The 55,428-nt window shown below is 43.3% G+C and overlaps 5 protein-coding genes across 10 annotated transcripts in view; 4 read left to right on the forward strand and 1 right to left on the reverse strand.

Annotated features, from left to right (window-relative positions):
* The window catches only part of slc12a5a (solute carrier family 12 member 5a), a 142,080-nt gene extending 136,834 nt beyond the window's left edge, over window positions 1-5,246 (reverse strand). For 3 of the 4 annotated variants that reach the window (XM_061786411.1, XM_061786410.1, XM_061786407.1), the window contains exon 1: window positions 4,844-5,246. In XM_061786411.1, coding sequence (XP_061642395.1) covers window positions 4,844-5,015 — 172 coding nt within the window. In that variant the 5' untranslated portion in view covers window positions 5,016-5,246. The remainder of the gene's footprint in view (window positions 1-4,843) is intronic. The other variant, XM_061786409.1, reaches the window with a different exon arrangement.
* Window positions 5,247-24,814: 19,568 nt separating this feature from the next.
* Window positions 24,815-33,278, forward strand: LOC133483835 (1,25-dihydroxyvitamin D(3) 24-hydroxylase, mitochondrial). The gene is made up of 12 exons (XM_061785634.1): window positions 24,815-25,283; window positions 25,364-25,554; window positions 25,673-25,766; window positions 25,868-25,961; window positions 26,224-26,315; window positions 27,360-27,471; window positions 28,309-28,454; window positions 28,693-28,859; window positions 29,651-29,729; window positions 30,477-30,674; window positions 31,593-31,704; window positions 32,480-33,278. The coding sequence occupies exons 1-11, from the start codon at window positions 25,011-25,013 to the stop codon at window positions 31,701-31,703; spliced, it is 1,557 nt and encodes a 518-aa protein (XP_061641618.1). The 5' UTR covers window positions 24,815-25,010; the 3' UTR covers window position 31,704; window positions 32,480-33,278.
* Window positions 33,279-33,655: 377 nt separating this feature from the next.
* On the forward strand, window positions 33,656-45,389 carry LOC133483843 (nuclear factor of activated T-cells, cytoplasmic 2). Of its 2 annotated transcripts, XM_061785652.1 has the most exons (10): window positions 33,661-33,883; window positions 34,936-35,833; window positions 35,906-36,077; window positions 36,605-36,807; window positions 37,785-37,957; window positions 40,023-40,163; window positions 40,910-40,965; window positions 41,093-41,225; window positions 43,704-44,297; window positions 45,247-45,389. In XM_061785652.1, exons 1-10 carry the CDS (start codon window positions 33,790-33,792, stop codon window positions 45,318-45,320), a joined length of 2,538 nt encoding a protein of 845 aa, XP_061641636.1. In that variant the 5' UTR covers window positions 33,661-33,789; the 3' UTR covers window positions 45,321-45,389. The 2 variants fall into 2 exon arrangements, with proteins under 2 accessions (XP_061641637.1, XP_061641636.1); XM_061785653.1 differs by lacking the exon at window positions 43,704-44,297 and having other exon boundaries at window positions 33,656-33,883.
* A 560-nt stretch (window positions 45,390-45,949) lies between these two features.
* Window positions 45,950-49,372, forward strand: LOC133483844 (uncharacterized). 2 transcript variants are annotated; one of them, XM_061785655.1, is made up of 7 exons: window positions 45,950-47,246; window positions 47,337-47,431; window positions 47,516-47,563; window positions 47,673-47,897; window positions 48,378-48,555; window positions 48,634-48,807; window positions 49,218-49,372. In XM_061785655.1, exons 1-7 carry the CDS (start codon window positions 45,950-45,952, stop codon window positions 49,307-49,309), a joined length of 2,109 nt encoding a protein of 702 aa, XP_061641639.1. In that variant the 3' UTR covers window positions 49,310-49,372. The 2 variants fall into 2 exon arrangements, with proteins under 2 accessions (XP_061641639.1, XP_061641640.1); XM_061785656.1 differs by lacking the exon at window positions 47,516-47,563.
* Window positions 49,373-50,024: 652 nt separating this feature from the next.
* manbal (mannosidase beta like) lies at window positions 50,025-52,705 on the forward strand. The gene is made up of 3 exons (XM_061786264.1): window positions 50,025-50,178; window positions 50,703-50,871; window positions 52,414-52,705. The coding sequence occupies exons 2-3, from the start codon at window positions 50,722-50,724 to the stop codon at window positions 52,522-52,524; spliced, it is 261 nt and encodes an 86-aa protein (XP_061642248.1). The 5' UTR covers window positions 50,025-50,178; window positions 50,703-50,721; the 3' UTR covers window positions 52,525-52,705.
* The last annotated feature ends 2,723 nt before the right edge of the window (window positions 52,706-55,428 follow it).

Raw genomic sequence — 55,428 nt, forward strand, 5'->3', positions numbered from 1 at the left:
AGCTTTGGATTAGACTGAAAAACACCAACGCCTCCTGTCGTCGCTTCTAAAATTTGCACTTGCAATTCAACTGGACTCGTTGAATTCTTTTTCAAGTCTCTTGTAAACTTTACACCACATGGTTGATTTCACAAGGATTTCCTATTGACTTGCTCACAAATTTGAAAACGTATAGTAGGACGCCACCTGCTGTTTAATCAGCATCACCACCCATTTTCTAGCCTGGATTTATACCGCAGGTCCAAGTGGCCAAATCTGATTTATTGCCGGTATCGCAGTCTGTTTATTTCCATGTACAGTCCAAGCATTAAAAAAAATAACCCAGATTTATACAACACCTTTCAAGGGAGCCAGGAATGCATCTAACCCTGCCACTATTCACGAATTTACTTATTCACGTTTAGTTTTTTTTTCCTGTCGAACCTACACTCTGCTAATCCCCGAAAAACTCACCTAAAGATAATAACTGTATTCATGAAAACCATGCATATTTTTATGCTATTTCTGTAATGCCCGGAAAATGCCACAAGATGGCGCTGAATCGCTGCCTAATAAGAACGTAGTAGTTGGTGTCAAGGAAGTATGTTGAAGTGACATCTCCACTGCTCTAAATTAAGCCTGGGTTGTTAGCGGAAGCTACGGAGAGCCTTCATCATGTGCATATGTTTTTGCTGGTGCATTTTTTTCATCATATTCAAATATTTTGGTATATCTATTGTTTAAACCAGCGGTGTCAAACTCATTTTTGTCTCGGGCCGCATTGTAGTTATGATTTCCCTCAGAGGGCCGTTCCAATTGTGAAACGTTTAATCACCAAATCCCATTGTTACCATTACACAACAAATTGAGGGATAACGAGTTGTGCAATCAGAAGACAAGGATAATAGTTTGTTCAAGTATTGTGTAAGTTACTGTAGAAGAAGGGTTTGGTGACAGAAAAATTGCAATATCTCAACATTATTGTTTATTATTATGACAACTTGGAATTTGGGTACAGAATTTAGCAAAAATCACGGAAGTTAACGAGCATGATTTGCTTTCGCGGGCCACATAAAATGATGTGGCGAGCCGCATCTGGCCCCCGGCCCTTGAGTTGGACGCCTATGGTTTAAACTATTAATATAGGCAATTACAGTGGTCCGTGACCACGCTTGTGACTCCAACAACTCATTTTGATTTGAGCCTTAGATGGTTACTGAGCTGAAATTTTGTCTCGTGACTGTGTGAACTTTCGGGACCTTCAACTTTGGACATCGAGAATTAACGATGTATAAAAATCCATGCGCTCTTGGCCCCCCAAAAACAAATACCATTAAACACTTACACACTAAAATGATGTTACACTTTTCAGGTGCCAGATAAAGAGCAAAAGTGCCCCTAATTCTATCAAGAGCAGGGCACTCGGCCCATTTTCGAGGCGTCGGTGGCGTCGTCCACTGGGCCCGGCAAAGATATATTTGACACCACTTCAAGGGCAAAGGCATTAGGGATGCACTTGGCGGCCAGACGAGACTTGCTTGCTCACATCTCGGTGCGGATCAATGGAAACAAAATCAGGGAAGAAAAACGAATCCTGTGCTTAAACGCACAGCGAAGACATTTCACACACCGAATGCGACTTAAGCGGCGCACACACATACCGACAATCGGGACAAATTTGAGCATTCTACCTCCAGTGCGATCAGAGTCGACAAAGCCCGATTGTCGGATGTCTCTGAAAGATTATGCTGAGCGATTATCCTGTGATGTGTGGTGTGTTAAGATTATTTGTTTTTCTCTCCCCAATATGCTTGGAAACGGTACACGCATACCGATTTTTAACATCTTTTTAAATCGATGTTTAAAATGTGAGAGACGCCAAGCGTGACGAGGAAAATAAATCTGCATGGCTGTTCTTACTGTTCTAGTCGGAAAAAAAAAAAAAAAGTACTCAAAAAGACAAGCACACCACATAACGATACCCCCACCGACAATTGCAATTTTGCTCGACCCCAAACGAAGACAATGTTAGTATTTGTAGCAGGACCGGCCTGCTGGAAAATGCAAAGAACAACAATGGCAGAAGAAGAACAACAAGATGCTAGGCTAACTGTTAGCTTATCTGGTAATGACGTGGCAAACACTCCCAGTCATTTTTTATTGCGGTGAACGAGTTGTGAGATCTGTTATACAAAACACTCAAAACAATGAGTTGCTCCTCTATTCAGGTCGCGTTTGCAATTGGCCATCGTTCCGTTTCACCTCACGATCGGCCAAACTCGGTGTCGGATTTGCCATCGTATCTATTAAACGGGGTTAACATTTACAATAGTGGGTCGGCCAGACTGTTTCCCGAGCAGATTGTGGAGGGAAAAAAATGTATTTAAAAAAATCACTCGGAATACACCCTTCACTACTGGATAGTCGCTCAGGTTAATCTTTTAGAGAGATCTGATAATCTGGCCTTTGCTGATTTCAATCGGAAGGGTGGAAAAATGCTCAAATTTGACCCGATTGTCGGTGTGTGTGTTCCCCGCTTTAGTGTCTTTGCAAGACCCTATGTGAGATTGCTCTGATGCGAGAGGTCCTGTGTCGCCACGGCAACCGGCAAAGTTGACAATGAGATGCAGCGCCGTCGTCGAGCGAGAGCAAAGAGGGGGGGGGGGGGGGGGGGGGGGAGGAAAAATAAAAATAAGGAAAGTCCTTCAAATAAAGCGCTCCCTCATCTCCCGGGAGAAACCGAGACGGAGAGATTTGTTCCTAGGGACCGACACGATCGCATCGTTCTGTCCAGAGCCGTGACGGATGGATTGGCATGCTGGGAGCAAAAAAAAAAAAAAAAAAAATGGAGGTGCCGAAGAAGCATAAAGTGCTTTTAATTCAGCAGCACTGGAGAGCATTAAGGCACGTCTTGTAACCGGAAGGCTTCCTTAAGGAGACAATGAAGATGACATTAAGCCTCCGTTCTTAACCTGACTGGCTGATACTGTAGACATCGCAACACAGAACACCTATAGACAAAACCACCAGTCACACTCACATTCACACCTTTGGGCAATTTAGTCTTCAATCAACAATGACGCCACACAGGAAGGCTCCACTCTTCGTAAGAAAAAACACCGAGTCATGTGGAAAGGTTTTCAAAATTACTTGCGAAGCTTCTAAATCGGATTTTTGGACATTTGTTTAACAAAAGCTGAACTAAAACACTATTGCGTAACCCCTAATTTGACATACTCTCCTGTATTCAGCCTGGACATAACTTGAACGAATTCACTGTTAAATATTACAATACAATATTACAATAGTGCAATATTAATGTGCAATGTTCTGTAGAAGATGTTTGAAGCACTTTACAAAATATTGAGATATTTGTATTTGCTCATATCGCCCACCCCTAGTGAAAACACAATTTAATGTTTTTGTTATACAGTCATCCCGCCACATATTTGTGGTTCACTATTGGCCAATTCACCTCATCTTTTAATTTGTTGTAATGTGGAACCTATTCTCAGATATTAATTGATTAAAAACTGACCTATTTGTGTGCTTTGTGCACTTTTGAAATGCCGCAAGATCCCACCAAAGCCTTCTAAATAGGAAAGTAGCACAGCAATTGGTGTCAAGGAAGTGTGTCGAAGTGAAACAAATGAAAATTTGGCTATTCTCAGCAATCAGCAAAGGTTTGTAAAACATTTTACTTGAGTTTAGTTTGATTCATTGTGCAACTGTTGAAATGTTTTTGGTTTTTTTCCCAGACATTACATGGGACTTCAAACTGTACAGTTATTAAAGGGTTTTACAAAGGCGAAAATTTGCTCGAATGCCTTCTCATGGGCACAAAATGGAAGTCCGCCGCTACAGTACTTTTGCACACAAAGCAATGAAAGAGGAACAAAACTGGAGCTGCTTTAACGGGAATCCGTCCACCTCAATATAATGCAATACACCTGACACTGGCTTCAAGTGTGGAGAAGCGCAAGGGACTTTTGTGCACTGTATCTGGCAATGCAGCAGGGTTAAGAAATGTTGGCAGGACACCTTTGGCAAGGTCATTTGAATCTTATCTCGGTCGACGACAAGTCGTCCGGATGCTAAGTAATGGTGATAAAACATACAGATCCCAAAAGTCTTATACCGAGATATCCAGTTCATAAATTCATAGAATTTGCAATATTGCGGGATAAAAGGAATACACGAATAGCTCATAATTGGGGGGAAATTAAAAAATAATAATTATAATACAATAAAATAAATAAACATTTAAAAATAATAATTTAAAAAAATCAATAAATTCCAAAAATCGGACCCACCTACGATTGGAGCACAGACAATGGGACAATGTATGCCAGTGGAGAGAATCTCCCATTTTCTCCAAAATCAATTGAAATGATATTACAATATTGGGAAAACTGATCGTACAATTTCTTTTACAAAATACGACTTATATTCCAGTAGCTAACCATTTTTTTGTTTGTTTTTTTACAACATATTTTGGAATTTGTGTTTCAATTCATTCAATCAGCTGTAAATATGTGTTTTGTTTGAGCAGGGACGGGGGATTTCATTGAAACTACACAGTGTCAATTTGTTAAAAAAAATAAAAATAAAGAAATAAAGAAATATATTCTATAATTATAATAATAACAACACGTGTTTGCTCATCATGCAACTAAAAGCAAAGCATGCCAAGGTATCATTTGATCATTTGTGATGTAAAATGCCCCATTTGTTGGTCGAGACGGTGACCTTTTTGTGGCCGATTCCACATTCAAGTCACACACGTGTGTGTGTTTGTGAGCGTGCGTGCGTGCGTGCGTGCGTGCGCTAGCATGTAGCTCGGAGAGCCGTGCGGGTCTCCTACCTTTCGGCATCACCACCGCCGCCGATTCGGCTTGTTCCACCCCGTCCGCATCGCCCTCAGGCCGGACTGCGTTCGCCGGCTCGTCGCCCTCGAAGAGCCGGTTCACCTCTCCCCGGATGTCCGCGGGGAGCCCGTCGCCGTCGCTCTTGGAGACGGTGAACCTCTGGCTCATGGCTGACAAGGCGACAGGAGGGTCCTGTTTTTTTTGTTGCTGATGTTTGTTTGTTTGTTTGTTTGTTTGTTTGTCTTTCTCACGCCGAACAAAAGGCGCTCCTCGCTGGGCTCCTCGGTGTGTGCGGAGAAGGTTCGCCGGCGGCGGTCAGGTGCGAAGACGGAAGGCGGAGCGAGTCATCAACCGGTGGCGGGTCTCGCCGGCGACGCATCAGGGTCCTAACGGCGACAGGAAAGACTGCCCACAAATTTCGTACAAGCTGTCAACGTCATGTTTTTCATTTACCGGCGAGGCGACGCCACGCAATGTGATCGTAACGCACGGGAGCACATATTATGTTATGTGCCCATTTCAATTTTTGAAAATTTTATTATTATTTTTTTTTATTTACCAAGCATTGACGAACACTCATCGTGGTCGAAGTCGGCGTTGCTAGGCAACCACATCAGCGCCGGCGAGCGCGTGAAGTCGAAGTCACTTCATTTCAAGATGGAAAACAATGCTGAAAATGTTTTCATGGATAGTTGCATTTGTTTGTTTGTTTGTTTTACCTGTAATAGTTTTCAGCTTTGCCAATATAAGGCGAAGTGAAATGAAACTCCGCGGAGACTCAGTTTGACTGCACATATAGTACACCAGGGGGCGCCATTTATCCGTACCTCCCATCTGTCTGACGCACTTGACCTCGTGACGTCACGGGGGTCGGGTGGAATTTTGACGTTCCAGTAGAGAGGGCGGCTTCATTTACTAACGATCCGAAAAAAAGATTACAGTTACCAATAATACATATTAAATTATACATATTATAAATATAGGTTACAATACACTTAGTGAAATCTCCCTTTGTTCTATTCTACACTAAATTCATGGCAATTCCTATATTTAATGTTATCTTGCTTGATTTATTGTAGTTGGATTTATTTATTTATTTTATTTTTAGTGTTGTATTATACTGCATTTGATGGTATTTTAATTGTATTATTACACAGTTGAATTTACCCACGAGGGATTATAATGCGTATAATACATGAAAATGAAAAGGAAAATTTTTATTCAGTATTTGTATTTTTTATTTTACTTCATTGCATTGAATTTCATTGTACAGTATTTTATTTAGTATTTTATTTTATTCTACTGTATTGTATATAATTTGAATGGTACGGTGCTGTATGGTATTGTATTGGGATACATCATTTTAAAAAATATATATATATATTTTTAAATATGCTGCACCAAATTTTTCCTGTTCAAATTTCGTTGGCAGATAATTCCAGTGTTTCGCCTTTAAAATTCCACAGGATGGCGGTAAAGTCTTCCTAACTGGGACACGCTCACACTCATGTTCAATTTGAGGTACAGTCTAGCCCAAAACATAGCCTGCATGTACATTTTTATTATTATGTATATTGTTAAATTAATACCTTTGACAGGGACACATTAGATTGTACAAGTGTACCTAAGGAAAGGTGTAGTGCCTATAGGTGTATGTATATCACTTGTTTTGCTCGCCGACTGAGTGATGTTAATTACGTAAAAACGTTCCCTTTCATTTTTGGGGACACACACACACACACGTAAACATCTTGGCAAAGGTGTGCGTGGAAAAACAACACACGACACTTGTTTTGAGTTCATCTCCACACACATTTCAGGTGAGTGACACTTGGCTTGACTCCAAAGCAAAGAGTGCGATTGGGAAAGCAAAGCAAAGCAAAGTTGCTCCTGCGTGGCCTGTGCTATAACACTTGGCACACTTGGCTGCGTTTTCTTGTGCGCGGCTCCAAAAAGGCGCTTTGGGCTCAAGCCAAACGAGATGCCACACGCTGAATCTGTGTCAGCCGCTGGAAAGGACGAGGGCGCCACAGTCGGACGGGGAGAAGAGGCCTGGTAGGAGGGTCAACGCCTATCTATCAATATGAACGCCACCAATCTTCTTACAGTGGATATATATATATAAAAAAAATAAAGTCTACTTTTTCCACCATTATTGTGAACTCTAACCTATACAATGCAATACATATGAAACAAAATACCCTCGAAATCCTTTCGAGAGGGAATGTAGAAGTAAACAACTGAGAACATCTTAGACTGTAACTGTGTTCAGAATTACCCAATCACAGTCAAACTCATGTTAAACGGGAGTCAGCGCACACTTCTGCCATCATTTAATGGAGCTCTACTTAAAGTTCAGATGTTCTAGTAGGATTTTCCTGACATTTATTTTCTCTTTCTCGCAGAAGCCTGTAGTTTTGGTGCTAATGCTGACTGCGATTTGGAACAGTTCATAATTTCCTCCGCCTTGATTAAGTTCTAGCTGAAAAAAAAGTAAATAAATACAAATAAAAAATAAACTGTCCAAAAGCATGATGCTGCCACCACTGTGCTGCACAGTAGGGCTGGTGTTCTTTTGGGGATGAGCAGTGTTGTGTTTGCACCAAACATACTTTTTGGCATTATGACCAAAACCTTGGTTTCTTCGGACCACAACACATTTTCCTACATGCACTGTGGAGATTTCATGTGTTTTCTTGTTCGTTTTCATTTTGGCGCCCTGCCCCTTAGCAAAGACATAGGAAGAAGATGGCAGCTTGTTGTCACATGATGTACTAAGCAGCGCAACCAGTACTTGCCAAAAATGCGGCCTCTTGGCAGCCTCCCTGACCGGTTTTCTTCTCGCCTTTTCGACAATTTTTGAGAGACTTCCAGTTCTTGACAATGTCACTGTCTTTCCATATTGTTTTTCCCATTTGATGACAACTCTTTTTACTGAGTTCCATGGTATATGTAATGCCTTGGATATATATTTTTGTGCCCTTCTCCTGACTGAAACCTTTTAACAATGAGATTCCGCTGATGCTGTGGAAGGTCTTTGTGGGCGACTTGTGCTGGGGGAAAAAAAAAAAGAAAAACACCAGGAAAACCCTACTAGAACATCTAAACTTTATTTGTGATTTATGAGAGGCACTTCAAATGGTGGCAGGTGTGTGCTGGCTCCCATTTAACATGAGTTTTAATGCGATTGGTTCATTCTTAAAACAGTCACATCCCCTGTTATGAGAGGGTGTGCACACTTGTGCAACCACATTATCTCAGTTGGTGATTTTGACTTCTCCTCTCTTGTAATGATTTTTTTTATTTTTTTTATTTCCAAATTCAGTTGTACAGGTTCTAGGCCATCTAAATGGTGGAAGAAGTTTTGAGACGATTTGTCTTGGTCTAATCTTTTACAGCACAAAAATCTGGCAGTTGAACAGGGGTGTGTAAACTTTTGATATGCACTGTACTTACCTATTCATAACTACCTACCTACTTAGCTATCAACATGAACACTACGTACTTACCAATCAATAGCTTATCGGTGAATCAACATTTACCTATCAACATATCCACCAACAAAACTACACTACTGTGTCTCCCAACTTGACCTTCTGACCAACAGAAGGTTCAGTACTTCCCTAATCTTCTGCTACCTACCTACCTGTTCTACCTTGAAACAGTAATCCAAAATGCAAACACCAGAAGCCTTTCTAAAAGACATCAGAAAAGCTCATAAGAGGAAAAAGAACGATATCCTCGGGGAGGAGGGGGGGGGGGGGGGGGGGACGTCCACGTGTCCTACCAGTTTCACAACACGCTGCTAGTTGTACTGGCAGAGAAACGCGCCGTTGCACAAAAAGGAGGACAAGTGGCCAGGAACAAACACACACACACACACACAGGTACACAATGGCGAAGCGAAGCTGCCAAGCGGTGTAATATTTACGTGATCTGGTCATGTTGACCGATAGACTTGCTTTAATGACAAACAGACGTGCATCTCCTCAGGGGGGCCGCAGGGGACAGCGCCGCCGCCGCCGCCGCCGGGTCCTGCCGTTCTCCGCGGGATGCGAGCTAGCGGCAACACAGCTCAGGTCCAACGCATAAACGTCGTGGCGCTACTTTGGATTTTCTGAAAAGACTGGTAAACTGCTTAAAACAGCATCAATTTGGATTGGGCATGAACACTACCTACCTACTGTTCAACATCTAGCTACCTCGCTACCAATAACTACGTACCTACCGATCCGCAGCTACCTACCTCCTTACTCCTCACTCACCTAACATCTATGAACCGACGGAATCCCACAAAAGTATGGAGACCACCTCAAATTTTTGCAAATATTCCCTGTGTATCTTTTAATGGGACCACACTGAACATAGGACACTTTGCTACAACCTGAAGTCTTCATGGTAAAGCTTGTTTAACAGTGTAAATGTGTTGTCTCCTCCAAATAACGGCGCACACAGCCATTAATGTCTAAACAACAAAAGTGCGTAAACCCCTCAGTGAAACTGTCTCAATTAATGTAGCCCTTAATTAGCCATTTTGCCTCCCTTCCCTAGCGGGATCTGACTCGTTAGGGTTACAAGGTCACAGGTGTGAATGAGGAGCACTAGTCACTGGAAGTTCAATATGGCACCTGATGATAAAGGACTCTCTGTGGATCTGATAATTGGGAGAAAAAAAAAAAATCAAAGAAATGCTGCTGTACATAAAGAAGGCTGAGGCTAAAGAAAGACCTCCAAACAGTTCGCTGAAGACCAGCAGACGAAGGACATGGATCACTGGAAATGTGTCTTGTGATCGATTTCTTTGGGCGAGATGGTGTCAAGCGGGTGGAAAGGAATACGGTACAAACAATTAGGCTCTCCTAAAGAGCTCCTCCTTGTGTGAATGGAGACAAATGCTAGCAGGCCCCACAGAGGCTGTGCTCACAGCCCAGCAGAGGCCATTAAAAAGGCCTTTCTTTTAACAGCTCTCTTTGGGCAGTAGTTTGGCGGGAGACTTACCGTTACAGTGAAATAATATTTACCACCCAATAAAGTGTCAGTGATGCATTATTAGGAGCGACTAGCGCCTTGCTGTTTTAACAAGGAGTTTTTTACGGTGACGCTGATTCCCGATCAGAGGCCGCATGTGTGTTCGTGTGCGTGTGTTTTCCAGGGCGAAAAAGAGAGCACAACAAGTTTACGGACACAAAGTGCAGAGCAGAGTCCTTTGGCAGGCAGGCCTTGAGGAGGTGATTCAGGGAGAAATCGATGGGGTCCAGTGAAAGACAGTGGCAAAAACAGCCTGTGGCGACGGGAGAGACACACACACACACACACACACACACACACGGTTACACAGTGGGTTAATGATCAGATGGGCGGCCTCATCGATGTGTAATAACATGCGTGGAGAGGTCAGTCGCTTTTCGGCCCCGTTGCCCTCCCCGGCAATCGTACGGCGCGAACGCCAAAAAAAAAAAAAATAATAAATAAATAAAAAAAACACGCAAATGCCACACGCGCAGTTGAACAAAAAATTACAAAACAATATGTTCCGCTCTTGGGCCCGTTTTAAACATTCAAATCATTCCAAATTCAAATTGTTCAACTCGTCAGGACATCTAGGACATCATTTATTTCAAATGTGACAAAAATTACCCGAAATTATCCACATTTTCCATGACAAAAAAAATGCTATTAAAATGTATGTTGAAATCTTTTCATATCTTTATTTTTATATCTTTCAACCGATTCAAACCAATTCCAACCTGAAAATGGTCAGCTCATTACAACATCTTGGCGACTATTTTTCCACATTGCTAAAAAGTTTCCCATTCTGGATTTCCGACATTTCAATCAATTCTACAGCATTTCAATTCAACGTCATCCCCTCCGCATTCACACGCAATTTCCGTATTTTCCAGTTTTACGCATTAATAATGTCAACGTTCTTAAACACCGCACAGCCAACAGTCGTACATGTCGTAAGAAGGTAACCAACTAAAAAGAAAAACGCGCAGTACCGGTAATCGTTCCGAAGTCTGGCGTGACATTGTGCCTGCAGGGGCACTGCCCCGCTCGCACTCGACGCACGATCGCTACCTCTCGCAAACAATTTGATAGGAAATCACAGCAAAACTTTCAAATTCCAGTCGAGTCGAATGTATTCTAGCGCCAATTCACAACTTTACACATTGAGCAGGTCAACAAGCACACTCCTCAAACATGTTTACTGTAGAAGATAAAGCAACAGAACCTCATATGAACAAGCACGTGGCCACACAAGCTAGGAAAAACTCCCTCTAAGAAAGCTGTAAATACTGCATACTTTAAAAAGTATTTCAAGTAAACTACATTCTTTTTTTTTTTTTTTATTTGTTCATTTTTTCCCCTTTTATTACTTCGGTATGAAAGCCTACAAAATTGGGTACAACGTTAAGGGTTCGCTTAAGAATGTGTTGCTCATAAATGGTTCGGAAAAACTGCTTATTAGCTGGTCAATGCTTCAAAAAGTCATACTAAATTGGCAGTAGCAGTAGCAGTAACATCACACCAATATCATTAACCTACAAATTACACCCCCAAAACATAAGGGAACCCTTATCGTAAATATTGTAAAGTGGTGGCAGCCACTACTTCCTTCTGTGTGGCATTTTTTTTTCTTTTCCTTTAATCATCATGTTGTGGAATATTTGTTTTTCCAACCTATTTCATTACAGGCTTAAATGTCTTCTTGCACACACACACACACACACACACACACACAAGCAGTTATGTTTCTGTCACTTTGCACATTACATTGATTTACACTCATTTTTGGGAAACGAGTGCAGACACTGAGAGTACCCCGTCGGTGAGTCAGAGAGAAAACGCGATGATTTACGATGAAAAGCAAAAGTTTGGCAGTGCACCCGACGTTAGAAGTAACGATAACAAATGGTAAGCCTAAGGTACAATAATGGAACGCAAGCAGGAAATAGGTCGAAGTGTGTGCATAAAAAGCAAACATGCCAGTTGTAAATGCACGCGGAAATGGATGCCTCAGTGTCCAGATGCAGCCAATTAGTTTTTTTTTTTGTTTTTTTTTGCTTATTTATTACCAGTTGTAGCGTTTAATCCAATCCATATTAGCGAGTAATTTTAACGAGGGACAAATGTTCCATGTGCACTCCAGTCTTTTTTTTTTTTCTCTCCACCACATCAGGAAAAACAAGTGTCCCTCCCTGTTTTTTTGTTTTTTTTTAATGGTTTGAAAATCACGCTTTGTTTTAAGGTCATAATTAGTGTGATGTCAATAGTTCTTTTTTAGAAAATAAACAATGCAAATAAAATAAAAAATTAAATAAATTAAACGGAGCCCCGCATAGTCGCAGTTCGGCACCTGTGGATTTACCTATTCACTGATTTTTTTTTTTTTTTTTTGGAAGAAAAATATTTTATATAAAAATATACAAAATATATATATTTTTTTATGGAAAACACTTACTGGCTGTATGTCCTCGCTTATTCAAGAATTTGAGGGTTTTCAAAAAAATTCACTATTTGTCATCCTGTCCCCCGCAAATTGAGAGGGTCCACTGTACTTTCGTCAGCAATATATAAACAGCTTAAACAATTTTTTTTTCTTTAGTAAACACATGAATATTTCTTCTTTTTAGTAAATGAAAAATGCCAAAAAAAAATACAAAAATAAAAATTTTATAATCGACAACAACATACTTTTTTCCTATTTCTAGGAAAGTGCAACATCAATCAGTTATCTTCTTTAAAGGAGATGAACGATGCAAATAGTACAAAAAAATGAATACTCAAAAACATATAACATCGTAAATCTTTACTTTTTGGGAAAGTGCGACACCAATAGTCTGTCTTCTTTTTAGAAAATAATGCCGCAAATAAAATATAATAATAATAGTATTTCTTTTTCGGAAAATAATTATACTTTGTCTTCTTTTTAGCAATTGAGCAATGCAAATAAAATAACCAAATAAATATTCAATAAATAATAACATAACAGCCTAAATCTTTTCTTTTGTAGTATGGCATCAATAATTTGTCTTCTTTTTAGGAAATGAACAATGCCAATGAAATACAAAAATTACGGTGGCCTGGAAGTGCAAAACAATATACCAAATTGTGAAACACTTTAACATTTCAGAAAAGACAAAAACAAAACACAAAACACTTTTAACATTTCAGAAAACCCACACAAAAAAAAAAAAGACGAAACAATTTAACATTTCAGGAAACACAAAAACAAAAGCAGAAACACTTTTACAAAAAGACGAAGGATACCCGGAAAGAGAGGGGCCCATTTCACAGACATTCTTGGAAATGTGTTTTTTTATGGTTTAAGAAATGTGATCAAGTGCAATATATTGCATATACAGCAACAAACGCCTACACAGGGTTCAGGGCATCCGTATATACAATCGCTATTTGGGATGGACATCACGTTCCATCTGTGTAGTCTACCCTTCCCGCGATGCAGGAGCCAATCACCTTGAAGCGGGGGCGGGTCTTGCCGAGAAAGCCCGTGGGATTTCCAAGAATGTCTGTGAAATGGGCCCCTCCCTTTCCGGGTTTCCGCAATTGTAATTTGTTTCGTCTTTTTGTAAAAGTGTTGCTGCTTTTGTTTTTGTGTTTTCTGAAATGTTAGTGTTTCACAATTTCACAATTATAGTGGAATGTGCAAAACAATACTTCCAGGCCACCGTAAAAAAAACGGAATATTTACAAACAGCTTAATTCTTCTTCTTTTGAGTTAAGTGCAACATTCATAGTTTGCCTTGTTCTTAGGAAGCGAACGATGGAAATAAACTGAAAACAAAACCTAATGATGAACGTGGTCTTCTTATTTGAGTATCCATGCTTCGTTTATTTGAATGCTCACAATTTCTACACATTCCTAACGTTGACAGTAAGGATTGTTAAAATGTCGCCGAAGCACGGGTTCATCAGAGTTCTACTAAGCATGTAGTAGGAGAACCGTTCATACGTGTGTGTGTGTGTGTGTCGTGACGTGCATGTTTACGCGCACGTTATCTTTCCACGACATTCGGTGTGAGCCCGCAACGGTTCCCACTGTGTTTTATCTTTTTTATCTCTACATCTTTTGTTCCCCCCCCAACCATTGTCATCTTCGCATCGTGTTTCCAAAAGCCGTCGTCCTCCTCCTCGATCGGGGTGGGGGGGGGGGGCTCGTGAACACATCTGTCTGGACCCGGTATCGCACGGGGTGTCGCCCAGGGGTCATTGAGGTCGGATCAAAAGCGGGAGCTTACAAATCTGTTCAGTGCACTCGGCGTTCCCCTCGCTTGTTTTGGAATGTGTGTGTGTGTGGGCTTTCTTTCTAAACGTGTGTGTGTGTGTGTGTGTGTGTGTGTATGTGCTGCGAGGCATAAGGAGAGCATGAAGACTCTGCTGTTGTGCGCTTCCGAGGTGAGATATTCCTTGGAAAGGTGCCAACATGTAGAGTTCAGAGGGGTCCTTGTGTACCCTGCTATGAACTCCTACAACCTCTGTGTGTGTGTGTGTGTGTGTGTGTGTGTGTGTGTGAGTGTGAGGTAGCCCTCATGTTGTAGGGACACTAAGTTGTTTACATACTCGCTTTGTGAGGAAACAAATCCCAATAGTGTAAAAAAGAAATCTTAGTGTAATTGAGATTAAAGCTATAGAAATGTGTGTGTGTGTGTGTGTGTGTGAAAGGGGGTGAAAGGGGGTGAAAGGGGTGGTGTGGTGTCGGTAAATGAGTGAACGAGCTCAAGAATATGCACTGGTCGACCTCCTCTGTGCCAACAAGAAGGAAAGTGATGCCTGTTATCAACCCGCTCACCCCGAGCCCCTAACCCCCCCCCCGCCCCACGCACAGAAACTTTATCCATGGTGGTCTCCGTCTGCACTTGTAGTGTGCGTTGCATCATAGTTCCAGCCTATGTACAACCTATAATACGTGCAGTGTGTGTTTTGTGGTTTAACAGCGTATATAATATTAATATTGAGATGTTTTATTGTGTCTCGCAAGCAGACGGGTAATGTCCCCTCGCATGTGGGCAAGGGGAGCCATGCTCGCCAATGCACTGTGATATATAATATGATATAACGAAAGGATTTCCAAATCTTTTTCCACCATTAATATCACCTATAACCTGTACAACTCAAATGAGGGGGGGAAATAATAATCTTTTTGAGAGGGCAAGTAAAGGTTTTGTGCTCACACGGATGCTATTTCGAACTGTTCATAATTTGTATCATCTTGTCTAAGGCTCGTCTTGCCACCCTCACCCATAGTCCAGACATACGAGGACGACGCGACATAGTTGCCACATGTACTAAATAATACAGCCAGTAATTCCTGCAGCTCCTTGAATGTTGCTGTCGGCCTCTTGGCGGTCTGACCGCTGAGATCCCGCTGATGCTGCGGAAGGTCTTTGCGGACACATCCGGCTCGCGCTCTAAGATTTGACCACAGAAATGTCGGGAAAGCGTATCAGAACATCCATCCATCCATTTTCTTCCGCTCGCAGGACTGGCCGTGGAGACTTCCCTCTCCCCAGCCACTTCGTCCTGCTCTTCCTCTTCCTGGGGGACCCCGGGGCTTTCCCAGGCCAGGAGGCAGACAGTCTCTCCGGTGTGTCTCGGGTGATCCCCGCGGGGTCATCCCGGTGGGTCGTGCCTGGCACACCAGATGCCCGAGCCACCTCGAGACGGAGGAGCAGCGGCTGGACTCTTGAGTTCTTCCCGGATGATGGAGCTTCTCACCCTGTCTCAAAGGGAGAATCCTGTGAAGGAAAATCATTTTGGCATACTAGAACATCTGAACTTTATTTGGGGTTAATTCCAGGCACTCGGAATGGCGGCAGGTGACTTGTACAGATTACAGGTCACATTCATGATGGGGGGGAAAGGTTCTGAAAGAATTTCTCTCGGTCTCATTTTTCAACATCACAAAGGCATGTCGGCTTTTTACATCCACAGTGCGTCGGACTACACAGGATTGCCATAAACGATGTAACGCACCTGAACCCGAGTCAATTAAGGGCTGTTTGTTTCCTGTTTACGACCGTTAAGCGCGATTAACGCGGTGCCCTAAACTTTACCAGATGCTCCCTTCGCCTTCGGAGAAAAACAAGCGGCGACGCCTCCTCCTTCTCCTCCTCGCACCGCAATCCCGTCAAAACAAATCTTAAACGGCAACGTCGCCACTCGAGATTTGTCATCGATTGCAGGCTTAATCGGCGTCATCATCCTGTTTAGGACATGGAAGTGATTTGAAAGCAAAGGCAAAGGCGAGTAAACATCATGTGCTGACAATATGGAGCATGAGGGACAAATAACGTCGTTGCGATAAATCCCGCGCTGTTGTATCGACTCACATGCGGATACCTCACACAAACTTTTCCACTGGCGGCCTCTCGTTGCTCGCGGGAGATTTATTTGAGCCTCCGCATTGTCCCGACACGCTTGTTTTGATGGTTTTCAAACCGACTTCCGAGTTCCTCGCCGCTGGTGTTTACTACGCCAGCCGGCAGTGAAACCCGATCGTGTTACCGTGGGCTCAGGAATGTTTTTCAGCCGATGAGTGGCGGGATGTGTATTCGCATCGTTGGGCCTGTTCCTGAAAAGCCCGCCCCCCACCCCTCATCTCGGGGCTCCGCTGTTTGCCCACTCTCGCTTTATGAATCAGAAGCAACACATGTTTTCCAGGAAGAGCGTGTGTACGAGTGTGTGTGTTCCCGAGCGTTGGCCCCAACCGGTCATTTCCTGCCATGCTTCACCTCTGCCCAACCTTACCCTCAACGTCGCCCGAGGTGGGAGGCGAAAGGGGGCGGGAGACCGCCGCGAAGAACCTCAATAATGGCTGGAGTGTCTGTGGATATATTGGCCACTCTCACGCTCATATGTCGCTGGCATCGCAAGCAAGTGCATTTCATTCATGGAAAACGAGGTAGAGCGGAGAGGTGGTGGGTCGAGGGAGCGCTGACCTTCACGTGCTGGAAGCGAAAGGAGAACACATTCCTCCTAAAACAAAAATAATAAGAAAATAAATCCCCATATAGAGGCGCCGATACAGTAGAACTTCCAAAACGCGGGTTTTTCCCATCGCAAAAGAAAAAAAAAAAAAAAAAAAAAAAAGTGAATTTATCTGATGCCGGATCAGAAAACATATTTAGAAACGGCACAGGTAATGTAACAAAAACATTTTAGCGTTCGTTGTGTGTGCTATATGTGTAAAAAGAAATTATCCACTGTATTTAAAAATAAAAATAAAATGTAAAAGTAAAACGGACGCAGGCTCACGGACACATCACGGAGAGGGGACCACATTTCAAATTTGGACATAGGAGGTTTCCGCCCGACGCCAGTGTACATATTAATATAAAATTCATAATGAAATATTATATAAATAAAGTCACGCTTGGTGATGGTTTGAACATTTTGTTCCAAAGTGTACCAATTTTGAGGCGGTTGACGTTCGAGGTTCCACTGTATAAAGATGAGAAGCTGCAGAAAAGTTAAAACCTAGCTCTAAAAAAATTAAATATCAAATAAAAAGATTGACATATCCACCCAAAATGTACTTTTTTTTCCCCCAAGTTTCTTCCATTCCATCAAAGACTCAGCCAGTTCAAAAAGTTTACATGAAATGTACTTGTTGCTCCTAACCTTGTTCGCATGTGGTGTTGATTATGCTGATTATAACCGATCTCCCGATGAAAGCCGTATGCACTGTACCGTATTGCCCTCAAAGTCAAACATTGCACCACAGGGGCCAAACGAGTGGAAGCGGCTTCCTGTGTTCACCTTAACCTTGCACATCGCCTTCATTCCTCGCTGGCGCACGATCAATCACAGCCTCGGACAAAAAAAACGTCACCTTCTGAAGGCGGTGGGCGTGTCCTTTGCGAACCGACTCAATGGCCCTCTGACAAACATAATCCTACACTGCGGTGGACTTAAATGGATGACAGCTCCAAAAATTGGCGGCTGAATCACGAGGGCTTTCCAGTTCATCGAGTTCACGCTTCGCAGTGAGGATCGCTACTCACGCAGTGACTGTACATGTCTCCGTTCATTTGCCACCCCGTACCCCGAAAACATCATCTTTCTACCCACACAAGCGTAACAAGGCATTGACGTCTAATGAGGCTTTTACTTTGAAGTTGGCCCTCACATGTTACCGTAATGCTACGTATGAACAATTGTTCAACATAACACCAGCGTTTCCAACACCATGAAATGATATTCAATCGCTAATCAAATATGCTAAAAAAAATTCAATAAAATAAAAATCACTAATTTATTACGCTGTCATTGGCTAACAGGCTACAGACAGCTCTAAGGCAACAAGCGAGTAGCGACACTAAGTGCGACATCACTTCTTCCCTTTCGCCGCGAATAGGAGCAGATACACGTCACGTTGTCGCGACTTCAGTCCATTGGCCGCTGTTTTCTTGGAGGCTTGAGGTCCAATGCGCCTTGAGAGGCTAATGCAAAAACGCACAGAACCAAACACATCATGGCTAACCACTCGACATAAAAATCCATACCACCTTCCAAAAAAAAAAAAAAAAAACATCTTCAAAGGGTGAATGTTTTGACTTGATTTTAGTTGTATTTAGTAGGATTATCTACTCTGAATAGCCACCGGTTTGCTGGGCTGGCAACACACGAGCCCATGATGACATGCATCAAAAGGACTTGTGTTTATTGTGATAAGATAAGGCCGGCAGGCAGCAGGGCGATGAGTTGACGAAAGGGAGGCCGCGGGAGTACACGCTGTATCTGGGGGTCAAAACGTTGACAAATTCACCCCGCGGGCTCAGGTCATAGTGTAGCGAAGTGCGCCAACAATGTCATCAACGAGTTGACTGCGGCCGAGGTGGCAAAGGTGACATAACGCCCGTCACGTGGTGTTTGTTTTGGAGCTTTTCGCTTCGATAGGATTAGATGGCGGCAGCACATTGGGCTTAGTGGTTACCGTGTGTGCCTCACAGCTCCGTAAATCGGGGTTCCGGTGTGGCGTTTGTACCTTCGCCCCGTCTTTGCGGGGCATGTCCGGTTCATTCAGTCTCCATGTGAGGGGGGGGGAAAAAAAGTTGTTTTGGATGTTAACGTTTGTCATATTTAACTGAAAAAAAAATGATAAACTGTCTTGTGCTGACCGTTTGTTTTCACCGCCTTTAGCTGGGAAAAACAATAATCATGCTTTTCATAATCATGCATGCAGGGGTGTTCATTTTTGCAGATTTTTTAAATGTTTTTTTTTATTTTGTTGTTGTTTTAGACATTCATTTTCACAGGAACTGGGAAACGGGTGTTGTTTTGGACATTTATTTATTTTGCCATTTTTTTGGGGCCATTTATTTTTGCTTTTTTTTAACTAAAGAAAACATAAATGTGTTGTTCAAACTGTTCTTTTTTTTAGGAGAGAAAAAAAATATGATTTAGACATTCTTTTTGCAGGGGAAAAAACTGTTTTATTGGATGTTGGTTTTGCCATTTTTAACTGGAAAGTTAAAAGCTTCAAGCTGTTCACGTTCCAATTTTCTAACGGGGAAAAGGGTATTGTTTTGAACGTTGCTTTAAGCCAAAAAAGACAAACAATATTTTAGCAGCCTCAAAATTTCCAAAATACACCAAAAGGTATTGGGCAAGGAACCCGGAGAAGCAGTTGTTGTGCAGACTCAAGACGTTTGCCAACTAGCGGCCTCGCGCGCATATTACAGCAGTTGTTTTTTGCAGGTCCATCTGAGCGTGGATCATTGTGCCGAGGTTGTCCATAAAAAGTTGTTTTTAGTCGAGGGCGGCCGAGTAAACGTACCTTCGGTTCATGTAGTTCACAGAGCTCTGTTACTGTACTCTCGGTGAACTCTGCATCTGCGCTTGACCTCAGTCACCCCCTCAGTGTTATACACTCAGCGGCCACAACTTTAGGCACACCATCAAATGGAAATAGAAGAGATAATACACTATCACGTAAAGGAACAACATGTTTATGAGCGCGGTTTTAGTGGCGTCAGTGGACGTGTTGTGTAAGACATCAGCGGGAGGAAGGCGGAGCTCCTTGCATTACTTCACCGCTGCTGCTGCTCTGTTGTAAATATTTTCATTCAGACTTTTTAAGGGGTGGGCGTTGGATCCGAGGGGGCACCTCGCATTCTAGGTCAGCGCTTGTTACGGGGGCGCTCGCCGCTGCGACCGCACAGAGCCGTTACGGCGGCGAGAGCAACAAGCCGGCTAATCGCCTGCCCCGTGGCCTCCTCGCCGCCATTTTGGCCCCAAGCGCGGTGCCACGTGAATGTGCGCTTGTGCTTTCCGCACACATGTATGTGAATCTTTGTGTGCACGCATTGCCTGCGTAGCCCCCTCACCCCCTCGCCCCCCGCTGCCCCCGCACCTCGTAGCGGCTTCAAATAAATCCGATCGGCGAACTCGCTGACCTGTCAGTCAATTTGGAAACGGTTCGAGTCATCAGGTTTGCGTGCCTGAGAAGGTCAGTGGGCCCTCCTATCTGGAACGACTCTCACTTATCTTGCCGCCTATCAGCCGGCGCTCATCTGCAGAGAAAGCACACGGCGGGATTCAATCAAAAATGATCAAAGTGGTCGCGAAAGCATGTGTCAAACTCAAGGCCTGAGGGCCAGCTCCGGCCTGCCACACCGTTTTCTGGGGCTCACGAAAGCAAATCGAGTGTGTCTACTTCATGTTTTCATGTTTGGGCAGAAAATCAGTAGCAAAATTGTATTTTTTTTCTTCATTTTTACAGATATTACAAGCATTTTTCCCCCCCACCAAATCCCTTAACAAATTCAACAATATACTTTAATTTGTCACTATTTTACATGATTTCTCATCCATCCATCCATCCATCCATTTTCTTCTGCTTATCCAGGGAGCATCTTAAGCAGAGAAGGCCGGACATTCATCCCCCAGCCACTTCGTCCTTCCTGGGGGATCCTTAGGCGTTTCCAAGCCACCCGCGAGACAGTCTGTCCAACGTGTCCTGGGTCGTCCCCGGGGTCTCCTCCCGATGGGGAGTGCCCAGAACACCTCAGCAGTGTGGCGTCCGGGAGGCATCCTAACCAGATGCCCGAGCCACCTCCTCTGGCTCCCCTCGATGCAGAGGAGCAGCGGCTCGACTCTGAGACGGAGCTCCCCTACTCTATCTCTAAAGGCGATCCCAGACACCCTGCGGAGGAAACTGATTTCGGCCGCTTGTGTCCGCGATCTTGTTCTTTCGGACACGACGCACAGCTCGTGACCATAGATAAGGGGAGGAACATAGATCGACCCAGATCTTTCGGCTCAGCTCATTCTTCACCAAGACAGACTGATACAAAGCATCTCGCATCACCTCTGCGGATGCTCCACCGATCCACCCGTCGATCTGCCGCTCCACTCTTCCCTCACTTGTGGGCAAGACCCAAGATACTACTTGAACTGCTCCACTTGGGGCAGGATCTCATCCCCGACCTGGAGAGGGCACTCCACCCTTTTCCGACTGAGGACCATGAGCTCAAATTTGGAGATGCTGATTCTCATCCCAACCGCATCACACTCGGCTGTGAAACGCTACTGTGAGAGTTGAAGATCGCGGCTTGATGAAACCAGCAGAACCAAGTCATTGGCAAAAAGCAGATACGTAGTTCTGAGACCACCAAGCCGGACCACCTCAACGCCTCGGCTGCGCCTACAAATTCTGTCCATAAAAGTTATGAACAAAATCGGTGACAAAGGACAGCCTTGACGGAGCCCAATCCCGCTTACTGTCGGCAATGCGGACCAAACTCTGACATCGGTGGTACAGGAACCGAACTGCCCATACTCTGGTACTCCATACTCTCTGAGGACACCTCAAAAGACTCCGGGGCACGGTCGAACGCCTTCTCCAAGTCAACAAAGCACAGGTAGACTGGTTGGGCTAACTCCCATGCACCCTCCACGACCCCGCTGAGAGTGTAGAACTGGTCCACCGTTCTACGGCCAGGACGAAGACCACACTGCTGATCCTGAATCTGAGATTCGAGTACCAGATGGACCCTCTCTCCAGAATCCCTGCAAAAAGCTTACCAGGGAGGCTGAGACGTGTGATCCCCCTGTAGTTGGAACACATCCTTCCTTATTAAAAAAGGGGGCCACCCCCTGCTAATCCAGACCAGGGTACTTCCCGGTGGTAGAAAAGCGATTGACTACTGCTGACCTGAACTGAAACAATGACACAAGCTTGTGTTTGGTGTTGTACCGCCAGATAAATACCAAATCCAGCAGATCCTGCGGGTGAGAAGGATAAATCGAGTGGATGTCATAAATAGCTGGACAGGAAAGATCGCGAGACGTATAGTAGTAACCACTTCTAACAGGACGGATTGGTAACCAAACCGCCATCGCCGAGTTTGTGGATGGTTTGTCTACGATGAATTTAACAAGGCCAAATGGCTAGCCTGCTAGCTAACGTCAGCTCGAAAGCGCGTTCCCCATTTCACCGTCAAAACAGCACGCCTGTGCCATTTATCCAAGCAACAGAAAAGTCAATTAACAAGGTCAGACCCTCCATGATATTGATATACTATGTCTACATTTCCACCATGTTGAATCCGCTTACCAGTTAAAATGTAAGTTACATTTGGCGTTCCGTAAGACATTTGCATAACATACGTAACATCTTCTTGTTAACTGACCATTCACACATTGAAACTGGGGCAGTAGAAAGCGAAAGGCCACTTTGCATAGTTACTTGTCCAACCACGTATTTACTATTGTCATTCATAATGAAGGTTCACGTGTGTATCACCAAAAGTTCTGTTATGGAACTTTTTTTTTTGGGGGTGGGGGGGGGGGTAAAAAAGGGGAATTGCACAACCCCAAGCATGTGACAAAAACAGTTTGTGTTTTGATAAAAACACGCACACGCATTTACTGCGATAAAGCCTCATTAGTCACTCATTGTGTTCAAGGTCAGCCACGAGGCTATTGCGTAGTTTTTGTTTGCCTCCGCAGACCAAGCCGAGAAAACATGTTTTTTTTCCACTACGACTCGGGGGAGGTGGGGGGCCCACGCGGTGTGCCAGCTGTCCGTGACATTGCCAGGGTTACCTCGGGTTCAGGACAGGGAACGCCACCCGGGTCCGCCGCAAAGTTCTGCAGACGAGATGCCCGACAGGCCGATTGGCACATAAAGGGAAATAAAAGAGTAAAAAGTTCTCGGTTTACAAAATGTTTCCTCGTTAAGAATTTTCAAACTGACTGGAACACTATAGATACAATCCCACTAAATCGGGCTGTCCGTCAAATAAAAAATACATACTAATCAAAACACTTAAGAGAAACAGATTAAAACCACGTCTGTATCGTGCCATGAAAAAAACTTTTTGTTTCTAATAATCCCAAAATATGTCAGTTCCCACCTTAATTTGCATCCATCTTTTTGTACAAAATGATAGTACATCCTTGTATGTGTTCAATGTCCATCAAATAAAACTAAAAAACTTTTTTCAAACAATTGGAAAATATGTCAGTTTCCTACAAATGTCCTTCACTTTTGAAATCACAAAATCTTTTCATCAAATGTACCTCTTCAAATATAAGCGTACTTAAAACCACTATTGTACTATAGGAATAAACGTGTTTTTCCAAATAACTGCAAAATATCTCAGTTTCATAATCATTTGCAAAATCCTACAAAATCCGCATGACAGCAGACTCTCCATCAAATGTGACAGATTTCTTCTGCGAATATTAAATAAATGCACAAATGTTTTTGAAATGGACGAAAACCATGATATTGTGCCATGAAAAAGCACTTTTCATAACCCCCAAATATGTCCATTTTCCTCATACAAAATCCTACAAAATCTTTCTTAGATCAAGCTCAAGTCAAATTTGACACATTAAAAACAAAAACTAGACTAACCCACTATATTTTGCATTGAAATAACTTTCATTTTCAAATAACACCAAAATATGTCCATTTCATACAAAGTCCTGTTTATAAATACACTGTTATAAATATTCCTGTATCACTTTACAGCTCACTCACAAACGTTTTTTTTTTTTTAAATATATATTAACCTCGTACTAATTCAAAACAAACATACAGCTATAGATAAACAAAATAAAAATAAAAAATAATAATAATTGATTAGCGTTTGAACCCAGATAAGCTAAACTAAGCTAATCGTGGTCAATGTGAGCGTACATACAGTACATGGCAGCACGTGTGACTAATGCGCGAAAATGTCAAAAGTATTTCTTGGACTGTAGTTTCCCAATCCAGACCCCCCCCCCCCCCCCCCCCCCCCCCCCCCACCACCACCACCACCACATTCTCCATATATAACAGTGATTCATAACTGTGTTTCTGTACTCCACCATCAAATAAACATTTTTCCCCTTTTGTTTTTTGTTTTTTTTTGTCCTTGTTTGTTCTCCATCCATAGCTACAGCGACTGTATTGTAATGGTTGCTTTGCAATAAATCATCTTTTGTCGCACACGCTAGGACCGCTACTGGACCTAGTCGTGTCAACTAGTGAATTGTGAATTGTTTTTGGACTTCTGCAGTGAGGACGGAGAGCGCATTGTATGTAGTACGTGCATATTAAGCATTTCGAATTCACGCTCAAACGGCTTTCCCGATGTGAAAGCAAACATGGCCAAATCATTGACAATTCGTTAGAAAATCGAAGGAGGGGGGGGGAGAGAAAAAAAAATCCCATTTTTTTTAAAAAAGAAGCTCAAATATTTGAGCACACTGCGTGACGAGTGCGTGTAGTAACATTTCTCCTTGCCAAAGTTTGGTTTCTCCCGGATGGCTGCACGCGAACTGCGTCACCTCCAATAGTGGCTGTTGTTTATTTATGAAGCCAAACAGGGAGGAGGAGGAGGGGGGGAGGGGGGGGGGGGGAGTGGTTGCGGGGGTTTCGAGGGGGGACTTCCGCGGTCTATCTAAGGCCATACGATCCTCTCGACGTGGATCCATAAATGAACGGTGGGCTCGGCGGCCGCACCATGGCGCACCGGCCCCTGATTGGCTCGGTGCTGCGCCGGAATAAACCCACTCGGCGTATATATGGGGCGGTGAGGTGTGACACTTCCAAGAAAGCGAGCAAAGCCTCACGCTTAAAAAAAACAACAACAAAAACAACAACAACAAAAAAGCTTCAACAGGCCAAGCAGGAGGACGATGAGGGCGCAGATCCAAAAAGTTCCGCAGATCGTGGAGCTGCTGAGGAAGAAGTCCGTGGGGCTGCAGCAGCTCAAGCCCACGTCGTCGGTGTGCGTCCTGGAGGGGAAGGATGCTGTGGAGGCTGCGCGCTGCCCGCACGCCTCCCCCTCCTCCTTCCCCCAGGGGGCGCACAGTCTGGATGCCATTCCCGGACCCACCAACTGGCCTCTGGTCGGCAGCCTGGTGGAGCTCCTGCGCAAAGGAGGACTCACCAGACAACACGAAGCGCTGGTACGCTCTCATTTAGCTCCTTCATGTTTCATTTGGTCTCATTTTGTTGGGTTTCCCCCCCCCCCCCCCCCGCTCCCAAGGTGGACTATCACAAAAGGTTCGGTAAGATCTTCCGCATGAAGCTGGGCTCCTTCGAGTCGGTGCACATAGGCGCGCCTTGCCTCCTGGAGGCGCTCTACCGCAAGGAGGGCGCGCACCCGCAGAGGCTGGAGATCAAACCCTGGAAAGCTTACAGGGACCTGCGGGACGAGGCGTACGGGCTCCTCATCCTGTAAGTCACTTTTGGGGGATATGGATGCTTCTGATTTGGAGGCTGACCCCCCCCCCAAAAAAAAAGAAACCTTGTTTGCTTTTTCTTTATTTTTTATTTTTTCCTCCAATGAATTCAGTGAGGGGAAAGACTGGCAGAGGGTGAGGAGCGCCTTCCAGCAGAAGCTGATGAAGCCGACAGAGGTGGTGAAGCTGGACGGCAAAATCAACGAGGTAAGGCGCCAAAAGGAGACCGCGCGGTATTGTCACTTTTATTATGTTTGGGATTGAAATCTGAAGGAGAGAAAAAAAACAAAACAAAAACATTACAACAGGTGATGGAAGAATTTGTGGACAGAATTGGAAAAATCAGCGTGGATGGGAAGATTGGAGACTTGTACTTCGAACTCAATAAATGGTCTTTTGAGAGTAAGTTTCATTCAATTGAATGTCAATCTTTATCGCTGTCTATTAATGACCATTTCTTGACAAATGGCGTTTTAATGCAAAATGTAAAATATTAGTAAATAGTGTTATACGCAGTGTAAGTCATTTGATGGCACCATGTGGAAAACCAAGCTCGAATTCACAGCGCGTCCTGTAACTGCGATTCTGGAGACGAGTGGGACTTTTCTTACTCGGAGAGCAAAAACGGAAGCTGACGATCGTGTCTTTTTTTTGCTCGGCTCAGCCATTTGTCTGGTGCTTTACGACAAGCGCTTCGGTCTGCTGCAGGAGAAGGTCGACGAGGAGGCCACCAACTTCATCACCGCCGTCAAAACGGTGAGTCCTTTGTGATCTGACCGATTTTTCACAGCCAAATTGTATTAAATTTGTAAAAAAAAAAAGTGAAGAAGTCGGCTCGTCTTGTACAGTAGAGTGCTTAAGTAATTTATTAGCACAGCAGCTGATATGAAGTTCATGCCAAAATCACTTTCATGTTTGTGTAATGGTGAACAAAGCAGTATAAGGTGGCACTCTTTAACAAAAAATGATAGTTTTAACACAAGCAGCTAATGATTATTGTTATCCCTGAATTTTCTGAATGTTCCGTTTTAATAAAAAAAAAAAATAATAGAGGTACACAGAATTTCTTGATGAAGATCAAATTAAACTTTTTTAACATATTTAACTGCAATCCGGTACCGAAAAATTGGTTTTCATCAGTTTGACTTCCTGTTCAAAATGAAAATGGAAAGAGTATATATATATATGCCTGAAAAAAAACCTATCAAATTAGTAATTTACATTTATGAACAGGGGAAAAAAAGGCACTTATTTTCAAAACAGTCAGAAATCGAGAGCTCCCTGGAATTGAAAACACCTGCATTAAAGCCCTTCCTGATTGCTTTCACTACAGCAAGTGGCCTTCCAAATGTTGCACGTGAAAACATGACAACCACCTCCAGAAAACGAACTTCAGTAGAGCGCAGTCTAAATCCTGTAGGTGGCAGTATTTCCCACCGTATTTAATACAGCGAAACCTCTTAAGGTGGAGTCTACTCTTATAGTATGTATAGTAGTGCTTCTACTGATAGCTAAAAACAAGAGAGTGACGTCCGCACGGGTGTACGATGATCTGCGCACCGGACTCACGCCTACAGCGGGTTCGTCGGGTTCACCTGAGCTGACCGAGTTCAGCTGAACTGCCGCCAGTGAAGCCGGTTACTGGGGCAAACCAATACCGTCGGTGTACTTTCACAAAGGGGGAAGGAAGAGGTAGATATGGAAGGGGGTGGGGTGGGCGGGGGTGTTAGCGGGGTGATCGGGGTCAGTGATCAGCAAAAAGGTGGTGACTGGCTGAACTGATCTGACTTCCCTTGGCAGATGATGAGCTCGTTTGGCATGATGATGGTGACGCCTGTGGAGCTCCACAAGAGCCTCAACACCAAAACATGGCAGGACCACACCGCCGCTTGGGACCGCATCTTCAGTACAGGTACGCGCTCGAGGCGCTTTTCGTGAGGCCGTGCCGCAAAATTGCTAACAGAAAAATCGGCCCGGGCCTTTTGTACACAACCCGGTGCAGTGCGATAATTGCCACATCATTCCGCAATCGATTAGTTTTTTGGTGAACGACGAGTAAAAACTAATTAGAATATAGTGAAGCCCCTCGATACTCACGGGGGCTAGGGAGCATATGTACGGTTGCCACAAGATGGCGACAAAGCACTTCCAGCGGAGAGGATCGTAAAGCATCAATGCCGTGCCTCTAGCATGTACACAATCATGACCTCATGGTACATAAACGACTATATTCAGTTGTTAAATTCAATTGAGGCGCATCCGTAGTATTAACTAGCATACAAGCCTAAATTACACACGAGCAGAAACTGGCGTGACACTCACACATTACACAAACGGTATTAAATCATTAAACTCACCTTTTAGCATTTACACACAATAATAAAAGTGAGGGAATACAGAGTTGTAGTAAACTGCGTGACCCGCGAGAGGACAAACTTGCTCAATATCTTATTTGCATATCTGTTGTTGACCAATACTGGCCGCTCATGTGTTCTGGCGTGGCATCTGTAAAGCAAACATTTTTTTATGCTTGTGCTGAAAGAGAACACACGCAAAACATTCTGGAGAAAAAATGAAATTAAGTTATGACACGGCACCAGTAAGGTGCAATTTGGTGAGAAAAAAAATTCTGTAATCTGCCTAATTGATGCCTGGACTCTCCGCAGTTGAGTAAATAAATAAATCATTTTTTACATTAAATTTTTTTGATGATGGCTATTTCACGGGCTGCGTCTCGCTCTCTCCGTAGCCAAAGTTTACATCGACAAGAAGTTGAAGCGGAACTCCCCGGGAGCGCCGGACGACTTAATCGGCGACATCTTGCAGCACAGCAGCCTGTCCAAGAAGGAGCTGTACGCCGCCATCACTGAGCTGCAGATCGGCGGCGTGGAAACGGTGAGACGCATTCTCACCTCACAGAAGACGTTACCGGCGGCCATTCAGAGCCCAAGCGAACGAAAATCCTGTCAGCCTGCTTAAACGTTCTTTAATGTATGAACATATTAACTTTTTATTGCATTTTAATCACTATATCGCATTTTTTCTCGGCAATAATAATCAGCTTAGCACCAAAACAAATGGGTGCTACAGTTAAGTTACATCTTCCCCCTCGCCCACCCACCCCTTCCCTCAGACCGCCAACAGCATGCTGTGGGCTATTTTCAACCTGTCGCGGAACCCCGCCGCCCAGAGGGAGCTGCTGAGCGAGATCACGAGAGTGGTGCCCGCCGACGGGCACCCGTGCGGAGAACACCTGAAGAGCATGCCCTACCTCAAAGCCTGCCTCAAAGAGTCCATGAGGTACAACCACGTTGCCAAACACATGGGAAATACTGTAAAGTCAATCAATCAAAACTACTCTTTGATCGTGCAAAAAAAAAAAGAAAATAGTAAAACTTCTCGTGTGAAAATATTTAACTAAAACCAATTGTAAAATGACTTAGCGTATGTATTCAATTCATTTCACTGCTCGTATTGTACTGAGCCGACATACTCTTTCCTATGTCGGAGAAAATTCCATTTTCCGTTCTGTGGTTGTCGACCCGCGTTTCCTCTTTGTCATCACTGGTGCGCAAAAAATCCAAAGAAAAAGCAAAACAATTGCAGAGTGAATCCCTAAGTGAAGCCTCGTGTGCTGTGATTTACAATCCGATCTGGACTTGAAATCGTACAAGCGTACTTGACCCATGACATTACTGTATGCATCCGATGAGTATCGGGCCGACATCCCGAGCAGTACCACGGCGCTTAAGACGCCGGAAACCTCCCCGCCGCACATGACGGCGTTTCGGAAAAAAACAATCTCCGTGAGATACGCCGCCGTGACCGGGCCCTGATGCTTTTTCTCAATGTTCAGTCACAAGTTTTTCGATTGTGTCATTGAGGACTCCTAAGTACATCAAGCGGGGAATGTACTGTACAGTATATGACCTCCGAGCGGGGCTTATACTGCCGCTTCCACTGTACGGAGAAAAAAAAAAAAAAATGACTGTGTTTAGGTCACGTTAAACGGCTTAGACATGCTACATTAGACCTTCGTGAGGCCCGATTCCCATGCGTTGTTTTTTTTCCTACTTTTCTCCATTTTACAGGTTATCGCCATCCGTTCCATTCACAAGCAGGACCCTGGACAAAGACACTGTGTTGGGCGATTACGCCATTCCCAAAGGAGTAAGTGGCTTATACACGTCATACAAATGACACGAGCAGATTACGTTCATTTACATTTGACATGTCTGGAGAGAGGCACGAAAACAGCACGTACTGTACGAGGTTTTTAAGCCACGGATGGGAACCTACCAACCCACAAATTGTTAGCCCACTAGCACAATTGCCCAAGTCGTTTATTGGACGTGTTCTGGAAAAAAGTGAAAAAAAAAACACGACAAATTCAACAAAGAAAAAGAATCCCGTTGCCTCGATTCAGCCTTTGTGGATTACCATGACCTGGATGACGGAGAATCTACCCAGACAAAAAGAAAAAAACACAATTTTTAGCAAGTGCATTGGTATTTTTTTTTTGGATTGAACAAGAGAGGGCAGCACGGTTAAAAAGTGGTTCAAACATCTGCCTCACAGTTCTCAGGTTGTGAGTTGGACCTGAATCTTCGCATGTGTGGGTTTTCTCAAAGTATTCCAGCTTGCTCCCACATTCCCAAAACATTTATTTTACATTCACTGACGAATCCAAATTGTCCACAGGTGTGAATGTGATGAGTGTGAATGGTTGTTTGTCTAGACTGGTAACCAGTCCATGGTGGACCCACCTCTTGCCCCAAAGTCAGCTCACCCACCACAACCCTCAACTTTTTCTCTTATCTTTATAAAGACAGAATTTTGGACATTGGATTGTTAAAGTGCCCACCGAGTGTATTGCCGCTATTTCCGTCCACTCACTCTCTATTTCCACCCCAACAGACAGTTCTGATGATCAACAGCCACGCCATCGGCGTCAACGAGGAGTACTTCGACGACGGCAAGCGCTTCAAGCCCGAGCGCTGGCTGCGCGAGAACAGCACCATCAACCCCTTCGCCCACGTCCCCTTCGGCATCGGCAAGAGGATGTGCATCGGCCGGCGGCTGGCCGAGCTGCAGCTTCAGCTGGCCCTGTGCTGGGTGAGGCGTTCACACACGGTGCGATCAAAAGCGGACCGACGAGTCAGTGATTCCTGACCACTGTGCCGTGCGATCTTCGGAAAATTGGCATTATCAACATGAATTTAACGTAATTGTCCCAAAACCATATTATTATTTACTGCAAATAACCTCTTCTGCTTCTTCGAAACCTTTTGTTCATCTGTCTATGCCAACGACATATAGTGATAGACAGAACAATTAAATGCTCTTCCACTCGACGTCAGAAAGTACAATTAACGTGTATCCACCAGTTGCCATTCAGCCGCTCAACAATCAATATTCGCATTTTTTTGTAGTCGTCCATGAAAGCAGACTGATTAATTATCCGAGTTTGCAAGACATTTGCAAACATCTGCTTTTACTTTGAAAAAGAAATGATCAACATTCAGCATTTTCTGTACTGTCAACTTGAAACAATGTCTTATTTTTGAATAAAGGGATGAACATTAAAAAAAAAAAAAGGTTCATCCATTAATTGAAAGAATCATTGACAGATTCATCGATTATTAAAATAATCAGCAGTTTCAGCCCTACACATTGTTGATAAAACTGAGGAATAAATATCAAATTTGGCCATAACATAATAAATATGTCACTTACTTTTCACCTTTTCACTTTTCAGAGGACAAACTGAAGAGGAGTATTACAACTATAGGTATAAAAGTGTACAAAACATGAAAACAGTCATTTAAAATTAAATAAATAAATTAAACTTGTACTATCAATCATTACTTTGCCGTCAGTTCAGAATCATTGCCGTAGCATACTGCTGTTGGCGCCCAAAAAGTTCCACCTGTACAAACGTACGACAATGGAAATTGGCTCACGATACCAAACACAACCAACGTTTGTGGGTCTCCGCGGCCATATTCACTGACTTTTCATCTTTCCCGTCAGCTGGTACGAGACTACGAGATCGTGGCGACGGACGACGAGCGTCTCGATGTGATCCACTCGGGATTATTGATTCCCAACAGAGAACTACCGGTGGCCTTCGTCAAGAGATGAGGTGGGGAAGGAACACCTCACACTGTTCGATTCGCCGTCATTCTTCGTCAAACTGCATACCGATTTCTAACATCTGAGCTGATTTTTTAAGATATGAGCGGACCCCACACATGACGGGAAAAAAAAGTGTATGATTACTAACACAGCACACCACACACAATGTTGTTTTTTGTAGCGCCAAGACTGAGCTGGCAGTAATAAGCAGCACTCATAACATTATTAACTGGACAAAAAAAATGCAAGTAAAGAGCAATGTTTAGCTTGATTTTCTACAACTACAACACTGTAGTTTAAAACACCACCACAATGAATGCTGGGTTCCCATAATACTTTTAGCTGATTCCATTGCCAAGACCGTCAGTGTGAGGTACAGTGCCAATGCTTAACACAGGAAATCGCATGCACGCACGCAATTTAGAATTTTACCTACCACACATATTTTGGGAATGTGGGAGGAAACCCACGCAAGCACGTGGAGAACACGCAAAGCCCACACAGGCGAGACCGCATTTGAACCCGAGTTCAATCAAAACAGTTTAATATTATTTCAAACTCAAAAAATAAATGGCTGACAAGATTATTTGATTTTTGACTCTCCGTAACGTCCACTTCCATCCCAGGCTAAGCTTAGATTCTCCCCGATATGCAAAGATCTTAGTTCCTCACTCGACAACACTTCCCCGATACCTCTTAATACTTTTCTATTATGCTCAAATTGCATTGTGGGTATGTATGTGTGTACCCTGCCTAATCCTTTACCTCTTCCACCGCTTCAGGCGCTGTGTTCCTCCCAACGGAAAGATGGCACCGCTGCTGCACCACTGACTCCCAGTATTGCTGCTCTGTAAATAGATAAACATAAAATTGCTAAACATGTAATCACGCCATGAATACCTCAAACTTATTTAAAACTATTACTCAAGAATGTGGATGGGCAAAATACCAGTTATTGTGTACAAATTGAGCTTAGGCAGCTGTCTTTAAATCTTATTATTAACGTCCTGTATGTAGATGTTAAACTATAACTATATGTTGTTTATTTTTTATTGTGTATATAAAGTGCCATTACGATGTACATTATTTACGTAGACATATTCGTGTGAATAAAAAGATGAAAAAAAAAAAAAAAAAGCATTCTTGTTCTTTTCAAACCAACAAATCTTGTCAAGTATTTAGGACATTATGTATACATTTGTTGTGCCTTTGTTTATTTTATTTTCATTGTGTATATTATGTGCGATTTTATTCATGTAAATATAAACAACAAATATGACAAAAGCTTGCTTGTTCTTTTGAAACTTACAAATATTTAGGACATTAGGTATACATTTGGAGGACATAATGCATACGTTTTGACGCATTCAATCAAACTTGAAGAGTAATTGAAGACATTAGAAGATGTCAAACCCAACCAGTTTATCATGTACTTACATTAGACTAAGACGAGGTGGTGATTGTGTGGTATCTAAAATGGCTCATATCCTCCAAATACACTCACTTTATTATCATAAAATTGTAAATAATCTTTCATAGTTCACTCAAAATGTTCAGCTCATTAAAAAATAATAACCATCATCATCCACTACTGTGCAATTACTTGGCTGCTTTAGAGTATTCGGCAAAGCAACTTAAAAACAACAACTGGGAATCCAAGCGAGGGAAATGTGGGAGGAAATTCCTCAATGCTGTCCTCTAGCGGTCAAATGTTTATCGCTAGTGTATTTCCTAACCTTTACATTAAAAAAAAAAAAATGTCATTAAAAACGCACAATAAATATAATTTCAAAAATCATATTAAAGATCTCAGATCCATGAAATGCGCAAATCAAAACAGTCAAAGTTGAAAGTGCATACGCTCATACACATGCACGTGCTCACACACGCGCACATGAACACGCGCGCGCACACACACACACACACACACACACACATACACACGCCCTAAGGGACAGGAAGTTTGCTTTTTGAGTGGAGCACCTCCTCAAAACTACAACACACATTTCACGTTGTCGGCTGTTGTCGTTGAGAGCTTTTCATTGGCCTTGTTTGGAAATATTTATTATCCAAAATATATCAGAGGGTGCAGATGGCGTCTGACATCAGTCAGGAAGAGTGGGACTTTTCAGACTTGTTTCTCCATTATCCCCCTGGTGAGGATTTCTCTGCTGGCCAGAACCCAGGTGAGCATCCATTAAATGTAGTTCTGTATCATGACAGTAGTGCAGAAAAATACTGATTCGCAGCTAAAATTATTATTGACTAGCTTGTGTGTGGAGGAGTTTTCTATTAGTGTGTATGTCTTTAAGATCAGAGAAGAAACTATTTCACCTACTCACCAACTAAATTCTTATAATATATAATTACAAACATTTGAATCATATTTATTTGCTAATTTAGTATAGGCATAAGGACTTAGTTGGACACAAACAATATGCAAAAAAAAAAAAAAAGAAAAAAATACAAAATCGATCAATTTTCTGAGTCTGGTGAATCTGGAGAAAGGGATTTTGTTTCGTCGATTGAGTCTGATGGCATCATTTGGAAGCGTCCACCCCCCCACAGAATAATAACGGATCCACCGGTCTGTTGGGTCATCCTCCATGAACCAGGAAGTAGCGTGATAGGTAACACACATAAATACAACCACTCCTTGATTTTCATAAACAGCTGTGGAGGTCTCAATGAAATGTAGTTAACGGTCATTATAGCATTGTTACCCCAACAAATCTAAGGTGGCTGAAACTGGGTACACGCATCCTGATTTTTAACATCTTGGCTTCTTGCACTTGGCTAACGGTTAGCTTATATGGTAATTCCGCAACCAGTTACCTGTTTGTGTCCAGAAACACCACGCGCTTTAGATCGCTTCCTAATTGACGATCATTCCAGTTCCCGTCACAATCACGACGTACGTTGCTAGGACCAACTCGGTAAAAACATGTAAATCGTAATTATTGAATCGGCCGGGACAGATTTCCCAGCAGATCGGATGAGATGGATGAGAAAATCACTCTTAACACCCCCCCCCCCCCCCCCCCCCACTACAGAATAATTGGTCAGGAAAATCTTTTCAAGACATCTGATAATCTGGCCTTTGCTGACTTTGATCACAAGGGGAGGAAAATGCCCAATTTACCACGCTTAAGATTTACTATGCTGCATTTTACAAAAATATCTTAAATTTGTAATCATAAAATCTGAATGCAAATAAGTGTCATTGGTTATCTGACAGATGATGCCGAGCAGCCCACCCTACTGGAGGACAACCATCACGCTGCATTCATTAAGGAAGCCCCCTCGAATTGCCCAGCTGAAGAAAGCTCATCGGACGCGGTGTTTGACTCCACGGGCCTGGTGACAACACCAGGAATCATCCCGGCTCCCAGCCCCAGGATTGAGATCACCCCATCGGGGGATTCTATCACCACTCAGGCCTTAAAGCCGAGCCCTGGCTCCAAAGCCCTCGGAGCCTACCGGGAGTGTGCAAGCCCAGCTAGTAGCAACTCCTCCACAGGCTGGCCTGCAGATGGATGCTCTCCATCAGCCTCTCCATGCATTTCCCCTTCAAACAGAGGCGCATGTGCCACGGAGTTGTCCACCCTGGATCTCTGCCCCTTTCTCCAAGGTATCCAAACATCTTCCACCCACTCCTCTCCAGGTACGAGCTTCACCGATGAGCTCTTCCTTCTGCCTCAGCACCAAGTCACCCCCTCACCACTTATCCACCGGCGCTGCCGCTCTGTGTCGCCACAAGGCAAGCGCACCCACGATCAGGTCCTCCCTTGTCCAGGGGCCTCTCCTGTCAAACAACGCTCCCGGAGCCCGAGCCCAATCCCGTCGCCCTACAACCTGTTGGGCTCCTACCCCCTCCACCAGAGCCGGGCTCAAGGCCAGCACCAGACCCAAGTTCAGGCCTCTGAGTTGGGCCCAGAGGACAAAGTCAGCATCCTCAGCTTATCTCAAGAAGCGGTGCAAGGTGCACATCGGGCAAACCCAAGACCAGATTGCATGTACAGAGAGGGTCATGAGTTGGAGAGGGTCGGCAGGGTAGGAGCTGAAGTCATGTCCGGCGGCTTCTGTGTACTCCCAACTTCGTGGCCTCCTGATCCAGTCCATTTTGGAGCATTAGGGTGTGTTGCTTTTCTATCTCAAATTTAAAGAATATAAAGTATCTCTCCTCTTATTGTTCCTTTCTCCTGAAGTGGTCTTTCCTTGGCACCACTACCCTCTTTAGAGTGGCCATTGCCCAGTCAGTCCAGTCAGTACGAGCTGATGATCAAGACGCAGCCAAGGTCTCACCACAGGGCTCACTACGAGACCGAGGGCAGCCGTGGACCTGTCAAGACATCAAACGGCGGGCATCCCGAAGTCCAGGTACTTGGTTTGATCCATCCAACATCTTTGGGACGTTTTGACCCTTAGCCGTCAAGCAACTAGCAGGAAAAGAAAGTTGACTCTCACTTCTTGCCTGTTCCAGCCGTTGATTAGAAATAAGCAGAAGCGAGATTGTGCACACACAATAGCATTTCCTGCAAGACATTGTGTCTATTTAAGACAGGCAACCATGCAAATTAAAATTAGCAGTAGTTTCACATAGTCCATGATCATGACATGGCCTGTTGAAGCTGGCCATAAACACACTAGCAGGTATGTTCACATAAAATTCAAATATTGCCTAATTGGTCATCTTTATTGACTAGACTGGCAAAGGAATTAATGAGCTGTTGCTGCTGTTTTTCCAGGCTTAATGCAAAGCAATTTGCTTGTGAAAAATCCTCCCCACAGGGAAGGGTTTACTGGTGTGAAGTTGTTCTCTCCGCAGTAATGCACATTAATGCTTTTGTCATTAACTGAGCCACTTTTCAAGCGTGCAGCTAAGCTGCTTTCGTTGCACCCACCAGCTCCACGGTTATCGAGGCACGGCCCCGCTGGGCCTGCAGGTCTTCATCGGGACGGCCGACGAGAGGCTGCTCAAACCGCACGCCTTTTACCAGGCGCACCGCATCACCGGGAAGACCGTGACCACGCCAACCATGGAGAGGATGGTCAACGGGACCAAAGTGTTGGAAATCCCTCTCCAGCCAAAAAACAACATGAGAGTGGTGTGAGTAGCCTACAGTATGTAAAAAAACAGTTCCCACAGACAGAAACACTGAGCTTCTAAATGTCTGTGAGGCTCTTGCGTCTGAATGACTGAGGATGCTTACGCCACCTAAAACATTTTTATGTTGTTGCTGATGGAAACATAACATGCATACACACATCCTGTTTGCCAAGCATGTTTGTCATGAAAGTACAGGCCTCCGGGTGTTTACAACCACGACTGTAAATACTTTGACAAAAAGAAAAAAAAATGAAGGAAATAATATTTTATAAGGCTCATAATTGTAGTGCATGTGAAGCAATGGGATAACATGAGATTTGGCCCTGGTCCACAACCATAATTTTTTTTTACAGCGTTTTGTCTACTGGTCGTAACATAAATCAGAATCAGAATCATCTTTATTTGCCAAGTATGTCCAAAAAACACACAAGGAATTTGTCTCCGGTAATTGGAGCCGCTCTAGTACGACTACAGACAGTCAATTGACAGAGAACACTTTTGAGACATAAAGACATTGAGAAAAACAGTCACTGAGCAATAAAGGGTTGCTAGTTTTCTGGTAATGCCGGTACAAATTGAAAAAAAAAATTTGACAATTGTGCAAAAAGATGCAGAGTCCTCTAGCGCTTAGAGTAGTTCGAATGACTAATATTGCAATAAGTCCGGTGCAATGACAATTGTGCAAAGGGCGCAGAGACTTCAAGCGAGTAGTGCGATAATCTGGGACAATGTTGATTGTGCAAATGTTGCAGATACTCCTCAGTCAGTGTGCAAATGGAGCGGATGCTACTCTGGCATGAGTGGCCAGTATTGGTCAACAACAGATATGCAAATAGTGCAGCATGGCGAGACTACTACAATTTTCTCCAATTTATATACAATTTAATGTCCTGAAGGTTTCAACCAATTTTCTCAAGGCTACTCCAGTTTCAAGTTCAACGAGCAACAAAATCCTGTTTTATTGTCACATTTCCAAGGATCGACTGCGTCGGCATCCTGAAGCGGAGAAATGCCGACATCGAGCTGAGGAATGGCGAGACTGACGTGGGACGCAAAAACACCCGCGTGCGCTTGGTGTTTCGCGTTCACGTACCACAACCTGGAGGCCAGTTGGTGTCACTTCAAGTGGCCTCCCATCCTATTGAATGCTGTAAGCATGTAGCTAAAGGTTGTATGTGTTAATCTAAGGATATCTAACATTCTCCACTGTTGTATTTTCTGAAAATAATTCCCATCCAGTGTATATCCGCATACAGTGGCCCCTGCTCTTGTACAACCCCAATTCCAATGAAGTTGGGACGTTGTGTTAAACATAAATAAAAACAGAATACAATGATTTGCAAATCATGTTCGACCTATATTTAACTGAATACACTACAAAGACAAGATTTTTAATGTTCAAACTGATCAACTTGATTGTTTTTAGCAAATAATCGTTAACTTAGAATTTTATGGCTGCAACACGTTCCAAAAAAGCTGGGACAGGGTCATGTTTACCACTGTGTTACATCACTTTTTCTTTTAACAACATTCAATAAACGTTTGGGAACTGACGACGCTAATTGTTGAAGCTTTGAAGGTGGAATTCGTTCCCATTCTTGCTCGATGTACAGCTTCAGCTGTTCAACAGTCCGGGGTCTCCTTTGTCGTATTTTACGCTTCATAATGCGCAACACATTTTCAATGGGAGACAGGTCTGGACTGCAAGCAGGCCAGTCTAGTACCCGCACTCTTTTACTACGAAGCCACGCTTTTGTAACACGTGGAGAATGTGGTTTGGCATTGTCTTGCTGAAATAAGCAGGGGCGTCCATGAAAAAGACGTTGCTTGGATGGCAGCATATGTTTCTCCGAAACCTGTATGTACCTTTCAGCATTAATGGTGCCTTCACAGATGTGTAAGTTATCCATGCCATTGGCACTAACATAGCCCCATATCATCACAGATGCTGGCTTTTGAACTTTGCGTCCATAACAGTCCGGATGGTTCTTTTGCTCTTTGGCCCGGAGGACACGACGTCCACAATTTCCAAAAACAATTTGAAATGTGGACTCGTCGGACCACAGAACACTTTTCCACTTTTCATCAGTCCATCTTAGATGAGCTCGGGCCCAGAGAAGCCGCCGGCGTTTCTGGGTGTTGTTGATAAATGGCTTTTGCTTAGCATAGTTGAGTTTCAAGTTGTACTTACGGATGTAGCGCTGAACTGCTGTTTACTGACATTGGTTTTCTGAAGTGTTCCTGAGCCCATGTGATGATATCCTTTAAACATTGATGTCGGTTTTTGATGTAGTGCCGCCTGAGGGATCGAAGGTCACGGGCATTCAATGTTGGTTTTCGGCCTTGCCGCTTACATGCCGTGATTTCTCCAGATTCTCTGAACCTTTTGATGATATTATGGACCGTAGATGATGAAATCCCTAAATTCCTTGCAATTGTACGTTGAGGAACATTGTCCTTAAACTGTTGGACTATTTTCCCACGCACTTGTTCACAAAGAGGTGAACCTCGCCACATCTTTATTTGTGAATGACTGAGCAATTCAGGGAAGCTCCTTTTCTACCCAATCATGGCACCCACCTGTTCCCAATTAGCCTGTTCACCTGTGGTATGTTCCAAACAGGTGTTTGATGAGCATTCCTCCACTTTCTCCAAAAGTAATGGAAATAGAGTCATCTTATGTGGGAAGAAATAAATCAACAAACCCGCTTCACGTAACAGAAGGTGAGGCTTGAGAACAGCGTCCAGTAGTTGTTGGCCTTGCCGTTCCTTCTCCGCTTTCGTTCGAGAAAGATTCTTTTTTTCCACCTGTCCCAGCTTTTTTGGAACGTGTTGCAGCCATAAAATTCTAAGTTAATGATTATTTGCTAAAAACAATCAAGTTGATCAGTTTGAACATTAAATATATTGTCTTTGTAGTGTATTCAATTAAATATAGGTTGAACATGGTTTGCAAATCATTGTATTCTGTTTTTCTTTATGTGTAACACAACTTCCCAACTTCATTGGAATTGGGGTTGTACTTTGTGCCGATGCAGTCTTGCGCCGCTGTACAAAGTCGTTCTTTGCGTGCCTCTAACCTCAAAATGTCGTATGTCTGTACCTTCGTAAACCGAGAACTGCCTTTACTGAAGGGTATAACTACAGCTCAAGTTGTTTATGTGTTCTTATTACTATTTTGTTACAAAAACATGAAACTTATTGTGTTTGTTCAGCTCAGCATTCAGCTCACGAGATCCCTTTGGTCAAGTCGCAGAACCTGGACCGATGTTCCGTACTTGGTGGACAACCAATGGTCCTGACTGGGCAGAGCTTTTCTTACGACTCCAGAGTGATGTTCTCAGAGAGGACACAAGGTCAGACTTCAATGACAAAATAGCATTATGATTTTAGGTCTTAATCACTAGGATGTGCAGTAACGACTTAAAAACAGAAAGTACCTTGCAATTTTGCTGAGCATTAACACCATAAACATGTTAAACCATCAAACCAGACTTCTTCTATAATCCACAAAGTAAACCTGTGAAGCGCATGACCACATTTATTTTTGGCGATGTTCAGTGGTGCATCTAAAAAAAGAAATAGTGCATCGCATTGCCCTCTAAAACCTACATTGTCAAAGTGTTTGCATGTCACCTGGGTAACAACATCTTACACATCCTCTTCCTATACCCAAATTGAAACCACAGGTCACATGGGAATGCTTATATGCTCTCAGGATATAAGCTGAATTTTTTATACAGATCTTGTATTGGCGCTCATCAAATTGTAGAAAAGTGTGTATTTTTACATGCAATTATTATTTTTATTTTTTTATCCTACTCTGCTGCATCTGCACAGCACGCTGGTTTTGTGACAATGAACCTACTGTTGATGACTAAATGAACAGCTTCAAGGTTGCGTGGGTTTCAGTCAACAGGATGTGATAAGAAAGAGTTAACTTGGATTTAAAAAAAAAAAAAAAAAAAAAAGCAAGAGCAGGGGAGTAATCAAGTAGGTGAGTTGAACAATCAGCTCAACAACAAACAGAAAGTAGATTTCGCTGTTTAAATGCATTTGCATGCTTCCTTTTCTCGACAAATCGTATGTTGGCTACTTTCAGACGGCCAACAAATCTGGGAGGTGGAGGCAAGTGCGGACCGAGAAAAAAGCCCATCTGTGAGTTTGCTTATCGTCGCACAACAGTTGCCTTCCTGATTTTCAAATGGATATCAGTTCCAAGACACTTTTCCATAATTTCCGAGCACCGCCGTTTCGACAGCTACCATTTTCATGTCACTTCCAGAATATGCTGCTGGTTGAGGTCCCTCCATATCGAGACCGGACCATTTGTCATCCAGTCAAAGTCAACTTCTATGTTGTCAATGGGAAGAAGAAGCGCAGTGAACCGCAGCACTTCATCTACACCCCCATCATAGGTATTTCTCTCAGCATTGAATGTGCAGTGGGTACGGAAAGTTTTCAGACACCCTTAAATTTTTCACTCTTTGCTATATTGCAACCATTTGTTAAAATAATTTAAGTTCATTTTTTTTCCTCATTAATGTACACACAGCACCCCATATTGACAGAAAAAAACTGAATTGTTGAGATTTTTGCTGATTTATTAAAAAAGAGAAACCGAAATATCACACAGCCATAAGTATTCAGACGCTTTGCTGTGACACTATATATATATATATATTTAACTCGGGTGCTGTCCATTTCTTCTGATCATCCTTGAGATGGTTCTACACCTTTATTGGAGGGCAGCTGTGTTTGATTATATTGATTGGATTTGATTAGGAAAGCCACACCCCCTGTCTTACAGCTCACAGTGCCTGTCAGAGCAAATGAGAATCATGAGGTCAAAGGAACTCCCGGAAGAGCTCACAGACAGAATTGTGGCCAGGCACAGATCTGGCCAAGGTTACACATTTTTTTATGCTGCACTTAAGGTTCCTAAGAGCACAGCGGCCTCCATAATCCTGAAATGGAAAACGTTTGGGACGATCAGAACCCTTCCTAGAGCTGGCCATCCGGCCAAATTGAGCAATCGGGGGAAAAGAGTCTTGGTGAGAGAGGTAAAGAAGAACCCAAAGATCACTGTGGCTGAGCTCCAGAGATGCAGTCGGGAGATGGAAGAAAGTTCTAGAAAGTCAACCATCACTGCAGCCCTCCACCAGTCGGGGCTTTATGGCAGAGTGGCCCGACGGAAGCCTCTCCTCAGTGCAAGACACATGAAAGCCCGCATGGAGCTTGATAAAAAAACACTTGAAGGACTCCAAGATGGTGAGAAATAAGATTCTCTGGTCTGATGAGACCAAGATAGAAATTGTTGGCCTTAATTCTAATTGGCATGTGTGGAGAAAACCAGGCACTGCTCAATACAGTCCCAACAGTGAAGCATGGTTGTGGCAGCATCATGCTGTGGGGGTGTTTTTCAGCTGCAGGGACTGGACGACTGGTTGCAATCGAAGAAAAGATGAATGTGGCCAAGTACAGGGATATCCTGGACAAAAACCTTCTCCAGAGTGCTCAAAACCTCAGACTGGGCCAAAGGTTCACCTTCAAAAAAGACAATGACTCTAAGCACACAGCTAAAATACCAAAGGAGTGGCTACAGAACAACTCAGTGACTGTTTTTGAATGGCCCAGCCAGAGCCCTGACAAAAACCCAATTGAGAATCTCTGAAAAGACCTGAAAATGGCTGCCCACCAACATTCACCATCCAACCTGACAGAACTGGAGAGGATCTGCAAGGAGGAATGGCAGATGATCCTCAAATCCTGGTGTGAAAAACTTGCATCATTCCCAAAAAGACTTATGGCTGTATTAGCTCAAAAGGGTGCTTCTACTAAATACTGAGCAAAGGGTCTGAATACTTATGGCTGTGTGATATTTCAGTTTTTCCTCCATCCATCCATTGTCCACCGTTTATCCGAGGTCGAGTCGCGGGGGCAGCAGCTTTAGCTGGGACGCCCAGACTTCCCCCTCCCCAGCCACTTCATTCCAGGGGGATCCCGAGGCGTTCCCAGGCCAGCCAAAAGACGGAGTCTCTCCAGCGTGTCCTGGGTCGTCCCCGGGGTCTCCTCCCGATGGGACGTGCCCAGAAGACCTCACCGGGGAGGCGTCCGGGAGGCATCCGAATCAGATGCCCCAGCCACCTCATCTGGCTCCTCTCGATGTGGAGAAGCAGCGGCTCTACTCTGAAATCCTCCCGGATAACCGAGCTTCTCACCCTATCTCTAAGGGAGAGCCCGGATACCCTGCGGAGGAAACTCATTTCGGTCGCTTGTATCCGGGATCTTGTTCTTTCGGTCACGACCCACAGGTCGTGACCATAGGTGAGGGTAGGAAAGTAGATCGACCGGTAAATTGAGAGCTTCGCCTTTTGGCTTAGCTCCTTCTTTACCACAACGGACCGATACAAAGTCCGCATCACTGCAGACGCTGCATCGGTCCGCCTGTCGATCTCCCGTTCCATTCTTCCCTCACTTGTGAAAAAGACCCCAAGATACTTGAACTCCTCCACTTGGGGCAGAATCTCATGCCCGACCTGGAGAGGGCACACCACCTTTTTCCGACAGAGGACCATGGTCTCAGATTTGGAGGTGCTGATTCTCATCCCAGTTTTTCTTTTTTAATAAATCTGCAAAAATTACAACAATTCAGTTTTTTTTCCTGTCAATATGGGGTGCTATGTGTACATTAATGTGGAAAAATTGAACTTAAATGATTTTAGCAAATGGCTGCAATATGACAAAGAGTGAAAAATTTAAGGGGGTCTGAATACCTTCCGTACCCACTGTAATGGAGTGAAATATAATACATGGGTCCATGTATCACTTGTCAGCCTATGGTAGGACTGCAGCATCTCTTCCAATGTCTGAGCCGCTTTACTTTTCTACCCCAGCCATTAAAACGGAGCCACCTGATGATTGGCAGCTGAATTTGTGTGATTATTCCGACACACAACTTCGGTCTGACGCAAGAGTGAAGTCACTCTTCCATCGGTTGGAGAAGGAGAGCAATCTTCCCCCATTCGGTGTGCTGGCATCAGATCCATTGGATTACCAACCAGTCTTTTACCAGTCAAGGGCAGGAAATCTAATCAACAACCCAGACCTTTACCACCCTACAAACCAGCTTTATTGTCACAGCTATGCTGCCACCGTAAATGGTGCCATTCTTAAAGCATCAAACCCCGCCAACATCCATGCCTCAGTCCATCTCCCTCACGGTTCTGATGTCAAAACGGCAACGGAGAAACTGAGTCAAGGCCCTCAGGTCATACAAACATTCCAGGCCTACTCATCTACAAGACATCAAAGTTCTGTGCAAAATGTGTCATCTCTAGAAAAGTCGCCACCTTCCGTATTTGTCCAAGGTGACATTCGTGGGAAGTCTTTAACCCAGACGGGCTCAAACGGAGCCGACCAAGAAGCTCGGACTCAGGAGAGAGTTACAATCAAACAGGAGGACCTCAGCTGTGTCAACCTGGAAGACGGTGAGTAAATCCATTTTCCACACAGCAAATGTTCAAAAGGGAACTCACCGGAAACCATCTAAGATGCAATCAGTTACAGTACAGCAGTCACCTAAAGTTTATATCTCAAGAGAGTGCGTGTAGGCATGTACGAAACAATGTTTGGAGTTATGTAAGTTAGTTGTACATTATGTAAATCATTGTATTAAAAACAAAGTCATTCATGTTTATACTACATGACAATAATCCACATTTATGTAGGTCGTACGTCGTCTGTGTGGTTAGAAAAAACATATATCTAAAGAGAACTACAAAAGCCTGAGTCGTCTGATTTTTTTGTGGTCCGGTCTGCAAAAGCAAGCAGGCGCACTGCAAGTGTTGGTTTGCAAATCCTCAGTTGCGGTTCTCTTTGAGGCCCGCACTGTTCACTTTCCTGTCAGTTACTCTCGCTTTTACTCATGTAAACTCGCACTTGCAGAGGTGTCATGAACACTGTCTGGCCCAAATGGAGAAAGCAACGTCATTACAAGCATTGCAGGTCCTGCAGCCTGATCTTGTTGTATGCGGACCAAAATATTTGTTATCTTCCCTGTGGGCACAATAAAGGGGAAGTATATATGCAAATAAAAGCAGCCAAACCGGTGTCAAACAAAGCAGCAGTGTGTTGTACAGACTGACAAAGGAGTGCAAAGTCTACTAACACCCAACAGTGTTTGAAGCTGTATTTCTTTTGTTCTTGAATCTTGTGAGGAAGAATGTACTTTAGCAACCAAAGAAATGCTGAAAATCAAGAAAGGAAACATTGGCATCTGGTGGATATTTATGTAACTGCAAATATTTCAATTCATTCTTTGACTTTTGGTGGATATTATTCCCTGTGACCCTTAATAGGTTAAGCAGTGTATGAAATAAGTACAAAATCCTGCTTTAGTAGGTTTTGAATGCTAAAATCGCTCATTCCTGTTTGCAGTGAATGACATCATACGAAGGGACCTGAGAGACCATCAAAGTGACGCTGGTGGCCTGCAGTATCCAAGACTCTAAGAGGAACAACAACAACAACTCAGGATCACGACATAATCGAGAAAAAATAAATCCCACTCGTCACCTACATCGTCAGCTTTTACATTGTATTCTTTATGTTGTCATCAGTGATTTTTAAGTCAGCTTTTACAAGTAGCACCTTTCATGTGATTGTGATTATGTACGTGTGTGCATGTATAAAGGAGTAAGTGTTCAACCTGGTCCTAATAATCAAAACATGACCATATGCAGCATATACTGCATACCGTATATATATATACACATGTAGTGGTGGCTTATAATAATCCTTCTCCCTTGCACATGAAACGGCATGGACAAGTTTGGCATTTTTGATTTCCCATCCTGTGACGACTATTTTGGTGCGTATACTCCTGAAGGAAAATTGGCAAGTTTCTTAAAGTCCTACAAAAAAAACCTGCTTAATAAAACTAGTTTGGCCTTTAGTTGTCATTCAAGGTAAGAGTGACAAACTTGTCTGTGAATTAAAAATGATTCAAACAGTATTCAAAGCAAATTGGCTTTCATTCAGTGGGGTTATCTAATTCTAGCCTGAACCTGTCTTGTGTTTACATGACAAATTGACCTGTGGCAAAAGACTTTCTGTTTAAAAAAAAAATCAGTCTAAAACAATGACAGCAGCTCTAATAATAAATGTAAATGTTGATTTAGCTGTGTTTGTATCAGTTCCAGAGAACCCAGAAAAGGTGTTTGTCCTAAGAAAATTTGAGGGGAGACTTAGAAATGGCAAAAATTTCACAAAAAGGAGTGATGCGTGTGACATAATCCCAAAGGTGAGTGAATTAACAGAGATGACACTTGAGGTTTTACCTGCTCAAGGGACCAAAAGGAAGGCTGACACAAAGCCGGAGAAACAGAAAGTCAAAGACGCCAAGACAGTTGTGGCGGCCAAAGCGAGCGAACAAAAGGCTAACACAAAAAGAGGGACCATCAAAAGACTCAAAAGTACGTTACCAGTGAAGACAGCGATAGCTGAAGCGACCATAGCAAAGTCTTGCACAAAACCTGAGACTTTCATAAGGAAGCAAAGGTCCAAAGCCGCAGAATTGTCTATGACGGCTACAGCGACCAGGTTAGTGTCTGGCCCAAAACAAAAGACTCTCACAAGTAAGCAAAAAGTCAAAGCCAAAAAGTCACCTGTGAAGGCTGTGCAAGTTAAAGGAATCAAGGAAAAGTCTGGCACAAAATCTGTGGTTCACATAACGAAACAGAAGAGCAAAGTTGCAAAAAAGCTTGTTAAGACTGTGCCACAAAAAGGGACCAAACTGAAATCTGGCGCAAAACGAAAGACCACAAGTAAGCAAAGAGTCAAAGTCAAAAAGTTACCAGTTAAGGCTGTGCCGGTAAAAGTATCTAAAGTAATGTCCGGCCAAAAACGACATCATCTCCGCCTTGAGAAGACTGTCGGGACAAAGGCAACAAAGCGGAAGGCTGATGATATAAGAGAAGATTCCACCAGAAAGAAGCAGCGGGTTGAAGATACCGTTGCGATCGAGAAGAATCTTCTGGCTCATGGCAGCAACAGACCATCTGGCACAACCCTCAAAAGGGAGCAGAAAGGCAAACCAACTGAAGGGTCTGTCAACGCGACCAAACGTAAACACAACACAAAAACCGATACTTTCATAAAGAAGCAGAGGGTCAAGGATACCAAAGTTTTGTGGAAGACTATGCAGGATAAAGGCAACAAGAGACACTGTGTCACAAAAGCAGAGACCCTCATAAGTGAGCAGAGAGTCAAATCTACTAAGGTGTCTGGGAAAGCAGCGCCACCTCGAGGACCTTTGGAAGACAAAGCAAACTGGGTGCATGAGAAAGCTCTGCCAGCCGAGAGGGAGTCTTTCCTGAAACCAAAGACGTCTTTCTTAGAGCAAATGAAAACAATACTCTCCAGTGCAACAAGCAGAAGTAAGCTAATAGTGGAAAAGTCACATTTCCACCAAGTGACCCAATTCCGTTCTGGTTCGGCTCAGTAAATCCTGATCTGTTTGTGTGCAGCCACGTTTGAGACCAGATATGAGAAGTTTGCCAAGATTGGCGAAGGAGGCTTTGGATCAGTCTATGCAGGTCACAGGAAAATCGACTATAATCCAGTAAGTAGCTGGTTTGCACTGTTATGTACACTATAAAAACACACAATATGATTGTTTCCAATGCTAACCAAATGTATCCTGAAGGTGGCGATCAAATACATTCCCAAAGCAAAAGTAAAAAATGTCCCATTGGTGAGTGTGGTATTCTTGAAGCCACAGCCCATATATGGCTTCGCATTTAATTTTTCTTTCATCTTTCGTTCTACACCTTCCTTGTCTAAATGTGCTCGCTATTTCACAGAGCATAAACGGAAAGGTGCAGAAGGTCCCCTTGGAGGCCGTCTTCATGCTGCAAGCATCCAGTATTAAGAACTCGGATGGGAAATCAGCAGTCGTATCCCTGCTGGACATATGCGATCTGGAGAAAGACGTCGTTCTGGTTATGGAGAGGCCGGTCCACTCTGTGGCTTTGTCTACATACTTGACCCGGCGGACACTCGGTCTCCTTGAGGAGGATGAGGCAAAGGTAACTGAACATGCATGAAACATGTATTCAATGTCCACAATTGATTGACTTAGCAGGGCAAGGACTTGGTTTTGGGTCTTTCGAATAGGCATTGTAGATTTAAGTCAGAGCTATTATTCGACTGCAAAATAAATATGTATAAACTTGTATGTAACAGCAGGTTCTCTGTCCAGAGGCTGTCACCCTCAAGTTTGTGGCGACCATATAGCCATACAGTCGAAAGTTATACTTAAGCCATACAATGTGTCTTCCAGCAAGTAGCTAGCTAGCGAAAATGTCACCAAAGTGAATTGTATGATTTACTTTTGAAGACAGCTTGTCCTGCAGTTTTCCCGATATGTAGACATGCATCAAAAGCCTAACTGAACTAGTATCCGAGCTGTAACAGAGGACAGAATTGCGCATGGAAATGCGTGTGTCACGTTTGACACTCCTTCGTAAACTTGAGATGTCTGCAATTTGTCCTCACATGTTCCTCAGTACATCATGAGGCAGCTGGTCGACGCCGCCATCAAAATGCACGCTGCCAACATCTTCCATCGAGATCTAAAGCAGGAAAACATTCTGCTGGAGGCCTCGTCCGGCGTCACCCAAGTGCGGGTCATAGACTTTGGCTGCAGCTGCTTAGTCAGCATGGAACCATACCATGACTATTTTGGTAAGACATTGCGTTTCGGCACTGATGATGTGTGGCAATTGCCAGTGTCATTGCTGTTCTCCATCCATTCCGTTGAAGGAACCTTAAAGTACGCTCCTCCAGAGTATACGCATAAGCGTCCGTATTGCGCCGGTCCGACCACAGTGTGGCATTTGGGTGCGCTACTTTTTGAACTGCTGGATGGTACGCAACGATTCGACACGTGCATGTTCCTTTCCAAGGGGCTTCAACTAAATAGGGATCTGTCTGAAGGTGAGATACTGTGAATAATTGCATTCCATATGAAAGTATACAGTATATCAACAGCTCACTGTAGCCCAGTGGTTCTCAAACCTTCTACACTACGCACCACTTAACAAAAATTCTTAGCTCCCCAAGTAAATGACTAACAGTAAAATACAGTTGTGCAGGCTTTATTCCTAAAACGTACTGTATATGCAATATTATTGTAAGTCGCTGTAACATTATGCCAGTTTCAACATGAACTCTACACTTAAATATAGGATTTTTTTTTTTGTAATTATTTGTAATTGTAACATAATGCACATATTGAACTTTCAAATGAGTCTTTCACGTACCACTATAGTGGTACTCGTACGGTCGTACCACACTTTGAGGATCCCTGATGTAAACTTAACATCATTTTGCTCTTTCTCTGCCAGATTGTGGAGATTTATTGTGGATGTGCTTGAGTTTAGACCCGACTCAACGTTGCACCCTGCAGCAAATGCAGTGGCACCCATGGCTACTCTGATACCAGCTCTCGTCCTCACCAATATCACCCTTTTTTTAATCAACTTTTTTTTTTTTTTTTTTTTACGTTAACCTAAGTGGTGATTGAACGTGTTGTGTAAATAAAGTTGTTTGAACAGAAATACATATTAAAAGGCTGTGTGAAGTTTGTACAATATATCGTTAGCCTAACTGCATTGGTGCCTAAGTCATGTGAATGTTTTCGAAAAAAATAAAAAAAAATTTAAATTAAAATTAAACACAAGAAGAGTCTAGTTGCCTTGATTCAACCTTTGCGAATTACATTAGCTGGATGACTGAAAATATACACAAGAGAAAAAAACTGAACTTTTCGCAAGCACACTAAAAAAAAAACATTGTGACAGTAACTTAAAAATTACTTAGGCAATTATGCTATTGGGTTAACGATATTATTCTTAACCTTGAGCAACCAACAACTTTCTCCTCACTGAGCCGTTAAAAACTTTATCATGTTGGAGGGGTTTGTGTTTCCCAGTGATCCTAGGAGCTAAACTGTCTGGGGCTTCATGCCCCTGGCAAGGTCACCCTTGGAAAATACGTCCTAGGTGAGGGCCGAGACAAAACACAGCTAGAAAATCTCCCATACATCTAATAACCCACAAGGGAAATGAGAAACACAATTTCATTCCACGCTCATCACCCACCGTTAGAGGACGACAAAGTCCTTCGCAAAGTTCGCGCCAACGCGCAGCCACCTAGAATCCGGAAGTGCCTTGTGAATAATACGTCACTTCCGGCAAAGGGATTGTTTTATTTTCATCTGTGGGCCATTGTTTCTACGAGTTTTAGCAATCCCGAGTTTGCATCCACGGACTATTTGGGGGGAAAAGAACGATATTCCCAGCACTGGTAAGTTTTTAATTGGTGATCTTTAGCGTCACATTGTGACGTTTTAGGGACGTAAACGCAGCCTCTCGGTGTTTTGCTGCGTTCAGGAACTGTAAGCAGCGTCGTAAACTAGCTTAGACATGACAACATTTAAGCACGCAAATGTGGATTTTGACATTTAGGATCGATTTTCTGCTTATTTTGTGCTGTAAACACTTCATTAAATGTAATGTAAATGTTTTTATCAAGAGCATACACCTTTATCCACGAATTATTAAAACGGAACAATATTGTAATATCAAGTTTTCCTAGTTATATTTAACGTCACATTGTGCCGTTTTAGCCATTTAATAACGCAGCCTCTTGGCGCTTTGCTACGTTCAGGGGACTCTAGGCAGGTTACGTCTCAGCATACGAGCATAGGGTAATGTTATAGTGTAATATAAGATGTGCTACTTTTCCCAAACATGACCCCTACACATAAGTTCACTTTACAGTTTCCGGTGTGTGGAAATCGTTGACGTTGTTCCTTGTGTGTTCCTTAGGTTTCTGAAGGCAGCAAAAATGTCTGCAGATATGGATCTGTCTCCTCCAGAAGTTCCCGAACCAACTTTTCTCGAGAGCCTACTGCGCTACGGCCTCTTCCTTGGTGCCATCTTCCAGCTCATTTGCATCCTGGCAATCATCGTGCCCACCTCCAAAAGCCACGAGAAGGTAAGAAGCTGTTTTTATTATCTCCGCTAATAAATTCATTTGAATTTGAATGCCACCTCATTCTGCAGTCTATGATATTGCAAACTTATTATTATATTTTTTTTTTATGATGGGTCAGTATTGCTATTATTGTAGTGCAGTATTTCTTTCCATGGTACTTCCACTATATATTGCAGCTAATCTGATTCTTATTTTAACTAGATTAAAGAATATATTTATGGGCAGCATGCATTCAATGGTTTTAGTTCTATTTTTAGACCTTATCAGCAAATGAGCTGATTGCAGATTGGTTGGCAGGACAACAAGAGCAACTGCGCTGATTCAGCAGAAAAGAAAAAAAGCAATTACGAGGAAACCTTTAAAGTTGAACACAATCCGATCTTGGATGCCCGTCATAGGGCATCAAAGAATTTGAATGAGTTTGTTCCAGTCTTAACGATTAACAGAAATCACAAACCCTTTGTTAACTCCACAGGCAATGTGTAAACATAAGTTAACCACTTTCAAATGTAAAGTCAATAACCTTTTGAAAACAACTGATGGCACATATAGCGAGCGACTTTCTTTTAGGATGCTAAAAAAAAAGCCAAAGAACAAGCATTGTGAATTAATCCTTTGACGCAACTAAGCTCCAGTGACGTATGCTGAAGTCCGGCGTGAATTACTGAAGTTATTAAACTTATTACAGCCATTGGGGCTTTAAAAATTTTGGGAACCATTGGAATCATAACACAGTGGTACCTCGACGTACGAGTGACCTGACCTATTTTAGTTACGACTGTTACGAGAGCTAGCTATGTTGGCAGCAAACTTTACAACAAGCAGCAGTTTGGTAAAGAGTGAACAATTCCTCAGGAAAGAGGTCCAGAACTTGCTTCAAGTTGTTTATTGCAACTTCCAGTTGAATATTACACTAACATAAAACAGAACTACATGTTGTATATTCAACCAAAACACAGTAACTTTGTCTTACCAAAGTCCTTTAGCTTAAGGCTAACACAAATTGCAAACTGCCATAGCTAATGGAACTAGCGTCAACATTGTAGTAATTATAAACCTTTAAACAACTTACACAAGCGGAAGCAATACATGCAGACAGAGCATAAAATACTCAGAGGTAAATATTATTTCTCTTTTGCACAAAAAAAGAGAAATATTATTGCAGCTTAGTTGCGATGGTGTTCTTCTGTTTCCTCACCAAATCGACATGTAGTGTCTGTATGTGTTGTACTGCCCTCTGGTGGCCAATGTGTGCAAACCAGAGCAGCGCAATGCCCATTTAATTATCACGAAGCAAAAAACAAAAAGGTACTTTTTGTTTTCGGGAGGTGCTGATATAGATTAATAGCAATTCCATTTATTTCAATGGGAAAATATTATTTAAGATATGAGGGTTTTGCGTTACGAGCATGTTCACAGAACAAATTCAAGTCCTAAGTCAAGGCACCACTGTAAAATGAACTTGGGTTTTCTGACTAAATCATTTTTTTTTTTTTTGTATTTATTTATTTTTTGTAAAATATTTGTGTTGCGTGTGTGCAGGAGGAGACCGAGTCGACCAACGGCAAGGCAGCAGATAATGCCAAGAAACCCAAAGGAGTGGTGCCTCAAATTAGACCGAAATCCAAGAAGGAAAGCAAAAAGAAGCGTTAGCTGTGCGTCGTCATGGAATTTTGTGTTTTAGTCAATATTGCTTTTCAAAGCCACTACAAGTACATGAAACACTGCATTTACTCATATTGATATTTGATTTTGTATACAACCACTGTTTTTATTTCAGCTTTTTTTTCCTGACTGATATTCATAATTTTTTTCAATAAACTTGGCAATTTAATGTGTTGCGTGTCATTTACAGCACACTATCTCTTTAATTTACTGCCGTTTGATGATGTAATATCCTGACATTTCGTAATAGTGATGAAATAGTGGTTAGCACGTTGCCTCATAGTTATGAGTTTCAGGGTTTGAATCTGTGCTCACGCCTTCCTGTGTGGAGTTTGCTTCTCCCCATCCTTGTGTGTTTGGTTTTCCTGGGTAATCTAGTTTCTACATTCCTAAAACAGGTTAATTGAAGACTACATGTTACATTGGTGTGAGCGCTTGTCTAAATGTGCCCTGCGATTGACTGGAGACCAGTCCAGGGTGTACTCCGCCTCTCGCCCCCAGTCAACAGGGATCGGCTCCGGCTCGGCCGCGATCGTAATGAGGACGAATGGTGTAGAAAATGGATGGATGGCCTTCCTGGTTTTGTCACATATTTCCACCCTCACCTTGTGTCACAGTGCTAGGTGGCTACTTAAGCATTATGTCAAACATTTTAAGGGCCCATAAAATCATCTGGAATCTTGAGATACGGAAAAGAAGGCTGCATTTGAAGGAGCCCTCGACTGTGAGTAACTTCCGTGCAGCGTTGTGATGTCATGGGCCCGCAAATGAATTGGGACACAGCTATTGACTCATTAGCTTTAGTGTACTTGCAAAAGAGTATTAGATTGTTTTAAAGCGGGTGAGCTATTGTTAATGATTTTCACAGAATGCATGGAAAAAAAGAAAAAAAAAGAATCTCACATTTGTATACTTCATAACATTGTGGGGTGTAGATTCTTTGTGGGTTAAATATAGTATTATCACAGTTCCTCTGAGGTTTGATTTTTGTTTTTAGAATTGCACAGTTGGGGGTTAAATGCTCTCTGAACGGGGGCAGGCAGTCAACTTGGCAATTTTTCCAGCTTTTCATGTCAGAGGCAGGATGACACCTGTGGCGCTCCTTTTACACTGCCTGTAAAAGTCACTTTGTTATAGGCATCTATGCAATCAACAACAACAACAAACACATCAAGTGGAGAAAATATGTCACAACAGTGAAATTACCAAGAACTGGATGGATGGCCCTTCAAAATTGATGAAATGATGAGAAGAAAACTAGTCAGGCAGGCAACATTCCAGGCGCTGCAGGAATTTCTGACAGGTACTGGCTATTTAGTACTGTAAGATGACTCTGGTGGTGGAGAGGAAGATTAGGAAGACAAAGGCAGAGCAGAGAACCATGTGGTGGAAGCTGAGACAGTACGAGTGTTGTGCAGCCTTTCGGGAAGAGGTGAGACAGGCTCTCGGTGGACAGGAGGAGCTTCCAGAAGACTGGACCACTACAGCCTGAGGAATGGAGGAAAAGTGTGCTGGTGCCCATTTTTAAGAACGAGGGTGATGTACAGAGCTGTGGGAACTACAGAGGAATAAAGTTGATGAGCCACACAATGAAGTTATGGGAAAGAGTAGTGGAGGCTAGACTCAGGACAGAAGTGAGTATTTGCGAGCAACAGTATGGTTTCATGCCTAGAAAGAGTACCACAGATGCATTATTTGCCTTGAGGATGTTGATGGAAAAGTACAGAGAAGGTCAGAAGGAGCTACATTGTGTCTTTGTAGATCTAGAGAAAGCCTATGACAGGTACCCGGTGAGGAACTGTGGTACTGGATGCAGAAGTCTGGAGTGGCAGAGAAGTATGTTAGAATAATACAGTACATGTAAGAGGGCAGCAGAACAGCGGTGAGGTGTGCTGTAGGTGTGAAAGACGAATTTAAGGTGGAGGTGGGACTGCATCAGGGATCAGCCCTGAGCCCCTTCCTGTTTGCAGTGGTGATGGATAGGCTGACAGATGAGGTTAGACTGGAATCCCCGTGGACCATGATGTTTGCAGATGACATTGTGATCTGCAGTGAAAGTAGGGAGCAGGTGGAGGAACAGTTAGAAAGCTGGAGGCATGCACTGGAAAGAAGAGGAATGAAGATTAGCCGAAATAAGACAGAATATATGTGCATGAATGGGAGGGGTGGTGGGGGAAGAGTGAGGCTACAGGGAGAAGTGATAGCAAGGGTGGAGAACTTTAAATACTTGGGGTCAACCGTCCAGAGCAATGGTGAGTGTGGTCAGGAAGCGAAGAAACGGGTCCAAGCAAGTTGGAACGGGTAGAGGAAGGTGTCAGGGGTGTTATGTGAAAGAAGACTCTCATGCAAGGATGAAGGGCAAAGTTTATAAAACAGTGGTGAGGCCAGCCATGATGTACGGATTAGAGACAGTGCCACTGAAGAGACAACAGGAAGCAGAGCTGGAGATGAAGATGTTGAGGTTCGCTCTCGGAGTGACCAGGTTGGATAAAATTAGAAATGAGCTCGTCAGCGGGACGGCCAAGGTTCGATGTTTTGGAGACAAAGTTAGAGAGAGCAGACTTCGATAGTTTGGACACAACCAGAGGAGAAATAGTGAGTATATTGCTAGAAGGATGATGAGGATGGAGCTCCCAGTCAAGAGAGCTAGAGGAAGGCCAAAGAGAAGGTTGATGGATGTCGTGAGGGAAGACATGAGGGCAGTTGGTGTTCGAGAGGAGGATGCAGGAGGAGGGGGAGGCTTACATGGAAAAGGATTGACGCGCTGTGGCGACCCCTAAAGGGACAAGCCCAAAGGAAAAGAAGACTGGCTATTTAGTAGATGTGACAACAATCTCCCCTATTCTTCATACATCTGGGCTTTGGGGAAGGCTGACAAGACTTAAGTCTTAT

The sequence above is a fragment of the Phyllopteryx taeniolatus genome, chromosome 9, assembly GCF_024500385.1.
Source record: "Phyllopteryx taeniolatus isolate TA_2022b chromosome 9, UOR_Ptae_1.2, whole genome shotgun sequence".
NCBI lineage: Eukaryota > Metazoa > Chordata > Actinopteri > Syngnathiformes > Syngnathidae > Phyllopteryx > Phyllopteryx taeniolatus.

Bases quoted from the DNA above. Each gene is read 5' to 3' on its own strand.
- LOC133483835 (XM_061785634.1), top strand. From the start codon at position 25,011: ATGAGGGCGCAGATCCAAAAAGTTCCGCAGATCGTGGAGCTGCTGAGG. The intron at 29,730-30,476 runs GTAAGTGGCTTA...CCACCCCAACAG, and splicing joins ATTACGCCATTCCCAAAGGA to ACAGTTCTGATGATCAACAG. The intron at 30,675-31,592 runs GTGAGGCGTTCA...CTTTCCCGTCAG, and splicing joins TTCAGCTGGCCCTGTGCTGG to CTGGTACGAGACTACGAGAT.
- LOC133483843 (XM_061785652.1), top strand. From the start codon at position 33,790: ATGGCGTCTGACATCAGTCAGGAAGAGTGGGACTTTTCAGACTTGTTT. The intron at 33,884-34,935 runs GTGAGCATCCAT...GTTATCTGACAG, and splicing joins CTCTGCTGGCCAGAACCCAG to ATGATGCCGAGCAGCCCACC. The intron at 37,958-40,022 runs GTAAGCATGTAG...GTGTTTGTTCAG, and splicing joins CTCCCATCCTATTGAATGCT to CTCAGCATTCAGCTCACGAG.
- LOC133483844 (XM_061785655.1), top strand. From the start codon at position 45,950: ATGACAGCAGCTCTAATAATAAATGTAAATGTTGATTTAGCTGTGTTT. The intron at 47,432-47,515 runs GTAAGTAGCTGG...TGTATCCTGAAG, and splicing joins GGAAAATCGACTATAATCCA to GTGGCGATCAAATACATTCC. The intron at 48,556-48,633 runs GTAAGACATTGC...ATTCCGTTGAAG, and splicing joins ACCATACCATGACTATTTTG to GAACCTTAAAGTACGCTCCT.
- manbal (XM_061786264.1), top strand. From the start codon at position 50,722: ATGTCTGCAGATATGGATCTGTCTCCTCCAGAAGTTCCCGAACCAACT. The intron at 50,872-52,413 runs GTAAGAAGCTGT...GCGTGTGTGCAG, and splicing joins CCTCCAAAAGCCACGAGAAG to GAGGAGACCGAGTCGACCAA.